This window comes from Histomonas meleagridis (genome assembly GCF_020186115.1).
Source record: "Histomonas meleagridis strain 2922-C6/04-10x chromosome Unknown contig_23, whole genome shotgun sequence".
NCBI lineage: Eukaryota > Parabasalia > Tritrichomonadida > Dientamoebidae > Histomonas > Histomonas meleagridis.
This window is the reverse complement of record NW_027150820.1, coordinates 297024-369112: the sequence shown is the minus strand read 5'-3', so window position 1 is coordinate 369112 and position 72089 is coordinate 297024. Positions and strand designations below refer to the sequence as shown.

The 72089-nt window shown below is 28.7% G+C and overlaps 14 protein-coding genes across 14 annotated transcripts in view; 8 read left to right on the top strand and 6 right to left on the bottom strand.

Annotated features, from left to right (window-relative positions):
- Positions 1-1080, top strand: part of GO595_003738 (acetyltransferase, GNAT family protein) — a gene marked incomplete at both ends in the record, with an annotated part of 1140 nt that extends 60 nt beyond the window's left edge. Inside the window, one exon of the mRNA XM_067916792.1 lies at positions 1-1080. This exon is cut by the window's left edge and continues 60 nt beyond it. Within this exon, the coding sequence (XP_067776025.1) occupies positions 1-1080 (1080 nt within the window).
- Positions 1081-13710: 12630 nt separating this feature from the next.
- GO595_003737 (PSP1 C-terminal conserved region family protein) lies at positions 13711-14439 on the top strand (the record flags this gene model as incomplete). The annotated part of the gene is made up of 1 exon (XM_067916791.1): positions 13711-14439. One exon carries the CDS (start codon positions 13711-13713, stop codon positions 14437-14439), a length of 729 nt encoding a protein of 242 aa, XP_067776024.1.
- A 458-nt stretch (positions 14440-14897) lies between these two features.
- GO595_003736 (uncharacterized protein) lies at positions 14898-16298 on the bottom strand (the record flags this gene model as incomplete). Its single annotated transcript, XM_067916790.1, has 1 exon — positions 14898-16298. One exon carries the CDS (start codon positions 16296-16298, stop codon positions 14898-14900), a length of 1401 nt encoding a protein of 466 aa, XP_067776023.1.
- Positions 16299-17014: 716 nt separating this feature from the next.
- Positions 17015-17695, top strand: GO595_003735 (uncharacterized protein; the record flags this gene model as incomplete). The annotated part of the gene is made up of 1 exon (XM_067916788.1): positions 17015-17695. The coding sequence occupies one exon, from the start codon at positions 17015-17017 to the stop codon at positions 17693-17695; it is 681 nt and encodes a 226-aa protein (XP_067776022.1).
- Positions 17696-19366: 1671 nt separating this feature from the next.
- On the top strand, positions 19367-20698 carry GO595_003734 (Carbohydrate binding domain-containing protein; the record flags this gene model as incomplete). Its single annotated transcript, XM_067916787.1, has 1 exon — positions 19367-20698. The coding sequence occupies one exon, from the start codon at positions 19367-19369 to the stop codon at positions 20696-20698; it is 1332 nt and encodes a 443-aa protein (XP_067776021.1).
- Positions 20699-20889: 191 nt separating this feature from the next.
- Positions 20890-21516, top strand: GO595_003733 (uncharacterized protein; the record flags this gene model as incomplete). Its single annotated transcript, XM_067916786.1, has 1 exon — positions 20890-21516. One exon carries the CDS (start codon positions 20890-20892, stop codon positions 21514-21516), a length of 627 nt encoding a protein of 208 aa, XP_067776020.1.
- A 17659-nt stretch (positions 21517-39175) lies between these two features.
- GO595_003732 (uncharacterized protein) lies at positions 39176-40171 on the top strand (the record flags this gene model as incomplete). Its single annotated transcript, XM_067916785.1, has 1 exon — positions 39176-40171. The coding sequence occupies one exon, from the start codon at positions 39176-39178 to the stop codon at positions 40169-40171; it is 996 nt and encodes a 331-aa protein (XP_067776019.1).
- Positions 40172-40664: 493 nt separating this feature from the next.
- Positions 40665-41174, bottom strand: GO595_003731 (uncharacterized protein; the record flags this gene model as incomplete). Its single annotated transcript, XM_067916784.1, has 1 exon — positions 40665-41174. The coding sequence occupies one exon, from the start codon at positions 41172-41174 to the stop codon at positions 40665-40667; it is 510 nt and encodes a 169-aa protein (XP_067776018.1).
- An 800-nt stretch (positions 41175-41974) lies between these two features.
- On the top strand, positions 41975-44195 carry GO595_003730 (uncharacterized protein; the record flags this gene model as incomplete). The annotated part of the gene is made up of 2 exons (XM_067916783.1): positions 41975-44090; positions 44182-44195. The coding sequence occupies 2 exons, from the start codon at positions 41975-41977 to the stop codon at positions 44193-44195; spliced, it is 2130 nt and encodes a 709-aa protein (XP_067776017.1).
- A 1385-nt stretch (positions 44196-45580) lies between these two features.
- GO595_003729 (uncharacterized protein) lies at positions 45581-46741 on the top strand (the record flags this gene model as incomplete). Its single annotated transcript, XM_067916782.1, has 1 exon — positions 45581-46741. One exon carries the CDS (start codon positions 45581-45583, stop codon positions 46739-46741), a length of 1161 nt encoding a protein of 386 aa, XP_067776016.1.
- Positions 46742-47293: 552 nt separating this feature from the next.
- GO595_003728 (uncharacterized protein) lies at positions 47294-48478 on the bottom strand (the record flags this gene model as incomplete). The annotated part of the gene is made up of 1 exon (XM_067916781.1): positions 47294-48478. One exon carries the CDS (start codon positions 48476-48478, stop codon positions 47294-47296), a length of 1185 nt encoding a protein of 394 aa, XP_067776015.1.
- Positions 48479-48996: 518 nt separating this feature from the next.
- GO595_003727 (E3 ubiquitin-protein ligase UPL4-like) lies at positions 48997-52266 on the bottom strand (the record flags this gene model as incomplete). The annotated part of the gene is made up of 1 exon (XM_067916780.1): positions 48997-52266. One exon carries the CDS (start codon positions 52264-52266, stop codon positions 48997-48999), a length of 3270 nt encoding a protein of 1089 aa, XP_067776014.1.
- Positions 52267-52634: 368 nt separating this feature from the next.
- Positions 52635-54746, bottom strand: GO595_003726 (uncharacterized protein; the record flags this gene model as incomplete). The annotated part of the gene is made up of 1 exon (XM_067916779.1): positions 52635-54746. One exon carries the CDS (start codon positions 54744-54746, stop codon positions 52635-52637), a length of 2112 nt encoding a protein of 703 aa, XP_067776013.1.
- Positions 54747-55084: 338 nt separating this feature from the next.
- GO595_003725 (uncharacterized protein) lies at positions 55085-56500 on the bottom strand (the record flags this gene model as incomplete). The annotated part of the gene is made up of 1 exon (XM_067916777.1): positions 55085-56500. One exon carries the CDS (start codon positions 56498-56500, stop codon positions 55085-55087), a length of 1416 nt encoding a protein of 471 aa, XP_067776012.1.
- Positions 56501-72089: the final 15589 nt, after the last annotated feature.

Genomic DNA, 72089 nt, shown 5'->3' with positions numbered 1-72089 from the left:
CACCGTTCAAGGCTTTGGACAAAACCAGAACCATATAAACGTTTAAAAGATAATTATCCAGATGTTCAACTCAAACTCATTCATAACCATGCCAATATTCATCCACAAGCACTTATATTACTTAATGAGAGTAAAAACATATTTTCTAAGCAATTACCAAACATGGGAAATGATTATATCACACGACTTGTTTTTGATTTTGAAGCTGAAACTGTTATGTTGTTGCACAAAGGTATTCCAATGGGTGGTATTTGTGGTCGTCTTTTCCCCGTTGAAATGTTTTTAGAAATTGCATTTTGTGCTGTTAGCACTGAGCTTCAAAGTAGTGGTTACGGTCGCCTTGCCATGAACTATCTCAAGACAGTTCTTCAAGCTGAGGAATTTTATGACATTCTTACATGTGCAGATAATGAAGCCGTTGTTTTCTTCAAAAAGCAAGGTTTTAACAACAAACTTATAGACATGGATCCAGCTCGTTGGGTTGGGCGTATCAAAGATTACAATTTTGTGACATTAGTTCATTGTCACTTATATCCAGATGTTGATTACATGAAATTTAATGAAACGATTGCTGATCAAATCAAATCCGTTGAAGATCTTACTGGCAAGCGCCTTCATTCACCATTATTTCAAGCCAGTTATTGGATACCATTTGCACAATCACCGACATTTTACAACATGCATCTTTATGACTTAACGAGCGAACTCAACAACAAAAAACAAAAAAAGAATAATGAGAAATATTGGAAGAAAGTCGGAAGTTTACGTAATAAACTTATGCGGATAATAACTGAGCTAAAAAACGACGAAAGATTCGGACAAATATTTGCGTCACCTGTAACAGAAGAAATCGCGCCACACTACTTCGAGACAATTAAGAAACCAATGGACTTAAGGACTATGGAGAGGAGATTGCTGAGGTTTAAGGACTACTATAAAAACCCAAAAGTTTTCGCTGCTGATGTTTCGCTAATGGTCGAAAACTGTAAAAAATATAACGGGGCAAATACGCCGTTTTATAAGGCGGCGTTGCAGGCACATCAAAAGTTCATGCAGTTATACGCAGAAGAGTTCCCATAGATCTATGAATGAGCTTGTACTTTTGTGGAATTTGAAATTTATATTAAAACGAATATCAAAAAAAAATTTTTAAGACACTTTGCATTGTTTTATAATTCTTATGGAAGTAATAAATAAAATTTTATGTAGAAGAGAATAAGATCACAGATTCTAAAACTTTCTATTCTTTTATCAGATGGGAAATCGTTTAATAAAACAATCTTATCATGATAAAGTTGCAAAAAATAAGAAAAAATAGAGAAACCTGCCAGTCTTGGTGCTAAATATAGTTATTCGATTTAAAGGGGTTTTTCCTGCTACTCTAATGAATTTTGGTTTCATAATGAAGAAAATTAACGGTTCTTCGTATGGTGGCCGTTTATAATTAATGGAGCAATTTAAAGCAGTCCTTTTCTCAGTATTATATAGTTTTACATTGGTCTTCATATTTTATTTACAGCCACTATTTTTCAAAGGCTTTTCAAAAAATCAGTTTAGGTTATATTCAATGATATTTTTAGCAATAATTTCACTCTTATTAATTTATCATTTTCAACTAAATTCTCATATTATTTTGTATTCTTTCGATACAAAGTCTATATATTCATTTGTGGGAACAGTACTCCTTTTCCTTGGGCCTATCTCCCAGAATGAATTTTTTCAATTCAACAAAAAACAAAATCATCCTGAGATAAGTACTTTCAATTTTTTGAAATCTCGAATACGAAAAATTTTAAATCATGATAATTTACAAAGTTTTATAATCGTTCCATTATCTGAAGAAATTATCTGCAGGTGCTTAATTTGCAGTCTTTGGGAATGTTGTGAAATACGGAACTCAAAAGTCATTTTCTTATCCCCAGTAGCTTATGGCATTAGTCATTTTTTCAAATTTTTTATTGATAACGGATCTACCAAATCAAAATTACAATTTTACACTATTGAATGTACCCTTTCTATTGCTTATGGATGGTGGCTTTCTCTTGTCTGGTTAAGAACGCATAACTTTTTTGCATGTTTTTTGATACATTCATTTTTAATTTTTATGGGAATTCCTGATTTTGTTGAAGTTTTGTATTGGCGCATAGATTATCAGAGGATTTTAATAATGGTTGGTTATTTACTTGGACTAACAATTTTTATTGGATGTGTGGGCTACTTGGGAACAACAAAATGAAAAATCAATAGAAAAGTGCCATTTACATATGAAAAGTGCTATCGTTATTTTGAAATTTCTATGGAATTCCATTAGAAAATTTTTATGGTGATATAATGATAAATTATGTATTTAAATGTATATATATACGTGTATAACTTATGCTGAATGTTAATTGAATAAAACAGACATGTCGCATTACAAGCTTTTTGTACATAGGCAAGATTTATATTTCGAATGAATAACCAAAAGATTCATCTGAGTCAATCAACATTTTTGACTCTTATCTTCAAAATATACAAGAATCGCTGAAGTACTTACAGTTGTTTGTAAATTGGCTTTTATAATTTAAAATAATAAATAATTATATCACATAATCAAACAAATCATTTTGATATTTAATAAGACATTTCCAAAGTAATTCGCAATTTAATAATATCAGTTTTGCTAAAACTATTTATTGAATTATTTATGGGGGTACATAGGTAAATCATTATGTATTCAATAGATTTGTATAATTTCAAAACCTTTAGCAATTATTTAGATTAACTATCGAGACGCGTTTATTCACTATAATAGTTACAAATGTATAATGAATATTAATTGTTTATGCTGTTGAATACTCATAAAAATAAATTTATCGTTTACCTACATTGTAAGTCTATCGGCCTCTATCGTTCTCTATCATCATCTATCGGTGTACCGATTGACAAAAACAAACGATACAAAAGTGGAATTTTGCCACTTTTGAAAATGAAAAAATAAATTTATTATGACTTATATTGAATATTATTTAGCATTAATTATAAATCATAACATCAATTATGTACAGCACTAATGATTGCATCTGAAAATGGTCATACAGAAATCGTTAAATAACTTCATGAAAAAAAAGGAAATGATATAAACACCAAATAAAAATAGCAGCTCAATGGTTCCTAAAAATTTAGTTCTTTATGTATTGATTTTTAAATATTTATCAATACAAAATCACTTATATTAAAATTATGCAAGCATGCATGTAGTACAAAAATATGAAAACGTATAATGAAATTATTCTAAATTTTTTGTTTTGAGAGAACAATTTTAAAAAAGTTCACAAACATTCACATTACACAAAGAGAAAAACATTTCTTGGAATTTTATTAGAAAAATGTTTTCAAATTAATTTTTGGTTGCTAATGAGATAATCGTGTATGAATACATTTTCATTTTTTCTCTGTTTAATCCTATAAACAGAAAATATTGCAATGCAAATGATAACAACTCCAGCGAATGATAAACAAATCATAAGAATTTCAAATAAATTCACCATACTTTCATATTCCTCAAAAGAATAATTCACAGATTTGATGAATTTTTCAGGAATATCAAATACCTTACTTATATTTTCCAAATCGATATTCTTTTCATCAAAAACTAACTTTCTTGTAAAAACGTTTCCATCTGGTTTAAAGAATGCATCTTCTTTTGTGTATCCTTTTTGTGGTTCTTTTATTCCAAGAATACTAAAAAATTGTCTTGGATTATAAGCATATTGATTATGACTAAATGGAATACTTAATTTACCAAACATTGGTGATATTTCGATTGTTTCGTTTTTGTGTGTGATTATTCTTAAATTAATTGAATCAGGTTGAATATTTTTCTCAATTATTTGAATATAACCGACCCAATTTTTTGAGTATTTCGCTGCACTTTTATTGTAAACTAATTGTCTATTAACACCATTTGATAATTTACTCAATGGGTTTTGCGAATTTAACTCATTTACTCCATCTGCTGAACCATACCCTAATAATGTTAATCCTAAATTGGCAAATGATTGAGTAAATTCGCAAAATGAATCATATGAAGAATTACAAATTGCTGTTAGTAAAATATTTTCTGAATATTTTGGATAATACAGAAAGATATTATTTTTATCTTTATCTTTTGTATTATCGACAATGCTTTTATTTTCATAATTTATATTAATCGATTTACATCTATCACATCTAATTGTAATGTAATATTTTCTGATGAAAAATTCTTGAATAATTTCTCTTGGAATTTGGTAAGTCAATGATTTTACAGGGAAAACGAAAAAGCATGGGAATATTTTGTATATTTGTGATTGATAATTATATATTCTTAATTTCCAATCGCCATTATTTCCTTCAATAATATTTGGTTGAATATTTGGGTTTGATGTTAAACGATAATCATAAACAAAACTTTTCTTTTGCTGAATCATATCAAAACATCCAACATATTCAGCAGGTCCATTAATAGTAATTCCATTACCACAAATCAAATCATTATTAGTCATAAAAACAGAAAGAAGCGTGATTTTATATTTAGAAGCATTATCATTCAATAATCTAAAAGGAACTTCAATTAAATTATTTCGAATCATTATTTTTGCATCAATTATAACTAAAATATGATTTTTATCAAGATATTTATGTAAACATAAAGGAACAAATAATTTATTAACCTTAAGAATACATACTAACTTATTATTTATATTAAAAGTTATTTGATAATTAAATCTTAATATTCCATATCTTTCATATTTTAATGATTTAAAAATTATTGTTTTCGTCCCTTCAAAAACACGTGATATTATTCCTCTTTGATTTGTTTTTAATGGCTTAGGAAGCTCAAATACTACTTCTGGAATATTAAACGTTGCATTAAAAGTAATATTAAATTTTTCATTAATAAAATTAATATTAAAATCTTTTGGATATAATAAATCATCATGATTTAACAATAGTATATTTGAAATTATTTTGTTTTTTAATATAACCGAAAAGTTAATTTTAAGATTTAGTAAAGAATCTTTTATATTAAAAATAATTTTATCATGAATATTTAATTCATCAGCAGAATAAAGAATACTTTTATTTGGTATTAAAAACATTCTACCAATTGGTAAACAAGATTCATTATTACACGATTGAAAATCGATTGTTGCATTACATAAGTTTTCATATTGATGAATAATAGAAAAAAGAGTAATTCGAAGATCGCTTCTACCAACGTAATGAAAATTATCATTTTGATGATTTGATGAATCATCGTATACACTTTTTATTGGTAAAACATGATAAGATTTTCCTGATATACTATGCATTATTAATGACAATTTATAATTAATTAAGTTAATCAAATAAGGTTTGAATGAGATAAAAGAATTTTCTTTTTCTCCTTGAAATTCTTTAAATATTTCCACATGATAAGCTTTGTGAATACTTGTTTCCAAACAAAAACCAAAAATATCATATAAACATTCATATAAATTCATATCATTTAAATAGAATTTGTTTGATTTTATATTACTATTCCAAATTAAGCCAACAACATATACATTATAATGAAACATAATATCAACAGGTGGATCAACAAGAATCATTTTATTTGAGATTGGGACAATTCCTGTATTATCTTTAAATCTTATAGTTGGTAACATTAAAGAATCAATAACTTTTCCATAACGATTAGTTGCAAATAATTTCGGATAATATACATCATAATTAAAAAATGTTCTTGCTTGAGCATTATCAACAGATATTACATAAGAACCTGTTAAATTTTGTTGGATATTTGAGTTTATACCTTCAATTGATTTACTTGGTGAAAATAAACAAAATTTAGGCGATAAATAATCAATAAAGATTGGTATTTCAAACTTATATGGTTTAAATATTTGATAATTCCATACTTTAAAGATTTCTACTAATAAATAGCAAATAAAATTTTGTTTTGTTTGTCCATATAAATATGGACAAGGACATTTTTTATAGTCCGATTTAAAGTTTAAATTTATATCATATTTTCCACCTATTTCTAATTTAGCAATTTCAATATTTCCGAATTCAATATCAATAATAGCAGCGATTTTTATTGTTGGTGTCATATTAAATATGACGTTTGGATTTGAATTAAATGTTTCTTTAGGTTCTAAATGATCAAGATCGGATTGAAAATCAAAATCAAAAGGATCATTTTGTAATCCTTCGCTTGTTGAATATGAACCACTTTGTTTCAGTTTTGCACTTAAATTTCTATAAAAATCAAATCCACGCGGCATTTTAATTGTAATATTATTAATATCTACACTAATCGAAATATCAAATGAGAATACAAACGAAACGCCTAAAATATCAAAATTAAAATGATAAATTGGAATAGTTTCATCAAATAAATTTAATGAATATTTATCAATTTCAATTGATTCATTATTTAACTCAAAACCAATTCCTAAAACACTATCAAAATCAAACTGATAGTCAACTTTCATTTCGGATAAACCAGTAAAATAAGCAGAAGCAGAACCAGCAGCTTTTGCTTTTGCACCATAATTTTTTTTAAATAATTTATCGTTTTCTAAAATATTTTTATATTGAGGTTTATCATTCCAATTAATCATTTTATTTGTCCAACATTTTTCACTTGTAATATTTGTATTAAATGAACTACAATTTGAATTTGTTAATCCGCTTTTTGTCATTTCCATTTTAAGATTTGTAAAAACTGTTAATGGGTTTACATGAGTAATATTATAAAAGTCAATATCATCATACGTACTATGATATTGATAAACTTTAAAAAGTTTTTGAGACATGTAATCAACCAAAATAGTGTTTTCATGAAAAGAATTTTCTTTTTGATATATTGCGAGGAGGTTTTTGTCTTCATTTAGGATATAGTTTATAATACCATCAGAATTTATACCTTTAAGTTCATGTAAAAGAGTAAATGAAATTCCATCAAGTTCATAATCACCTGGAAGAAATTTTTGTGTTGATTTAATAAAATTACTTTTGTTTCCTTGTTTAACATGTTGTGCAAGTTCTTTGAGTTCTTGGGATATGCAATTTATATGAGAAAATAGAATAAAAAAAACATACATTAAAATGATATAAAATTCATAATGTTATTGAATTCTATGAAATAAAATTAAGAATTCAGAGAATAAAACAAAAATATTGATCCATATTATTATTTGATATAAATCAGTAGTTACTCTTCAAAATAATAACACATGTAAGAAAAAATAAACATTTTATAATCTTAAATCATGAAAGAAAAAATGAAACTTAATTATAAATAAAATCAATAAATAGAAGAATAAAATAATTTGTTTTTGATAAATATTTTTTATTATTGGTTTTATCAACATAAAATTTAATTAGATTCAGCATGAAATCTAGAACTTTTGACAATTTTTGACAAAGCTCTTTGCTCATATTATTTTAGTCAATTTCGAACTTAAATTTCTTTAAAAACAACATGATTTTGTCACTTTTTTAATTTTGTTTCCCAAAAAAATTCATGTTTCAAGCTTAAAGTTCTATTATTGTAATAGCTTTTGGCTCTCCAAAGAGCAGAGAATAATAATACGTTTTATAACTAATCTTAAAAAATTTATCGTTGGAAATACACATATATTTGTAAAATCAATAAAAAAATTTCCTAAATCAGTTAATCACTCATTTGCTAAGTTAATAAAAAGAAAGCTTTTGTAAATTGGTCGAAAATAAATTTTAATAAAAAAATCTAATATATAATGAATTCGATTTTGACATTATTTACACTTCTTTAATCGACATGTGACTTTTATTTTTGTACTACACAATGAACGAAACTAATGATTAAAAAATATGATTTGTTAATTATCATAAATTGGAATTTCGCCTCTTCTTGTTCGCCTTGGAGATTTGTCTTTCACGCCAGACTTTCTCATTCTAGCATTTGTCATATATATCCTAATTTGTCGAATTGATAAATTTGTTTTCCTTTGTAACATTTCAAGTTCGTTTTTTTCTGGGTACGGATGATCTAAATGATCATAAAAATACTCCTCGAGAAATTTTCGTTGCTCTTGTGTGAAATTTACTCGAGTTTTCTTTTTGGAATCATAATCAAACGTTTGATTTTCTTCAAAGCTTGGTACTGTAACTTGTGGGTAACCTACTCCAATGTCTTGTTCGTTTCTATTTATTTCAGGATTGTATATCTTCTCTCTCAAATTATGAATTTGTGGAAGTACTAACATATTTTTCGGGTTGACTTTGAGCTCGCAAATGGGTGGCCATGAAGCACATAGATGAAAACGTTCTTTTGGCTCATGATTCGTTTGAGAAAACCATCCCTGGAGAACCCCAAAATTATTAGAATTATACAATTCTTTGCACATTTTTCTATGTTTCTCTTCTATCTGTGTGCCATTTTGAGTTTTTTGTTCAGATGGGAGTTTTGATGTGTTTTTGTTGGGTTGCATTTGTCAGTTTTTACTTAAAAAGTGACTTTTAAGTAAAACTGATATTCAATATTGTGAGTGTAAAGAATTTTGATAACATAAATAAAGCAGTTGATTATGCTTGTGTTTTTGGGATGTACTTCATTTAAGCAACTTCGAAAAGTATTTATTAATGAAATAAAAATAATAAAAAAAATTATGTAACAATTTTTTTTCAAAAGATTGATCATATGTTTATCATCAAAGGATTAAGTAACAACTCAAATTTTTGCTTGCATACAGAGTAAAACATAAACATTTTGGAAATATATATATTCAAAATATCATTTAAATGATGTTTATGAAGCTATTTTTCAATGGTAATTAGATGATTCAACTTTTTGAGATCACATGTTTTTTCTTTTTCTATTTATTATGAAACAAAGAAAAACCTTAAATATATTAAGTGCAATTTAAAATATTGAGAATAATTTCCATGATTTATTTTGAAATGTTAAGTTATTTAAATAAATATTCAATAAAACCAAAAAAAATATCTTCAGCATTTATTCCTTTTTGCTTATGAAGGAACAATTCTGCATGTCCATTTTCAGATGCACTCATAAGTGCTGTATAAAATACCTTAAATAATTTCCAAATATTATTTTGATACACCAAATTATTAAAATAAAATTGAAATAAAACAAATAAATCTCTTTAGCATTAATTTCAATACCTTCTTGTTTAAGAAGTAATTTAACTATTTTTGTATGACCATTTCTAGATGCTTTTATAAGTGCTGTTTTAATTAATTTAAATAATTTCCAAAAAAATCGATTAAATTTTAAATTATAAAAATAAATTTTAAATAAAACAAATAAATATTTTTAGCATTAACATCAATTCCTTTTTGTTCAAGAAGTATTTTAATATTTTTAGTTATGTTGAAATCAGTTGCCCAAATAAGTGCTGTATCATATAATTTAAATAATTTCCAAATATTATTTTGAAATCTCAAATTATTAAAATAAATTTTAAATAAAACAAATAAATATCTTTAGCATTAACATCAATTCCTTCTTGTTCAAGAAGTAATTTGAGTATTTTTGGTTCCTTAAAAGTTGCCATTTTTATTAGAACTGTTTTAAATAATTTAAATAATTTTCAAGTATTGTTTTCAAATTTCAAATTATCAGAATAAATATTAAATAGAACAAATTAATATCTTTGGAATCAACATCAATTCCTTCCTGTTCAAGAAGTAATTTGACAACATTTTGGTTTCCATTCATTGATGCAATCATAAGTGCTGTTTCAAAAAATTTAAATATTTTCCAAAATATATTTTGAAATATCAATTTATTAAAATAAATATCAAACAAAAAAAATTAACATTTTTTATATTAATATCAATTCCTTTCTTTAAAATATATTTGATAAGTTCAATGTTATCTGATTCACAAGCTCTCAACAATATATCAATTGGAGGTTGATTTTCTTTCAAAAAATGCTTAACAAGAAATATGTTTTCATATACAGCAGCCGTATTTATGATATCATTATTAACTTCCATTCCTTCTCCAATTAAAAATGAAAAAACTTCATAATCATGATGCATTATACAAGACTCTCCAATTTTTTCTAGGTGAGTAATTTCTTCAATTTTGTTTTCATAAAGATAATGAAAGATATCATTTCGATGAAATTCAATTGCTGTATCATATACATTTTGAAAAGATGAATGATTTTGTTCACATAAATGAATGATTTCTTCATTTCCACCTGCAACTGCATATTTACCTGTGTTTTCTACATTTGCACCATTCATAAGTAAATATTTAAAACATTTAACTGATCCAAAAAATGCTGCATAATCAATTAATGAAACATTTTCTTTATTAACAAAATCACATCTTTCATAAAGTGATGGTTCAATTATTTGATTAAAATCGAAATTTGTTTGTGATGACATTTCTTGAAATTTTTCGATTTCATCTTTTCGAATTATTTTCGCAATTTCATTTGGATTATGTCCTTCTTTTATATATTTCTTATGTAGTTCCCAATCATTCTTTGAAAGTTCTTCATAATTATTTATAAATTCTTTTGAATATTTGTTGTGGTACGTTTTAAAAAATTCTTTATCTTTTTGTAAGCGATGAGCAAAGTAACTCATTTTTAATTTTTTAAGAATTTCAAGTCCAATTAAATTTTTTTCAATCATATTTTCAATAAAATAACATATAGAATTAAAAGATGGGCCAGAAATCAAACAATGTGTCAATACATCAATTATTTTGACATCAATTTTTTTTTCTTCTTCAAAAGTTTCAATTTTTCCTATCAAGCCCAAAAATTTTTCAATGTCGTTTGTGTGTACAATAAATGATGATATTATAATTTTACTAACAATTAAATTAAAAGAATAAGAATATTTATTGTCAAATATCTCATTTATTATCAATGCCTTTTGTGCAACATTTTCTTTATTTAAACTATTAATGGTCTGTTGAATTAATTGTAATTTTTCCAAAGAATTTTCTTTTTTGATCATTTCAAGATTTTTGGAGAACGTTAATATACTATTTTTGAAATGCTTTGTTCGGACATTTCCAAAATAAACTTTAATTATAAAATAAGCCCAACATCATCAAACAAACTTCACAAACTAGCATCAATGATTTCGAGTGATTTCTCAAAAAATGATAGTGATCTGACTAATGATATTTCTGAGGTGGTTCCTCCTTTCAACGAAATAATAGATCATCTACACACAGCTTTTGTAGAACATGATGAAAAATCAATCCATCACTGCTTAACACTCATTGACAATTCTAGAGTATATGAAGTTGAATTCCAGCTCATTTGTATTGCAATACAAAATTTGCTTTTGTTGGTACCAAACAATCCAATACAGCAATTTCAAGTTGACATTAGAAAAGAAGCTATTCGTTTAATTACTCGTCTAATTTCTCTTGATGTTATTATTATAAATGAATCAATATCAAATGGTTTATTGGATAGAATTTACGAAGCTATGCATGAGCTTGATACAGGGATACTTAAATATTGCATTTTATGCTTTAATAAGATCGTAACATTTTCTGAATCTTGTAAAAATGATTTCTTATCGTTTATTTACCAACAATGTGACTTTGTGCCCTTTAATATAAATATCTATAATAACAATCCCTCTTTATCCCGTGATATTTTGAAATTTTTAATCAATATAATTTCTGATAATAATAATCAACTATACATTATTTTACAATTTCTTTGTGATGTGCTAGGCAATACTGATGATGATGAAATAGTAGTTATTTGTTTGGTTGGCCTTTATAACTTCACTAGATTTTGTTCAAAAGACAATTGGTGTCACTTTTTCTTAACGTCTCCTATTTATGAAAACGTTATTCAATGGATAAATTCACCATATTATAAAATTGCAGAAGCATCTTTACTTTTAATCAATTCAGTTTATTGTAGCGGTGAAACTATACCACAAGTACAATCTAATCCATCACTTTTATTGCAATCATTAAAGTATGAGAATGAAAATCAAGAATACCAAACAAAGGTAAGAATATATGCATCTGCAGCTATTTCTGCAGTCATTGACAATAATAAACAAAACATAGTAGAAATTGTTAATGAAGGAATTTTGCAAATTTCATCAGACATATTTGAAGAAAGCAACTTTGAATTAAAATGCGAAATGACGAATTTTTTAATAATTATAGCAATTGATGGTTTACAAGAACATAAAATGCAAATGATTGAAATGAAATTTATTCAATTTCTTTTTGAGGTTTTGGACTATGGCGATGACAGATTAATAGGTTTGGTAATAAGAGCGATTACTGAACTATTTCGGGCTGCTAATTATTCGGGTGATAAAGAGATATGTTATAATATCGTTGAAGAAATTCCTGATCATGAAAAATTCTTTGCTTTACCTTCAAGCGAAAATGAAGAAATTGCTCAATTGGCACAACAGTTTTTTGAAGAGTTTTATTCCTAAATATAAAATTTGAAATTATTTGACAGCTTCCCCCATGTATAATTTTTTTTAAGTATGAAAATATATTTCAAATAAATTGTTGATGTTAAAAATGAATTTTTAAATATAAAATACAGTTTCATAAGAAGATAATAATATTTTAATGTTGCACATATTTCTTGAATTTTCAGAATATTCTGCATCGGAATTGATAGGTTTATATAGATGAGATAATTTAACGTCTTTAAACGTCCTCTAAACGTATTTGTATATAAAAAATCTAAATGCTATATTACCGAAGATAATAAATAAAATCGACTTTTTATTGAGAGATGAGTTAACCCTCGTAAAGTATTTACTGATTCCTAAATCATATTTATGTATTTTATATTTTAAAATTTGAATAATTTTTTTCATAAAAGATCGAAATGAATATATAAGCTATTGAGCATATGACATTAAAATACCTAACTCTTGAAATATGAGTAAATCAGATAATGAATCTGACTACAATTGAAAGTCCCTCTGATATGTTGTTTCATTCATATGACATTTTTCATTATCAAAATTAAATTATGCCTTAAATCTTATTCGATTTATTAATTTTAAAAGAAGAGTAACTACTTTTAAACAATTTCAAACGGAATATTCTTGAATCTTCATTTAAGTTGATACATATTAGTAAAACGTTCCAAAAATAGTTGTCGTTTATCGGTGCGGATTTTGGGCAGCCAACATAAAATTTTTATTTCTCAAAATATGCATTCAATATTGAACGTGTTGATAGTTTCCGATGATATTAAAAATAAAAATTCATCTTGTGATTCGAGTATGTGGTAAATAAAAATTATGTTGTACATATTATACTATCAAACAAACAATTGATTTATGAAGTATAAATAAATACGTAATATTTAAATTCAGGTCAATGATTATACAAAAAATTATGGCATACTATTCTGCATTATCCCTATTTATTCATCGAAGTATCAAGTTGTGGTCCGATTTTACATTTTTTACAGAGAATTACTAAAAATATAGAATCATATTAATCATAAAATTGATTTGATACAGAATATAATGAATGTGACAAAAGAAACATCAAACACAGAAATTAAAATTTATACTATTTTAGAGCTAGATGCAAGAATGAATCTTTTATTACTTTGAGCTTTTCTTTACTTCAGCACGTATATTCTATTCAAAAAAGAAACGCCATTCAATTATTTGAATGAAGTGCGGCTAATCAAATAAACTCAGGTTCGAATGAGCTCCTGGAACGAGCTAACAAATGATGATGAAGATATTCATGGTAACCCACCAATTTCTTCATTACTCCCTTCTTCATTGAGGGACATATGGGAAGATGAAACAGATCAATTTCAGAACCAAAGATTCCTTTTCCCAGATAATGATGATATATATCGTAAACAAGCATACTCACTTCCAAGGCCAATTCATTCTTTCCCATATGATAGTTTTCAAAATCTTAATCAAGCAGATGTTCAATTCCAAGGAGAGATAGAAACAGACGAAAAGTCTGCTAACTGTCAATACTATTATGTTAAGTTTCATCCTAACAGACGCGCTTGTTTTTATACAAACCAAAAACAACATTTCAAACCTGGTGATTACGTTTTAACAGAGGCAGATCGTGGTTTTGATATTGGGATGGTAGTTGATACTGTAAAGAAGCCATCGCCACGTGAACAACGATCGGCAAAGATGATAGTTCGAATAGCTCATCAACATGAAATTGACCAACTTCCACAGAAAGCTGAAAGGGAAGCAAAGGCTCTTGCTCTATGCCAAGCTAAAGCGGCAGAATTGGCCTTGCCAATGAAAATCACTGGAGCTGAATTCCAATTTGATGGAAAAAAGCTCACGTTTTATTATACAGCCCAAAGCTATATTGATTTTAGAATTCTTGTTCGCACACTTTTCAAAGTATTTGGAACTAGAATTTGGATGTGTTGCACATCAGAAATGCCATAATACTAAATAATATTAGAAATAAAGCAAGTACACTTTACCAACTTTTTTGTGTTTTTTATTTCCTTTGGTGGAAGTTTGAAATATCATTTACTTTGTGATTTGATTAAAAAATGAATATAGCACTTTTAATAAACATATCAAAAGCACCATTTTTTCAGATCAAACAAAGATTTCATCCGAAAAACATAAAAACTTACATCATTCATAGTCAAAAATATTAAAAATCAGATTTTTATTCCATAATGATTGTCAGAAGAAGCTTTTTGCATAAATACATTATCATGGAATCACCTATCATGTAATGGGGCGTCTCATTTTATCTACCGATATTTGAACGCGTTCAATTTTGAATGTGCACATTCAAATATTCAAAGTGTGTCAAATGTTTTTGAAAGAACATCAAACATAGTAAACGGTCGTTATCGAAAATTGATTTCAATTTATTTCATGATCGAATTTTAATCTGATGAAGATGAAGACGAAGACGAAGAAGAAGAAGTTTCTAATTCTTCACCGCCATCTCCTTCTTCCTCAAACCCTTCGTCATCTTCATCACCGTCATCTCCTTCTGACTCAGTTGATTCGCTCTTCTTTGGCTCCTCTCTATACTTTGGCATTGCAGGAGGAGGCGGTGGTGGTGGAGGAGGAGGAGGTGCAGCACCTTTATCATCATCACTGCTACTGCTGCTGCTGCTACTTTCTTCCTTCTTCTTATTCTTTTTCTCTTCTTTCGCCTTCTGCTTTGCCGCCTTTTCTTCTTCCTTCTTCTTCTCCGCTGCTTCCCTCTTCTTCTCCGCAGCCTCTCTCTTTCTTTCGGCCTCTTCTTCCTTCTTTCGTGCAGCTGCCTCTTTCTTTCGCTCTGCTTCTTCACGTTTTGCTCTTTCCTTCTCTTCTTTCTTACGCTTTGCGGCCGCTTTCTTGTCTTCCTTTTCGTTATGATCGGATATGTTAAATATTCCGTCATCGCTGAATTGATTTGAATGATTTGAAGATTCACTTTCTTCTTTATTGCAAAGAGTTGTAGCAATGATTATAAACATTATCAAAACGACAATTGTCGCTGGCGCAATGACAATTATGAGAATTATGTTGATATAATAGAAGCCTGAAAATGAAAACGTTGCAATTTTATCTCGTGAAATTCTTCCGTTATGTTTCTGTGCATCAATTGTTGTCATTCCATCTGTTTCATGTGAATCAGTTTCAACTTTGCAGATGTAATCTCTGAGTGCATCGCCAGACCATTTGCCAATGCATGAAACAGTGGAAATGGTATATGAACATGGGTCACCTGAAGTGAAATCGCTGTTACTTTCATCAATTACACACGAGCCAACAACTGGTGTCATGTTGTATTCAAAATAATAAACAAAGAAATCAGAATATCCGTAGAATTCGTATATTGATAAGTTAAGAGATTGAGCTAATGCTATGAGTCCTGTTTCATCATAGTTGTCAGCATAATTTCGGAATTCGTCTGAATCGGTATAATATGAATAAGATTGTGGAACAGGATAATCACCATATTTGGTATAATTAATACCAATTCCTTGTGCAATGATGACTCCTATTGTGACTAATAATGTAATTAAGAAAAAGACAAAATGAATAATTGAGCTTTGTGCGCAATGAAGTAAAACGATTGTGACTATTCCGATAACAACAACAGCGGCAGTTAAAACAATGCATGATAATATGACAGCGCTAACATTTGTATGAACGCCAAAACGCATCAATGAATATGTTTGATCTTCATAAAATAAAGCATGATATACCAATGTGCTTAACCCACCGATTATGACACCAAGAATACCTGCTCCAAAAAAGAAGCTGACTACGTTTGATTGCTTTAAATCCATTTGGAAAAAGCATTAACTTTTTCTCAGAAATTCAGAGCATTTCGGATTCGGTATATTCAAAAAGCTCTTTATATATTTGTTGTAAAGCAGTTTTGATAAATACAACAGACTGTGGAATTGACAACGCGTTTAGCATCGATTTTTCATAATTAAAAATATCACAAGAAGCTTTTATCAATGTTTTTAATGCAAAAAATGAAATTTGTAAAGAAACAAGATAAGGTTGTTTCATGAAATTACAACAACCAGAAAGTTCGAATTTATGTTTTGAACAGTAATTTTACCGTTGCGTCAAAAAGTGAAAGCCTTTTGAATATTGAGTAATACCATTGGTCAGTTTTTGATTATGTAAAAAGTGTCTTTTCCTTCAACCCATAATTTTTGTTACATAATTATTTTGTTATAAAAAAATATCCATCAATAAATCTATTTATTATATCCTCTATTAACTCTGCGTATTTATAAATAAATTCAATAACAAAAACATTAGAAAAACAAATCAAAAAATAAATCAAATTTTGAATGAAATTATTGTATCTTCGATGAATTTCTTCGAGAGCAGTTTTTTAGAGAATCTGAAAAGTATGATTTTATAGAGATTTAGGAAGTTTGAAGCAACATAGTTTCTTGTGTTTTGGGGTGCCCTAAGCACATTTGACAGTGATTTGAATACTTTGAATTCGATGTCACTTTCTCTGTAAAAAAGTGTCAAACTGATGAGTAACAACAACAGTCTCTCACAGCTTTTATCCAATGCTGGGGAAGTATTTAAAACAATAAATAAGCATGGTGATGCAGTTAAATCCCAGCTTGATGCTAAACAACCTTTTAATACGCAAGGTGTCAAAACAGAATTAGAAGCAGACCTTCATCAAATCCAAGACTATGTGATGAACTTTTCCAAGAGGTGTTTAACTCAGCTTATAGATTGGAATAATATGCTTGTTGGAATGGACGCAGAAATCAATGAAGTTGAAGGTCTTATTCAAAGCGTAAAATCCGATGCAGGTTCTCGTATTGTTTCACCAATCCTTTGTGAGGGAGGTCAAGCGACTCCAGATGATGATTATGAGTTCACTCAAACTGCTCCTTTCTTCAATTTCCCAGAATATAAATTTGATATCAACATGCTTGCTTTAGATAATGTTGGTCATCAAGTTGAAGAAGTTGAGAATCCAGAATTAAGTGAGTATAAAGCACCACTATTAACCAAGATTCCACCAGGTGAAGCACCACCTTTATTCTGGTCCACAACACAGGACTTCTTCACACCAGCAATGGATCTCCAAATGACAGTTGGTGACGAAGCATTCCAAACTTCGTTCTCCGACTTCTACAAATTTGATGCGGTTCCACAAATTGTTAGAGATCAAAGAGAGGCAATGGGTCGTCGCTAAAGAATAATTAAACACTACAACATGAATTTTTTTTTGTTTTTAACGACCGTTATGAACTTTTCTTACATTTCACATAACATTTCTTTCAAATACCAAAAAGATATTTTTATCAAAAAACAACGAATGCTTTCTTCAAAAAAATTATTTATTTATTTTTTAACACATCTAAATTTACTTTAGTTGTTTAAATGATTTAAAACAGTTAAAGTATTGACGAGGAAAAAAATTGATAGTAATTAATTATAAAAATGATAAAAACAAATAATATTAAATATCTAAAGAAGCTTTGGTATTTCTTCGTCGCTGATATTTCGTTGATTTTCTTCACTGTAACTACTTGTAGTATCTGTTTCATCATCATTTGCTTCGTTCACAAATTGAAAAGCAGGAATTGAAGGAAGGAGAGAAGTTGCAATTTTTTCTGATTCCCTTGGATTGAGGCGAAATACAGGATCATTTTTATCTTTGCAGCAAGAGAAGATAATTCCCATCTGTTTGGGCTTGTCAGATTTACACTTTTTGATTGCAAAACGATAAGAACAGAAACCGTCATTACAATTCAAATATTTGGTGTTTTGTCTTGCAATTCCTTCTTTTGCTTTCTTTAGCAATATATAACTAAACAATAAAAAAATAGATAAGAATCTCCAGAGAGAGTTGAATTACTTCTTAATTATAAGTCTTAAACTTTATAATTGTTTATTGAAATTTATGAGTTTCCAAAAAAAATAATAGAGATGTTTCTAAAACAAAAAACTGTTGTTATGACATTTTATTAGTCATCAAAGAATCAATTGAATGATGAAACAGAAGTTTTCCTTTGGTGTTCAATAAAAAGATAGAAGAAACTGTAAAATTTTGTGATTTCAATTGAAATCTTTCAAAATTTCAAAATGGAATTCAATGATTTTTTATCGTTTAAAACTCAAATTTTTTTACAAATGCTTTTTTTCTTACAAGATCAGAAAGAGTTCCCATAAGGAAAAGCTTTTCTACATGGCCACATGATGGTTCTGATCAAATTGAATATGAGATGCGAGAAGATGGTTCATATTATTTTAAATATGATGATACTCCAAGAGAATTTGGTTTGGAACAGTTCACTAAGTAATAAAGTTAATGTATCGATTGATCTTAGTAATCAACGGATGAGAATATTTGATAAATTATCAAATAGTTATTTGCCATGGAATAATACTGACCTGGGATCCTCAACAATTAGATCTGTTGAAATACATTCACAAACATCAGCAACAATAAATTTAGAAAATCAAAAAAACGAATTTCAAATTAAATTAAGATCTTAATGAAGATGAATTAAATATTTCATATGATGCAGATCCTAATTCAACTATTAAGCCGCCTACTTTTCCAATGAATTTTGCAACTACTAAAGGTGTTGATCGAATGATTATACCATTTGGTGAAGGGAAAAATTATTTAAGTGGCGATAAAATATGTTCAACATCAGGTTGTTAAGATAGTACTCAAAGTTATATGTTTTTCTTATCAATGCCGTGGTTTGGCATAACAAATGGAAAGAATTCATTAATGTATGTAATTGATACGCCTGACGATGGTAATGTAGCAATTGATAAAAGTTTAAATGGAGATCATCATTTCTTTATAACACATATGTTATCAAAAGGGAAATTTTTATATACACGGAAAATGAGATTAATATTTTTGCAAGGTAATCATGTAGCAATGGCGAAACGTTATCGAAAAATTGCACAAGATAAAGGATTAGTTGTTCCATTTACTGAGAAAGTTAAACAGAATCCAAACATAGATAAACTTATTGGTTCAGCACTTATGAATTTCAGAGATAGATGGAATATTAGTCGAATATCTTTATATGATCAATTATATGATTTAGGATTTGATCATATTTTAGATTTTGGTTCAGTAAGAGAAAATCTTGGTACAGTACTTGAAAATTATTCATATGTATTAATAAATGTTTACGATTCATATCAAAATACTGGAAATCGAGAGTTTTGTGATAAGGGATGGATCGATTGGAATGCAAATTGGCCTTATGCATATCCAAATGATATAATTATTGATTCTTCAGGTAAAATGGAAACATTAGACAATGTTGCAAATTTATCAAATTCACCACAAAGAATTGATGTATATGCAATTTGTGATAAAACATATCTTAAATATGCGAAAAGTGATTACGAAAAACAATTTTCGAATAATGAATATCATTTTGAATCGAGATATATCGATGGTTCAACAGCAACATTATTTTTCGAATGTTATCATCATGATCATCCAATGGTTAGAAGCGAAGTGAAACAAAATCGAAATGAACTTTTAAGATACTTCCGTGAAAATGAACATGGAAAACTTGTCATTGGAAGTGAAGAAGGAAGAGATTTTGCTGTTCCTTATTGTGATTATTTCTTGGGCTTAATGGGTAATGCAATGTTTGCAACAACAGAAGAGCAATATCAAAGAAGTGTAAATGAAATTTATAATGTTCCACTTTTCGAACTTGTTTATCATGATTGTGTTATATCTTATTATAGTACTGGTGATTCAAATCCAAAAATACTAACTACATGGGATAAAAAAGATTTATTTAATCGACTTTATGGAACACCTCCAACTTATACTATCACCCAGAATGCTTTTGAGACTTATAAAGATAAACTTAAAAATTCTTATCAAATTGCTGAAGTTGTCTCAAAAATGACTGCATACCAAGAAATGACTGATCACATATATTTAACTGATGATTTAAAGGTACAACAAACTGTTTTTAGTAATGGTGTTCGTGTTACTGTTAATTTCGGTTCGTCAACTTATACAACAGAAAATGGTCAATTAATAGAACCAATGAGTTCCTTAATCGAAGAAAGTAATTCAAATGGCGGCTTACAAGGTTGGGCAATAGCATTAATTGTAATATTTGCTATAGTTTTTGCTTTAGTATGTACAATCTTATGTGTAAAGTTCAATAAAAAGATAGAAGAAACAAAAGATATATAAACCAACTTAAATGAGAAATAAAAAAATTTTTAATTCATTTTTTAATATTTTCTTTTTCTAAATCTTATAACTTCTGATTGGAAATTTTATTGTTTTACATAAATTCTTTGGCATTATTTGACTCACAAATTTGTGAGTTTTCAATTGAAAAAGTGTATCGTTTTTGCAGGGGAAAATTCTCCTATTCCCAAATGCAAACACCCAAACACAGAGATTATAGCTATCTTAAAAATTTATGCACCGAGATAAGGCATGCTGTTAGAAATAATTTAGGAGTTCCACCTCAAAAAACTCTTATAAATCTTGTTGAAAAATTAAAAAATCGTTACACAGATATTGATGAACTTTCTCAAATGGAGTTATGGTGTACTGAAATTCTATCTTCTGGAACACCTTATGGAGTGGCATTAGATAAAACGTTTCGTTTAATTCGTCAACAAATAGAAAAGGAAGAAGAAGAGGAAGAAGAAGAGGAAGAAAAAGATGATGACGCAAAATACTTACCAATGTACTCCAGAGACGATTATTACTTTTGTAAAGGAATAGTTTTTGATATAATTAATGATATCATCAAAAACAACAAGAAAGTTCTACCTCTAGAATCCATAAATCACTATTCAAAGATATTAAATAGTCGTAACATTAGTTCATGTGATTTATCACTTTTTTTCATGTGGGGTACAGAAGACATGGATTATGATCCATCTTTTCAAAATGCTGCAGATTCAACATTTGATTTGATTTATCAAAATTTAAATGACTATGGTGATGAAGAACCTTTGGAAGAAGAAGAGAATCGAATACAGGAGGAAAAATAACTCGAAATAAATTTAACAAAAAAATTATTAATAACTTAATATACCCTCAAACTGTTAATTTTTTTTGATGAGGCATTATTATTTTTCTATCTTTTATATTTACGTACATTAATGTGAACAATATGAATACTGTTATTTTCAAAAATCCGTGGACAGCCGATAGGAAATTCTATTAACGATAAATGATTTTCAGAGCACTGCTTTGAAATAAGTGGAAGCATGATGACGAAAATACTTCCTGTCGGCCAGTGGGGATTTTTACTTGTCCGGGGCTGTATAAAAATTATTGAATAATACATCATCATGTACACTAATTAGTTTAAAAATTTGGAAATATGCAAAATATTTTTCTGAGAACAACTATGGAGTTTTGAAATGTATTCCCTAATCAAAATTAAAAAGTCGCAATCAGATAAACAGACTATGGGGAAATGAAGATATGCGGAAAAAGATAAAATGTTGTAAATAAATTATCAATTTTATTTTCTGTGTTTATTAACGGTCGAAATAACGGTTTAATTTTGGCCGGACAACTTATCATATAAAAAGTGGTGTCGAAGATTTCGATTCAATGCCATTGAAAATTTCAGTGCTTTTAAAATCGCGATTCTATATATTATTAAAATTTAAAAAAAAGTTTGCACTAATAATATTAGAATTATCAAAATTTCTTGAAATTAAAAACATTCGGTTCGCACTGGGTTGTTATGATTTACTTTATAATTTCCGGCCGCTTGTGGTCGGAAATTTTAAAGTAAATCATAACAACCAGCTCACCTCATGTTTTATTTATATGTTATATTAATTACAAAATTTTTTTTTATCATGTTTTTTTACCCCTAAATTATTATTATCAATTCTTCCTAGATTTAACTTTGACATCTCAATGATCGGGTGATCATATTTGAGTTAAAAATTCTATGCTCACAGAAAAACCTCATAATCTCTTCACTTCTCTAAATGGAATTCTACAATGAATTCTTCGCCATAAACAGATTCATTTTCGATCATTTAACCAACAAGACAATAAAGCCTACTCTTTCTTCTCTTTTTTCTTCTTTGTGTTATTCTGTTTCTTCATTCCGTACTCAACTTTTAAAGTTTAATCTTCCAACAAGAATTAATAGACTTATTTCATTAGCAAAATCTGCCACCGTTAATTCAGACCCCCCTCAAATTTACGTTTTACTAAAAGATTGTAATGACAATGATACACGTTTGAATTCTCTGTACATTGAACACTTTAAACAGTTAAAACCTTATCATTTCGACTTTTTAAATCTACTAAAAAAATATTCAAGTCATTCTTTACCACCAATATTAGATTATGACAAAAATTATGAATCGGATTATAAAAATTATTTTATGTGGAATAGTTCTATACATATTATGCAAGATATTAAAATATTCAATCGTAAAATGGAAGAAATGTATGATAATATTCCGGAAATATTCAAATCACTTGATGGTGATCAACGATTTCTTATTAATAGCAATTTATCAATCGGTTTTTTATATGGTAATGTTCAAATTGAAAATGGTGGTATTGGTTCACCTCACTCTCATGGAACATTTTTTTTCAAGTTCAAGAAAAAGTGGTACAGGGTATCTAAACTTAGATTCCCTATTAAACAGCCATAAAAAGCCTGACATGGAGAAACTGAATTCTATTTTAAATTAACTGATAAATAATAACCCGTTATATTCAGAAATTGCTCCACTGGATGTAAATTTCTACAGAACAAAAATCGATCCAGCTTTTGCATCAAACAATGATGTTATTGGTATTGCTGAGATACCCATTAGCGAAAATCAAAATAGCAATAAAATTGATTATACAAAAATACCAATTACATTGCCAAATTCCGAGAAATATGGTGAAATAATTTATGTTGATATATAACAGGCTCTATTAATGTGTTTTCCTATAATATTCCCTTTTGGCAATATGCCAATCATTCCCGGTAAAACAATTCGCCAAAAAGCTGCTGTTCTTTTCGGTTCTCATTATTTGTTTAGGTGTGGTAGATTACAGTGTACAATTTTTCTTTTTTTATATAATGCTATAATGGCTAAAAAAGCTTCTTTTATAAATAATAGAATTAATCTTCACGTGTTAAATTAGATATTAGATTTTGCCCGTTTGAGGAAATGTTAATTCGGAAAAAAAGATTTACAAAAATTAAAAAAGATGGATTTAATCATTTAATTAAAAATATGAACTTTGGTGAAGTTACTAATTATTGCTGGCGTTTAGAATTTCAAGCCAGAGGTGCACCACATGTTCATGCATTAATATGGCTTAAAGACAGATTAGAAAACATTTCTCGAAATTTTTTTGCATCTTTACCTTCTTCTATTACACCAAAATTATCTGAATTAGTGAGGACCAACATGATTCATGAGTGTAAATTAATTAGGTGCAAAAAAGGTGATGAAACCGCCGCATGCAAATATGGCTTTCCCAAACAATCTTGCAATAGTATACATATTGACGAAAATGGTAATTTAGTTTTACCTAGAAATGACAATGAAAAAAGAATTGTGGAATACTCACCTTATTTTTTATTAACTTGGGGTGGTCATTGTCACATACATATTTTAAAAAATTCAGTTCATACAGAATGTTCAGCAAATGCTATACATTATATCGTTAAATATAATTTCAAAGCTGAACCAAATCTTAGAGTTCAAGTGGAACGTCAAAATGATACAAATGCAAATCCTTATCAAACCTTATTTCATGCTAGAATAGTATCTGTTGAAGAAGCTGTAACTAAAATTGTTTCTTATGAATATTTCGGATCAAGCATGTCTTCCACATATTTAACATTAAAACCTCCAGAAAGTAGGAAAACTTTATATAGAGATGGTGTTCAAATGCAACACCTATCGAAAAATATTTCAATCGACCAAAATGTTTAGAAAGTATTAATATTCTTGATTATTTATCATTTTATGATATCGTTCCATCCAATTATTCAAACAAACAATATATTGATAAAATTAATAGAGGAAATAGTCCTGAACAAGCAGCAATTATTTTAAATAAGCCAAATCGAACAGAACGACCAAGTAATACTCTTGCTGTCGGATCAAAATGGGAAGAATATAATTTAAATCCATTGGTTTTAATTGATTCAGAAGATTTTTTATATCCTGCTGAAAATTTAGAAAATGCTGAAGCTCTTAAAATTATGAGAAGGGGTAAGCCCCAAATAATATTAACTGAACGTTTTACAGTTACATTAAATATTGATGATTTCTGCTATCTTAAAACTGTCCTTGCAAATTGCTGGAGATCAGACGAAGAAATTAAATCACATCAAGAAAGTTGGCAACAATCAATGGAATATCATGGCGTTTCAATTCCAGAAGAAGATCATATATTTCAATATTATATAAAATTTGATTATTTATATGCTAAATTCTCCAAGATATAATACTCAAGATTTTATTACAAATATATCTTCAATGAATTATGATATGTTTCCTTTTCTCAATGCTTTGAAAAATAAAATAAATAATGAAAATCAAATCAAAATTGATCAAGTATTAAATTATATTAGATCAATAAATATTATAAATACAGATGTAATAACTGATATATCTAATCGTCCTCAAATTTTCAGATAAATAAATATATATGTTATTCATTTAATAATCAAGAAATCAATAAATCTAACATTAATTTAGCAAATTTCGAGCGAAAATTTAACGATGGAGAGCGTTATATATTCAATCAAGTTAAGAATAGATTATTAGCCGGACAACAATTAACTGCATTTATAAAAGGAAAAGCAGGGACAGGAAAAAGTTTTCTTATCAATTCCATAATAAATTTGTTGAAAATCAATGAAATTCCATATGTTGTATGTGCTTCTACAAGTATGGCAGCAAGTTTAATAGATGGTAAAACAGTTCATCCAACATTTGGATTATTTACTATAAAAAAAAATAATATTGAAGAAATTATCTGTTCATTGGATGTTTCAAAGCCAAATGGACTAGCTATGACTTATGCTAAAGTGATTATAATTGATGAAGTAACAATGATGTATGCTAAAGTTCTTTTTGCGCTTGAAAATGGTCTGCGAAAAATTATGGCACAGAAAAAAGTGTATTTGGAATTTCTCCTTTTGAAGGCAAAAGTATTTTATTATTTGAAAATTTAGCACAAGTACCTGCAGTAACAAGAGCATCTGACGATTTCCTATAGTCACTTCAGCAATTTTATGAAAGTGCTACATTTACTGAGTTTATCCAATGGGAATTGAAAACACTAATGCGGCAATTAGAGGATGAGATAATATTTATAAAACTTTTAGAAAATATCCGACAGCATAAAGATGGTGAACCTCTAGATCCTGAAGTAGAATAAGAACTCAAAAAAAGATTTTGTCCTGGAAAAGTCGATGATTTACTCGAAGCAATAGATTTTTTCGTTGGTGGTGATAATCCTAATGGTATGGTTATTACATTATCAAATCAACATGCACAAATGTATAACATGTTAATATTAGAAAAAAAAAAAACGAAATCTATAATTGCAAAAAAATAAAGATTGAAGCACAATTTTTCGTTCGTCAACAAAACTTTTATGTTGGTAATTCAAATGATAGAATAGAAGATGCTATAAGAAGACAATTATCAATTTCAGATATACGTGCTGCTACTAAATCTGAAATTGGAATCTTATGTGGAACAATGAAAAAAAATATAATTCGATCATTTCATTACAATTAATAATTTCTAATGGTGCAAGAGTCATGCTATATCAAAAATGTTAATGTTGAACGTCATTTAATAAATGGTTCGAGAGGTTATGTAAATAGATATGATGAACAACTTGATGTTCTATTTATTCGATTTGATACTCAGGATAGCAGTGAAAATCCAGTAATGGTAACAAGAACAAAATCGACTGAGTATCAAATTAATAATGGAAAGATAATTTTTATGTATCAATTCCCTGTAAAGTTATCATGGGCAGTTACTGCACATAAAAGCCAAGGTCAAACACTAGAAAAATGTGCAATTGATATCGGTGAAAAGGCTTTCGCCCATGGATCACTTTATGTGGCTTTATCTAGAGTGAAGTCTTTAAATAATGTAATGCTATTTGGTTTGAATAAATGGCCAGATGGTGAACCTACATTTCATATAAATCCTTATATTCAAACAAAACAAAATGAACAGGCCGAAAATGAGTTTGAATAAAAGACCATAAACAAATTTTTTATTTAATTTTGATATGAGTGAGTTATATATTAGTTTGTTGATATTTAAAACAACTAAACGCTTTAACATAGTTTTCTTTCTGTTCTATTGTCACTTTTCTTGTTTTATTGTTATTCTTGATATGCCACAATTCTAATCTTTTTGATGCTCCAATATATAAATCAAATGACTCCCTATTTGCAATGGATCCAGCAATTATAGGACGTTCACTTAGACGTCATTCTCGACCAATCAATCTAAATTATTGTGAAAATAATTTAGGGCAAGACCCACAATATGATGATCTACAAAGTACACTTTTTACAGACACACTTATTATATGAAAAATATAAATGTATTTTTTTTGTAAACAATTTTCAAATAAATCAATTTTTTTTATTCTTTATTTTGATTAATATCCATAACTAAGCATTTCCATTATATTTTACGCTTCTCATTTACTTAATTTTTTTACCAAAATTAATTCCACTTCCACAAGTTTTCGGTATATTTACTCATAAAAATGGGTTTCTTCCTATATGTTCTTTTCTTTTTTTGTGTACACATTTGAAGAATTCTTAAATGAAACATGTACGTTTCAATTAATAGTCAATTTGAGGAAAGAAAAACATATAACTCACAAGTGAAGTTGTTGTTTTAAACTCTGCTTTTAGTGGAAAGATTACTTTAGTTACTGTGTCAATAGGAAATGGAGTTACTAAACTTAGATTTGAAAAATTTTGAGACTGCATTTACCTCAAAAATGTTAAAATTGGCTGCAGTTAACGATTAGTGAAGCGCTATTATAAATTGGGAAAACATGAAATATTTAAATTTTGATTCAGAAAAGTATTGAAATTATAATATGAGAGAAATTCCTATCCTGCAGTAAAAGGAAATAAGTATGAGATACCAACAGGAGTGTTAGAATTGGAGCTTGCGCATTTCATTCAATCAGGAAAATATTAAAAGCATTGAGAAATTTGCATTTTGCTTTTATGCAAAATTTATATCATTTAATATATCAAATTTTGTTATTACGATTTTAGAGAGGTCATTTCATTATATTGCTCAAGGACATTGTGTTGGTATTATTGCAAGCTATGCATTATGTTCATGTGCTAACCTCAAATCTGTGTGTTTTTATGACGAAATAAGAAACAAACAACGAAAACAAAATCGTTGTCAAATGTAAATAATAATATTTCATCAAATAGGGGAGGAAAGCGCGAAGATGTGAACAATGAATTTAATAAATTGATAACGGAAGACAGGACCAATGAATTTGTGTATAATAATATATGTTGAAATGTGGTAATAAAAAGTTTTTCTGTTTTTGTTTATTGTGAATCATTTTATATAAAAAGATGTGGAAGTGATGCTCATCAAACAAACGTAAACTGAGGAATCAAACTACAATAGCACTCAGTTCTATAATAATAATATCTTATCGCATGCTTAATTTTAATACTACTGCAAGCGATTTCAAAAAATAAGGACATTCATTTACACCATTGTTATTACATATATATGTTGGCATAACACCATACGCATGTAATTTTGTAAGTATTGATTTGTTTGGATGTTTCCTTCAATTCCAAATTGCATTGATTTATAAGATACCGAACATGGAAAATTCGCAAAAAACAATTTTTTACATAACAACAATGGCTTTTCCCGATGAGGAACAAGTCATTTATTGGTGTATCTCGTGCGCGTTGTGTTCATTTTTTTCTCTATTTGGACAAGTTCATTCTTTAGATTTGTATTCTCTTTTTTCAATTTTGCAATTTGGACTTCAATTTCCTTTTTTTCTTGACTCCTTTTTGCCCTAAGTTCAGTCAATTTTCGCTCTAATTGAACAACTTCGTCAGAGAGATCTTTTAGATTATCTTCTAGCAAAAGTCGTTGTTTGGTAATTTCTGCTTGGGCATGCTTGCTCCTGGCGCTCTCGATCATCTCTTTTCTTTTGGCATTATGTATTTCTTCAAGTTGCTTCAGATGATCGATTTGTGAATTTTTTGCATCAATACGCATTTGTTCTAAAAGCTGGCGATCTTCTAATAACATTTTATATGATTTTGCATTGGAAATTTTTAGTTTTTCATTAGAATGAATGATTTTTTTATTTTGTGATTTGATTAAATCAATTTCTTGAAGCATTTTCTCCATCTCTTGTATTTCAGAATCTAGTATTGAAGGAACAACTTTTGCTTTAATCTTTTTCCGGTATTTTTTGGTCTTTCCTTCAATTCGAAATTTTGGAAGTAAAACATGAGAATTTTCTTGCTTTTCTTCAATAGCTTCATCTACGCCAAGTGCATTGACTAATGCTATGTTCTCTGTAATATCTTTATGGATCCATTCTTTTAGTTTTCTTTCTGGATCCATTTAGGAGGACGTTAACCGACCGTTTATTTTATTTCAAGAAAATTTGCAAAAGATTTTGCTAAACGCGCAACACCTTCTTCGTTATCATCCATTCTTTCCAAAAGAAAATCTAAGAATGTCTCATTTTCTGTTATTTCCGCCTTAATTTTTTGAAGAATTTGTAAATTGCTAATTTGAGAAATCCTATTTAAAGACTCTAATAAAGAATAAGAATCATCTTCACAAACATTTGTGTTTTTAATTAATATCATAAAACAATCACTAAAATCGAATTTATTTAAAGTTGAGACCGAAACATTTGTAATGATTTCAGTTATAAAATCGTATTCTATTCTAATTTCTTTAAATTTTTTATTCATTTCGAATGTTGAAACTGCATATAAAAAGAACTCTGATGTTACCAATTGTTCAACAATTGATTCATCATGATAAATAAACTCAATTAATAATTTATATATTAAATATTTATTTGATTTATCAAGAAAAAGTAAATCCTTTAAAATGACAAAAATATTATTCGCAAATAAATAAGAATCTCCTTCAGGAACATATTTACTTAACGTTAAAAAAAGCTCAATCACATTTTCTTGTATCTTAATGCTTTGGAAAATATGATCAAGAAAATGATTTAATAAATTATTTTCAACAAAAAATTTCCCAAAAAAAATATTTTTCTCAATAAAAACACAAAAAGCTTGAATTGTGGTAGAAACAATTAAAGAATTATTCGAAGAAAGTAAAAAAATTGAAAATGAAAATAAAGAAATAACAAGTAAAATAAGTTGCTGTGGATCATTCGGACAAATGCTTTCTGCAAGTGATTCTAAAAGATTAGAAAATTTAAGTTTCAACTCATCATCAACTTCTGGTGTTATCTCTCTTTGAATAGTTTCGAAAAGGCCTACATTAAATACAGCATTTCGACATTCAATATCTACTTGTATTAAATTTGAAATAATATCAATGGTTTCTTCAAAAGGATAACGTATCAAAATGGTGTCAATTAAACCATTTTCCAAAATAAAGTGAGTCGTTTGTGGAGAAAAACTTGTTAAGTAATGAAGAAGTTGAAAAGATAAATTGTGAATATGGAAGTTTTGCGAATTTGCTAAAACAATTGTCCTTAAAATAACTTCTTGAGGTATTATAACATTAAAGTTACTTGTGATACGAATGAAAAATTGAAGAGAAGAAATTTGAAGTTCCTCATTTTCTGAAAAAAGCATGTCCATGTTTTCATAAATGTTTTTTTGATCAAAGGAGCCAAAATTCTTTAAATCTTTATTTGAAAATTTTGGGAGATGTGATTTCTTTTTTATTGTTATCATGGAAGCGAACAGACATTGTCAATTCTTGTTATTCAAAAAGTGGATTTTGGTCTTGGAAATGTCTGAACCAACTCAAGTTTCAGTTACACCAGAAGTAGAATTTTTAACACTAGATGAACTTTGCGATGAAGATAATGAAATCGTGTTTGTTCAGCATAGCCCAGAAATTTCAGCTGATCAAATTGCAAAAGAATTATTTCAACCTCAATCCCAAAAATCTCTCTTAATCTCATCAATTACATCACAGGTTCCTGTGTACCCTGTTGCATTCGATGATGGGAAAATTCACATTATAAAACCTGTTGATCGATATTACATTGCAACAAAAAAATAAAGTATACAGTTTGATTATAAATACATAAATAAAGTTTATTGAAAACGAAATGGTTTTTGGTAAAAAAAATTTAAAATTAATAAAATTTAAATATTTCTAATAATTATTAAACAAATTACATTTGCGATTTTGTATTGATTAAAATGATTGTAAAATCAGTATTAAATATTTAATTTGATACATAACATTGGTGTAATGATTGAATGAGTTTGCAAAAGATGATCAAAAGATCAAATTTTATATACAGTGTTTCCAAAAACGATAGGTCAGTCGATACGACGGTTATGGGGTGACCACAATGAATCATATGCCGATGTCCATGGTCAATGCCAGAATGGAAATCATTCATCATTTATATGATGAAAAAAACATTTCTCAAATACGCCAATTGACTGGCTATGGATGTGATATAATTCGTAAAGTAAAAATGCAAATCGAACAAGGTGATAATATGTTTTTATTAAAAAACAAAATTGGTGCACCAGCGAAACGAACTAAAGAGCTTGAAGAAGAAGTAATCAGATTAGTCACAGAAGATAGAAGGGCTGGACTTTGTAGAATTGCGAAAAATGTGACTGAAAATGGTTAACCAATAAGTAAAAGTTTAGTAGCCAATATACTACACGACAACCATTTTAATTATCTTCCGCCGAGAAAAACATTCCTATTGTCTGAAAAGGAAAAACAATCTCGGGTATCATTTTGTAATCATCATCTTTTAAACAATACAGATTGGAAATCTGTATTGTTTACTGACGAATCACTCTTTATTCTCGGGCCGAATAGAAGGTGGCTTTGGAGAAGAAAAGGAGAGATTGACCAATGCATATATTCTCCACAAGAGAAATACCCTCAATGAATCATGGTATTTGGAGGTATTTCTTATAACTATCATACACCTTTAATCGCGTTAACAGGAACAATTAATGCTCAGCGATATGTTTCGGATTGTATTCAAAGATCTCAGCTAATAACGGGAATGAATGAAATATATGGTGAGAAAAATTGGGTTTTGATGCAGGATGGCGCATCAATACATAAAAGCAGTTTAACGAATAATTACATAGAAGAGGAATGCAATATATTGAAGAATTGGCCTGTCAATTCCCCTGACCTCAACTTTATCGAAAATTTGTGGGCCATAATGAAAGACAGGGTTGAACAGGTCTGTCTTTCATGTGTTTTTGTTCACATGAAGCGTCAATGAATGCCTGATTTCATAAAACGAGGAAATTATTAACACCATTATTACTACATATGTCTGTTGGAGTAGCATTAAATACAATAATTTTGTGTATGCAACTTTTGATGCTAATGAATGTATCATTAACAAATTTGCGAAAAATATTGACTTCGAAGACCTCGGACAATTTTGTTATAATATGTATATCAATATCATTTCTATGTTGATAAAAAAATTAAACATTATTTTTTACATTGAATTTTCTATATCATCATTGATACTTTATTACCTGATACTCTCTATATCTTTCTATACTCATATTTAGAATTTTTTTTACCAATCATTAATTCAAATTGTATTGAAAAAGTTTTTTATAACTGTAATAAATTCATCGAAAATTATTTTGAAATATTCGAACCTTTTCCATCTATCGTTCACCGATAGCATATGGGGAATGACATAATTATTTTTAAAAATTTATATTTTTAATCCGATGTTTGATGTCTATTTTATTCGTAACACAAATCATTTATAATATCATATAACATCAATTTTTTCGTTAATGAGTTCAAATTAAAAATATATCCCTTTGCCATCTTTTTAATTTTTATTTTTCCAAATACTTCATACATAAAATCAATTCTTATCTTTTAAAAAGAAATTGAACTTTAAAATAATGTGTTGAGAAATTGATCTGAATTTTAATACATTGATTTTTTGAAAAAATGAGTTAATTTGTAAAAAAACATATTTGCCAAAAAAAAATAAACTATTTTTACTTGTCACAAGAAACAAAGTCATAATATTATGAAATATTTTATTCATATAAATAATAAAATCTTTATAGTTTATTTTCCTTTTATTTGATTTTAAAATACGGTTTAACAGTATTAACAGTATTATTTCTTAATTGATAATACATAATCATAATGTACATCATTAAAATCAAAGAAAACTTCCAAATTTATCTTAATATTTATTTTCATTTTGAAGATATTTACCAGTAATTTCTTTTTTGAAGTGAAATTTTTGAAAGGAAGTATTCGTCTTATGTCTTTTGTGTCTTATTTTTTGGACTCACAAATCATTTTCACTATTATTTTATTTTCGTAGTATTAAGAATGATTGCTCTGATATTTTACTATCTAATAGTACCAACATTTGGAAAATTTGATAATCAAACAAAAACACTTACAATAGAAACCATGGAGGATTTTAAAAATGCATCTACCTACAAAAAAGAAACATTAACTTTGATTATCGGTGATAATATTACTTCAACTCCATCCGATGCATTTAGAGGGTGGGGTAATCTAGCAACTGTTCAAATTGGAAATTCATTATCTCATATTGGTAATGATACATTTTTTAGTTGCACAAATTTGTCATATGTTACCTTTGGCCCAAATGTTACTATAGTTGGTGAAAGCGCATTTTTTAACTGCACTAAATTATCAAAAGTTATTTTCAATGAAAAATTGATTAAAATTTATAATTTTTCATTTATGCAATGTTCATCACTTAGAAGAATTAAATTCCCTCAATCACTGACAATTATTGGAAATAGTTCGTTTTTTGAATGCCACAACTTATCGGAAGTAATTTTTAACGAAAAACTGACCAGTATTGGCATGGGAGCATTTTTATCTTGTTCACTTGTGCAAATTAAATTACCAAATTCACTCACTGCAATTGGAAGTTATGCATTTTGTCGTTGTTCTGATTTATCAGATGTCACCTTTGGAAATAACATAACTACAATTGAGACTGATGCATTCAGCTTTTGCAAATCTCTTAAAAAGATCGAAATTCCAAATTCAATAACTATTCTCAATGAAGAAGTTTTTGCATTTTGTTATAATCTATCAGTTGTTATTATAGGTGAAAATCTGGTTTCAATTGATCATCATGCATTCTATGAATGTAAATCTCTAACTTGTGTTTATTATAAAGGTCACTCAGAACCTAAAATTGATGAAGAAGCATTTGATGAAACTCCTCTCAAATATGTAATGACATTAGATTCTTATAATTCAACAAAATTCGGTAAATTCAATGTATCAATTGGATCCACAATCGAAAAATGTGGTCCATGGCCAACACGCACAATCCCTGAATCGATCACATTTACACATTCGAATACAATTACACATTCGATCACATTTACACATTCGAATACAATTACACATTCGATCACATTTACACATTCGAATACAATTACACATTCGATCACATTTACACATTCGAATACAATTACAAATGCAAATACATCTTCACCATCAACATATACAAATTCTATAATATATTCTATTTCATTCACGAATTCAAATATTACATCAAATTCTTTTCCATCAGAAGCTACTTCAAAAACTGTCCAGCTTGCTTTTGGCGTAAGTATTTTTTCATTATTATTTTTAATTTTATTCTAATAAACATTTCTGTGTAACCTTTTCAAAATCATATCATTACTTCAATAAATAATTTTAATGATTTCAACTTTTCGATGAGTAAATAACATCAATTCTCTTTGTGATTTTTTTTGCTTAAAATTTATTGTTAATGGATAAAAAAAATCATCTTTTTTACTTCTATTAATATAATAATAATATTTTGCCCATTTTAAGATGTTCATGGTTTAATATGGTGGTATACATAATAAGATATCTTATTCAACTTTAAAAAAATTCATTATTATCCATTTTAACTAAATTTTTTGGTTAAAGAGTTTTTTAATTAAAATGAGAGAATCAAAACAGGAAAGGCAAGCATGCAATGGTTACGATCATCTTGATTGAATCATTAGCTCCTTTGATGGGAGAAATTTTGTGAATGATTATTGTCTATTCATAACAAATACGACAACATATTTTATTTTGGCTTTGGTTCAGTTTCAGCACCAGTGTTAAATCTCTGATGAAAAAAGCCGATAACCACAAAAAGTTTTATTCAAACAGTTTTCGAATACACGTTAATGAATAAACCTTTCTGAAAAAGATATCTTTTAGTCACCGTTTCTCAAAAAGTTATTCTTTTTTGATATAAATAATAGTTTTACATTCACTTCACTGACCTATCGTTTTTGGAAACACTGTATTTTACACATTCGAATTAAGAGTGAATTCCCCAAAATGTCAAACATAGCCTCCCACACTAACAGTTAATAAACTTCGTTTATGTTTAGGAGAGGAATTTGAACAGGTAGACCTATGTTTCATATTCAAGTTAAATATATTATGTATGAAAATGAGAAATATGAACTAGATTCCAAAAGAAGGTTAATAAACTTTAATCAAAATCAATCTTTAAATATTTCCAATTTACAAAACATTGGTGTGTTCCAACAAATCAAAGATTTATCCAAAGAAGAAGAAATAAACAAAAAAACAAATGATGCGATAGGAATTGAAAGGATGTTTATCATATCAAATTATTCGCAGAAATTATTATATGAGATGATTTAAAAAGTTTATGTGTTCAATAGTTTACACTGGGTACCCTCAAGAAAAACCGATAAAACTTTTTGAGGATACACTGGAGCAAAAAGTGACTTCTTCATGGCCTGGCAATTGAGGAACAAAAAGTTTTGTGATTGTTCATAAGAACGAATTTGTTCTTCTACATCCTCCGTGACACATCACCGCTTAATTACATAATTGATCGGTTAACAAAACGGGTATATATTTTAGTTTTTTAAATTCATTTTTTTTATTTACAAAATTGCAAAGACCATCCAAATGAAACAGGCCATGAGCTTACGTTCAAGGGTGCCTCTGATCTTAGTGTGACTGTTAACCAATCTCTTGGTTTAAATTTAGAGAATAGTTCGATATCTCCATTTTGATTAATTTTGGCTCTTAAATCTGTTTCTGTTGAAATTTTAACTCCTGCTTCCAAATCTATTTTTTTCTTTTTTATGTTTGCATTTCCGACAAATGCAAAACTTAATTTTTGTGAATAAAGAGATAATCCGCCGAATGCAATTGTTCCTTTAAAAGGACTTATTAGAACATATGTTGCGGATCTCGAGTTGTTCCATTCTTTTAAGTAACCTATTTCCGCATTTAGAACACGTGGAATTGAGGAATTGCATTTGATGTAAAGCATTAAACTGTTTTCATCATAAAATGAAATAGAAATAAAATTATGGTCACTGCTAACAACTTTTAAGCATAGGTTATATCTGAGTGCAGATATTGAAAGTAATGTTGCTAGTGATGAATCTTTTTGGAGAGAAAAACCTAAAAAATAATCTTTAATTGTTTGATTATTATAGGAAATTGAAGCACCATATTTTCCTTTAGAAAAATATCGCTTTTGTTGGGAATTAACAATGTATTGTGGTGATAATCCAAAACATTTGATATGGAATTTATTTCCAAAAAATGATTGATCAAAGAAACCAAAAAATGTTCGTTGTGTGCTTGCTTCTATAATTGTTTTTGTGTTGAAGAAACTTAAAGAGTTCTTTAAAGATAAAGAAATTTTTGAATTTGATAATCGATTTAAAGAAGCCTTAAAAAAACCATTTTTGTGTGGGTGAAAGAAAGAAATTTCGTCCTTATATTCACGGATCATAAGATCATTGATTGTAGATGAAATTTGAAAGATATTTGTAAATGTTTGGAAGTGCTTCATTTGGCTGTATCGTTTAACGGTCGAAAAGCAAAGAACGATAAACAAAAACGTTTATTTAGAGTTTGCTTCTTGGCTTAATCTTGTCGATATTTTAAACAATGCTTCTTCTATGATTGTTAGATATGTTGACTGTTCCCTCCACTTTTCAAGAACAAGTGCTTCATCAATAAGTATGTTATATGTTTCAACAAACTTATCTGAATGTGTGAGCTTATAATATAAACCTTTTTCTAAAAGAATTCCTTCCGCAATTTGTTTCTTTTTTTCTTCGGTAAGGTTTTGATCAAATAACAATGGAAGTGAATCTGAAAGATTTTCCTCAACATAATTCTTTAATAATCTAATGTCCTCGGTACTAATATGAGATGATTCAAAAGGCATGAAATTTTTTGGCAATTCTTCGCTTTTTGGTTGATATTGTTGGAAAGTGGATTGCAATTGTTTCAAATCACAATTAAAATAATCTGCTGCTAAATGCCAATTCCAGTCCATATATGATAGTACATTTATAACCTCATCTTTTGTGTGTCCAAGGAATGTTTCTGTCATTTGGGCAATTGACAATGTTTGTTCGATTTTTTTTTTCTTTAACAAAACATTAATTAAATTCTATCACAGAAAACTATTGTTGTAAATTTATAAAAACCTTTATTTTTTACATTCTACAATGAATTTAGAGTTAATCACATTATGTTTTATTTAAAACTCTTTATTATATCTTGAATTGCTTGATAAGTACAAGCAATTGTTATAACAATTGAAAAGCATGATGTAAAATAAGCAATAATTATTTTATATTTTTTTGTTTTTATTCCAGACTTGATATAAAACAGAGCTGGAAAAAGATATATTATCAAAGGTGTAAATAAACCTCCTACAACATTAAAGAACATAATTATATTATCAGATGCAGATGAAAGCGCAGCAGCCAACAAACATATCCCGAAGCCAATACTTATCCATCTAATTGTTGACATCGGTTTCCCATTCCAGAACAAAGAATCAAAAGAATTACGTGCTCCCCATACTATTAAAGGAGTTGATATTTCCAAAACAATGATAACTCCACCCATTGTTAAATAAGTAAACCATTTGGAGCTTTTATTATAAAACTCTAGAGATGATCCTTCACCTATTGAATCGAATAAATTTAAATAACTAAATAAACCAAATAAACTATAAAGTAAAAATGCTAAAATGATTGTTATACCACATAAAAGATAAGAGCGTTTAAATGTACAATCTGTAAGATGATTTAAACAAGAGAAAAGATTTATATGGCAATTATAAGCAAACGAATTAACACTAAAAGCAGTAAAAATAATATCATATCTTTCATAATTAAAGAATTTTAATTCATTGTTTGGATCAAATCCATAATCAACAGCATCTTTTATAAACCAAAACAGAGCATGAATTATTAATATTAAGATAAAGAAGGTTGAAACCCATGTGAATTTTTCAAGTGCAGATATTTCTTTAAAAATTGTTAATGGAAATGCAATCAATAATGTTGAAATAAAGATCCAGAAAATGTTTGAATTTAAAACAATGATTTTAAATCTAAATATTTGATTTAAGAATCTACCATTCCAATGTGAATAAATCATTGTTGTACCAAATTGTACTAAAAAAATCATTGTATTAAGTATCCATTTATTCTTCCTCCCAAAATGATATATAAATAAATCAGAATATTCATATTTTTTAGCTAAAAATGATGAATCAATTAAAAGAATAATTGTTGAAAATGATAATAAACCAAAAATAATAGAAATTAAAGTCGCAATGAAAATACCGGATTTATAACAATATGGAATTAATAGTGTCCCTGAACCAATGGCTGTATTTAAAAGAATTAACGTTGAACCAAATAATGATGTATCCCCAGGAGTTTCATGATCGTAAATAAATTCATTTTGATCAATGTTTATTGTAGGGCAAACTGAATCTGCCATAAAACAATATAAAAATGATCAATGGATAAAATTGTGGATGTGTTATTCAAATTTTTTTGTATGTTAAGAAAATTAAACACTTTAAAACTATAAAAATCAAAAATTTCAATTGTTTTTTTGAGTAATCCCATTCAATTTAAGAAGAGGTGATTAAACAATATGTCCAAAAGAAGGCTCTTTTAATCCGATTGCATTTTGAATGTTCAATATTTTATTTCTTTAAATAAATTATGAATTGCTTTTGCAAGGAAAACATTTTTCTGAGAGATAAAAGTATGGGTGACCGTTATCGAAATGACCGTTTAATTCATACAAAATTTGTTAACGGTCATAAATCTTGTTCCTCCAAAAAAGGATGGAATATACTGACAGAAGAACACCACCCTCAAGAAATTCGTTGAAGTCTTTTTTGTTTGGGTGCCTAAATATTTTGGGTAACTCTCAAGATTATGCCCAAAATGTTGAAGCTTTACATAATTTATTTACTTTTCTTCAAAAAAATGGTCCATCTATTCTAGATAAAAATTATTTGAAATTTTACACACGCGCTTTTGAAAAGATCATTTCTTTTTTTAACAATACAGCCGACCCAGAAAATCAAATAATTGCAATGAAAATCATTGCTTCTGTTTCAAAGATTGAAGATCTTCCCGAGTACTGGGAAAATCCTTTACAACAAAAGTCATTTGTTAAAAGATCCTTATTTGATAATTTGATGCAAGAATCATCACTCAACATTTTGTTTCAATCACTTTCATTTAGCGATGAAACTATTGTAAACGATTCATATTCGATTCTTGAGCTCTTATGTAGAGGCTCTAGGCAACGCACGGCGCTAATCTATCAATTGAATATTATTAATTATTTTCCTCAAACGCCAAACTGTAATTTTGGTAACATCCTCTTTGACATCATTTCTCTTCTTCAAATCGAAATTACAATGCCTATTCGTCAGCTTATTCACTCGATGCTTTTATCCACAAATTGTAATCATATACAAAGTGCACTTAAAATATACAACTTAGCATTTTCACGAAAGATAGTTCCACTCATCGAAGATGTTTCATCTCAATATGAGCCGATTTCCCGAATTTTGCTTTCGAAAATTCCATCAATTGTCGTCGCGGCACTTTTCCTCGTAAACAAATTTTCAATACTTTCAGATGATGTTCTCTTTGCAGTTGCCATTTCCATCAATACACCAGGAATTAAAGCTCCGACCAAAGCAATATCAATTCTAAGGAAGTTCTTTGGTCGACTAGTTGAGCTTAGAAACCCAATAATTTTGTCTTCTCTAATTAATTCTTTGCAATTTTCACAGTTCAAACTGAAATTGAAAGTTTTGAAGTTCTTAGACATGTACGCACAGTTTGCTGACTTCAATGATAATAGTTACATTGATACATTAATGGGATTTCTTGATGATAGTCAATTGTCATTTTATGCGCTCAAAATTTTATGTGTTGCATTTGGTCAATATGAGTCCAGAGGAAGAGTGTGCGATTTTTATTCGGTCGCAAAACAGTTTGAGGAATCTATCATCCAAATACTTATTGGAGATAACGAAGTGAACTCACAACTTGCGCAAATAATTGAGCCTCCTTAGGCACTTTTTGTTGGAATATCGCTTTAGTTTCATATGTAATTTTTCGCCTAGAAATAAAAATAAACGAAATTAAATTTTGTTGCATTTTTTAAAGGAAACGCTGTATCCATGTAATTTTTTCGAAAAAAGAAACTTTAGACCTAAACTATTATGAAGTTGCATCTCAAAAGTAATTTAGGTTGTTCAATTTGTCCTTTGATTAAAATGTGTTTTCACACACACGGTCTTGAACTGCTTTTGCTTTAAGCAGTATTAAAAGTCCTGCAGCACCAAAAACAGAAGTAACACCAAAAAATTCGAAAAAGGTTAATTCTGGAGATCACTTTTCGACGATATTTAAATACTTTACATCAAAAAGATTTTTCAATCCTAATTTTCGTGTATAACCAAAAGCCTAAAGCCAATGTGATTGCAGTGAAATATTGATTTTTTTTAACAGTTTAAAAAAATAACACTAAGAGAGTCTTTAATATGATAATAAATCTTTATGTAATTACAATGGGAAAAATCCGTGTGCTGAAAGTTCTGAATGCATTTTGTCTGACTGAGGCATGTTTATAATGAGAGGTTGTAAATCTTCAGGGGCTTTTTTTTCTCGGAGAAGTATGAATGTCAAAAATACAACTACTATCACAAATAGAACAGCGACGAATTGGTAGACAACAAAACTATAATTGTTGATGTCTGTATATTCAAAATCAATTCCTGGTAAATTCCAATTGTTAGGATCTCCTGAGACACGAAGTTCAATTTTTCCGCAATTCCCAGCTGGTGCAATACACATTATAGTTTTCAAATTGAGAATTTTTCCAGCAACTATTGAATCTCCAAATCTACAAAAAACAACAGTTGTATTAATATTATCGTGAAGTGAGATATTAACAGGAAAGCAGCCTTTTACATTTCCTGCTGAAGGATTTGAAGAAAAAGGTAAAGGAAATGAAGGGTTGCATAATGTAACACCATCACCTATAAAGCCTGGCTTACAAGAACACTTATCCATAGATGTACAAATTCCGTTTGGGTGACACTTTGTTTTGCATGAAAAGCAGCCAATTTCTGTGTCAGGATCACCATACGGAAAAGCTTCTAAACAAACACACTCTCCACTGGTGCTTCTGATTGTATTGTTCCCCAAACAATCTTGTTGCAGAGAGAGGCAAAAGATAAAAAGGAACAAGTTTCAATTCTGGAATTGGGGTGCTTCGAAAAATGACCGTTAACGTCAAATGCCTAAAGGCTTAGTTTATTTTGGAATGAAATTTATTTTGGAATTTTAAAATCTGTCTGAAGTTAATTTTTATCAACATAAGTTGGATGTGTTTTTTGAGTTAAGTATTTGATATAATTTACGTGTATTAATTTTTTGTTTAAAAGATCATCTAAAATATAATTTTTATAATAGAAGAATGCATCACATGTTGATTGAATCCATTGACAACTAGAGGATATATGGATGGGTAATGATACATAAATCCTAATTGATTGAATCAGAATTATGCACATTTGACTAAATTTGAACCCCGGTTTTTTTATGTTGATCATTTTGCTGTTAAAAAGTTATATATCATTCATAAATTTAAAGGAAAGTGACTAAATTCAAAGAAAGTGTAAATTTGAAAAAATTATCATACCAAGATCCATTTAATTTAGTTTAAATATATTTATATGTCTTAGTTGAAGTATATTTGATACAGTATAAATAATTCCAAATTTAAAATGAATCCTATGAGAAGGAAAGTTGAAATTTAGATGATTAACGGTCAACAAAAGAGCGCCCTACAGATCCAATTGGATTACAAGATGAATGGGGATGATGCAGCTTTTCAGCAGCTTAATTATTTGTTTGCAAATATGCAAAACCCAGATCAAAATGTCCAGCTCCAAGTAAGTGAACAATTAACTCAATTTAAATCACATCTCGAGTATCTTCCAATTTTTCTTAATTATCTCAATCAAATTGCAAATAGTGACATGCAGCTGTTTGGAATTTTCTTGGTGATCAAAGAATTACTTACTAACCGAGGTTGTTTATTAAATGTACAACAACTCCAACAACAAGTCGAAATCCTTATGAATGCTGTTACACGCTTTGCCTCAACCATTGCTAAAACCACCCCTACCACTAATATTTGTTCTGATGCTGTTGGATTATCATATCGTCTACTCGCTGAACTTATGATGCCCGAAATTCAACCTTTTCAACCATTGTTCAGATTATTTGAATCGTCTGATCCTCTTATCTGCCATCTAAGTCTTAATATCATGATATCAGTTGTTCGTAATATTAAAAAACCACTACGACATTACACAGATATTCAACAACGCTCTCTTCAGACCAACTTTCAACAAACCCAATTAGCTTTATATTTCCAAGCTGCCACTAATGCTATTTCTGGTCCACTTAGTCAAACTCTTTCTGCAGCAGCCTTATCTTTAATGCTTGAATGTCTTAACTTCACTCCAAATAAAGACATTGACAAATTTTATTTTGTAATACCTGCCAATATGATTTGTTTCTATCAGAACACGAGTATTCCTGAAGCGATGTTTCGAATTTACCATCAAAATTTGAATACGAATGAATACCTTTTAAAAAGTGCCATTGAAATTTTATTATATTTTTCATCAGCAAATGAAACTTCATGGAATCAAATCGCTAATTCAAGGATCACATTTTATCAATACATCGCACGTAATCTTACAGATATCTTAAATCAAACTATTCAACTAGAAGTTCTTTTACCAATATCACGACTAGTTTTTAAGTTTTCTACAATTGTACCTCTTAATATGTTTTTACAAGACCAAAATATTTCAGTACCTTTTTTCATGAGTGTTAAAAACATCTCTAACCAAGCATTTCAATCAATCGCAGACCCAAGAGTTAAAGAGGCAAGTATGTACTTCCTAAGGTTTTGGTCACGCTTAGCAACTTATTGTCGATCTAATACATTACCACCAGAGTTTATACAACTATTTCCGGATGTATTTGATTCATATGTAACATCTATACTTAATTCAATTACCAATGACATTACATATGATACATTTATTAGTCGTTTTAATAACTTTTCAACATTTATTGATGAGAACAAAGCTTTATGGAGTATAGCTATAGTTTGCCCACAACATTCTGCTGAATATATCTCAGGGATAATTGCGACATTTACACAACAAATTACAACTGATCCACAAAATCCCGAAAGTCAAATTACGATATTACGTCTAATTATCTTATTATTGATTATAACATCGCGATTTGTTACGTATACATTATCAGGAGAACTTATTCCACAATTAGTAATTTTATTAAATTGTATCTTTGGATTTATTAATAATACTAATCAAGTCTTTGAACAACTTGTTCAAACATATCCAATGTTTTCATTTGTTGAACAATCATTATGTTATTTTGCAAGTAACTTTAAACGCGATTATTTGTTACCTAAGTCAAATCATATCTATGAAAACGAAGTATATAAACAACTCGATGGTGTTAATAATCCACATATAGCATTTGATATTTTAGTTAATCGATTTCTTCATGATTTAAAGATCTTTACGAATTCTCCTGCGTTACTTGAAAACATATTACGTTTTATTCAAGATTTAGCTTATAAACAAGATAATAGTAACATTAAAACATATATTGCAAATAATGAATTACTTCAAGCGTTAATTAATAGGCAAATAATTTTGGACTTTAAAAGCTCTACAACTAATATCAAGAACATGCATACATTAATACCTTTCCTAAATACAATCTATGCACGATCCATACGTAACAATGAACAATGGTTACAATTCTTACGACATTTTGATCAACAATTTGTCAATTTAGCGGCAAGTAATTACGAAAGTGACATCGACGTTTATTATTTATATCGAGAAATCGATGGCGTATTAAAAGGAACAAGTGACTTCAATCAATTTCTATTTGTCTTTCGATGGTTCTTAGAGAATCATGTCCAAGATACTATCGAATGTATTAAGACTAATGCGCAAAGTTATTCATCCATAAATTCGATATGTCAAACGTGGTATTTATTATGCGCGAATAAAGGACGTAAGTTAATGATACCTTCGACGAGCTCTGAAGGAATACAATTGTTTAAAGCTTCATTAAGTATAATCGACGCCATATTAAATTGCGTGGAAAATAATAACGATAAAATGAGATATATCATCAAAATAATTCATCCTTCAATCACTGAGAAATATGCAAACTTCGGTATTATGCATTATTATAATGATAATTCTCTCGAATTAATGTTACAAATATTCTTCAACATATTACACATTTGGCATTTCGATGAAATCGCACAAAATTGTAAAAAGTCATTATTAAAAATAGTACAAATTTTAATCGCAATCTTAGATATATTCCCACAAATCATCTTCTTGGAACAAAACTTTAGAGACGTTTGCGGGTTCTTGTTCAGAGCTTTAGTGTACATTCACGATATAGATATCGAACTGTCGATGAATTATTGGGGGGACCTGTGTAAATGTTTGACAAAATTGATGGAAATGTTCATTGAAAACCAGAATTTGAATGGATTTCAATCGTTGCGACCTCACTTCGTGGCAATAATGGATGCAATTATGAATTCAAATAAATCAGTGTCAGATTCGGCGGCTTTCCCTTTGTTTTATATGTCAAGATATGACCCGGAGTATGTGAAAAATGTGTTGCAACAAATTTGTGGAGTGTTCGATGCTGAATTTCAACAGAATGTGGCCGAATTATTGTTCTCAACTTTCCAGAAAACAGACGAAAGAATAGAAAACTTTAGAAACGCTTTAAGAGATTTCAAAAAGAAATTCTTAAGATACGCTGTTAGAATGTCGGATATACCTGAGTTTAGGCCACTTTTCACATTTATTTCTGAATAAACAAAGTTAAAATTGAATTGTTTACGTAAAAGTTCTTTTAATGCGTTTCATTACATAAACCTTTCCATTGAAATGTACCTTTTCATGTGATTTCCCAAATTTCATTAGGATTAATTCATTTCCTAAACATTCGTTGTTTGCTTAAATAGAATCTTTTCTTAATTTTCATGGTATTAATTTATAAATCTTTTAGATAGTTTCATTTTTTATATCTAAAATGTAATGTTAAAAAACATGAATTCTTTTAACTTTTAAGTCTTTTTAAAGATAAGATATATGGATCCTATGAAAGCTTGATCAAAAAAATATGAAAACATTTTAAAATATTTTGTTTTAAGTCTTTAAGAAAATTCAAAAATATTTTAAATTGGTTTGCATAACAACTAAACTTAATAAAAATGATAAAAGGCTGGTGTACTATTAAATTAAACAATTGATAACATCAGTGAAAATTTTTACAGACACTGTCAAAAATGCTTTTATTTCTGCCATTAAAGTGGGCACTTTTTAATGCTCAACGCATCCGATTTAAGGAACTACTTCAAAAATCTCCCAAGAGATTTCAAATTAATTATCAACGGAAAAGAGTACAGATGTAACAAGCAATGCCTGACAACACACTCAGAATTTTTTAAAGGATGTACAAGTAATGAAGTTTCTATTGAGTTTCCAATAACAGATGAAGGTGCTTCAAAACTTGTGGGCTACCTTCATGGAGAAGAGTTAGGCACTGTTAAAGACATTGATTTTATTTCATTTTCTTCAATTTTTGGAATAGAAACATTTAAAAATCGTGCAGCTGAATTGCTAGACACAATTAAGCCCGAAGATTTTCAAAAAGAACTTGGCCCTGTGTTACAACGTACTCTTGACATTGAATCCTTTGTAACATATTTCTCCAAGAATGCCGAACTTGTCAAAACCCTTGTTCAAGCTGACCTTATTCCATCCACTATTATCCATCGAATTCTGACATCCAACATCATGCAAAATGAAGATGATAATCTTTTTTTAATACAAAAGTACAATTCATGTCATTCCCCACCAGACTACACACTTTATAGTGATCTTAATACCGAAAATCTTTCCGACGAATCATTATCTTCTTTCCTTAGCTCACCAAACGAAGCGCTTCAAAACGCGAAAGTTTTTCCACTTATTCGTAAACTTCTGAAACAAAATTCCAAACTCAAAAGTGACATCTCAACAGAAAACGCCAAACTTAATGGTATTCGTGAACAAATTCGTACCTGCCAAGAAGAGTTGAGAGTGTTAATGGAAAGAATTGGTGAAAGTTCATTTGATCGATTAGATAGTATCAGATGTAAATGTCTTGAATATGTCGATGCTCTTGAAATGCTTGCGTCAGACATCTCACTGATTGCATTGGTTACCAGCGATGCACAAAAATTCCTAACGACAATGGAATCAATGAATAAAATATGCAAAGCGATGGATGAACAAATCGAAGCAAGTAAAAAGGGATTCTTGAGCTGGTTTAAGACTAGCGTCGACAGCGAAATAAATGAACTAATCAGAACAATTAAAGATTTCGAAAATGAAACAGTGGAAAAGTTGCAACCGGACCAAGAAAAGATATTTAAGGTGTCGAATGACATCATGGAGAAATCGAAGAAGTTAAAGAACATAATTACGGGACAAAACAATTAAAAAAGTAAATAAATATTTATTTATTACTACACATTTTTTGGTGAAATTTGGTAATTGTTAAAAAGAATTTTTGCTAAAAGGTGCTAAGTATTTATCATCAGTTTCTTCTTCATCCTGTTTTTATAAGATTTATCTAGAATTTGTGGTTCATTAGATTGAAGTTTGATGAAAAATATTTCTGCTTGATCAAATCAAACATTGCAAAGGCTATATTAATGGCTTGAATCCTATTCAACTGAATAATGATTAGATGTCTTAGCCATGAATGAAATGCATTTTAGCATGAAACAATATAATTATTTTATTCCATATATGTTAGATGAGTAAAAAAAACATGTTTTTCCCCTATTGGAAAAGGATTATTTTGTATATCATTGAATATTTCAAAAAATTATCTTTTAATACAAGAAACCATTTATTCGATAAAAATCGATTTTTTTTCTTCTTTATCTTTAAATATCAGTTTCTAGAAAATCAAAAATTCATTTTCTATTAAAGCGTTATTCATTATAAAAACAATTAAAACGAATTATTTTATTTCATACAAACAAATTAATACACGATTGGTCCGTATAAGAACTCATCATATTGCTGCTCCTCTATTTTCTTCTTTTTCAAGTCTATTTTCTTCCCCATTTTTATTGGTAATTTTCTTTCGTTTAATTTTCTTCCATTGTTTTTCTTTATTGGCATTTGAGCTCTTTGTATTGCCTGATCCAATTTTCGTTGTTGTTCTTTCGATAATCTTTCCGCGTTTTCTTTTCGCTGTATATCTCTTCTGTTCCTATTCTTTTCCGATTGTTTCTTATGCATAAAATTGGGATCGATTCGATCCGCTTCTTGATACATTTTACTCAGTTCTCGTTCTATACGTTCGAGGCGTATCAATGCATTCATATCAGTCCGCTCATTAAAACAATGTTGATATGTCTTATTAACAAGATCACTTAAATGCTTTAATTCGCGGTCAAGTAAATCACATTCTTTAACAGTATCATTCGAATTTGTTAAAAATTCTTCTTGCGAAATCGTGTCTTCAATGTTAGTAACAAGTAAACTAAGTTCATTAGATTCGTTACTAACTGTTTCGATGGCATTTTGGACATTTTGGAGTTGCGTATCTTGCGATTCATTTAATGATTGACAATGTTGAATTAAAAATAAGTTTTCGTTTTCTAATTTCTCGAGCTCATCAAGCATTACTTGAGGACTACAAAAATAACTAAAGACTTCGGTCCCTGAAGGCGTAAGTTTCTTAAGAAAGGAGTCATATTTACGATATGAATCAAGTGATTCTTCATTATCAGATATCTCATGACGCATGGCATCAACTAACGATTTCTTCTTTTTAAGCTCTTTGAGAAGATCGTTCTTCTTGTGAATGGCACTGTCCATAGCTTTCTTGCTACGTTGAAGTTCTGCTTCAATTTGATTGGTGGACATCTTATATTGGTTGGATGTTTCGGCAATTTTGGATTCTTCTTGAATAAGATTCTTCTTTTCTGTTTTACGAAGGTTTTGGATACGACAGATTTCTTTTTCTTTTCGATCAATAAGAAGATTAGCTAAGAGAACTTCCCTTTTCTGTTGGATAAAATCAGCCATTTCTTGATGCTGTTGGCGCTCAGCTGGTGGTGGAGCGATTTGAAGATTATCTGAATTGGATTTATTATTTGTTGGTGAAGATTTTAAAGGCGGTAATGTGGAATCAAAACGCTCAATCAGTGTTTGTCCCATTAATTTGGATTTTTTTTCTTTCATTTCTTGTTGTGCTTTATCTCTCATTTTGAATATTTCTGAATCTGAGGGGATATCAAATGGATTTGGTGCTTCTAGAGATTTTTCTATTTCATCTAAATTTGTTTGTGTATGATTTATTTTAGATTTCTTCATTTGCTACGAATTAATTCGTTATTTAAATAAACGTTCATTAGTGACCGTTAATTAATTATTCATTCTACAAATCCTCATTAATATATTCATTCTACAAACACTGGTTCTCCCATTCGTTTTAAACCATAAAATGCATAAGAATAAATTTGTTCAACAAATGTACATTTACTTAGTAAAAATGATATCTTTTTTAAATGAATTATTTTTCAATTAAGTAATTCCTTCTAAATTTATATCATTCATAACAAAAGAAAAATAATTAAAAGTTCATTGACATTTATTAATATTAAAATCGAACATGTTAATTTATACAATTTGAACAACAAATCAAATTGATGCAGTAACGAAAACGAAATGCTCACTTACGTCAGCAAGAATGATCCCTGGCATTCCTTGATTGCTATTAACAATTTTTCTTTCATTATTTCTTTAGATGAGTATTCCGGGATTTTGAAATAATTTGTACAAGTCATTACAGAAGGCAAAGTATCATCAGGTGATTGCCCTTCAGCAGGAAGTCTTTTTGCAATTACCAACTTTGGATTCAAGTTCTTTAGACCACCGACAGGTAATCTATTTGAACCAGTTACGAACTTTATGAACAATTCTTGTTCTTCATTTGACATTTCCAATATTATATCGAACAACATTTTCACTTGTTTCGAATCCTTAGTATAACCGTATGACACTTCAACATTTTCCAAATCCTTTTCATTAATTCTTGGGACTTCTCCTTGGATTAAATTACAAATTTCTTCACCATTAAATATCCTTAAAGCATCGAATTGTATAATTTTATTAAATCCATTTATGAACTTATCACAAACATCTTTTAATGAATCGAAAGTTTTAGTTTCGACCAATTTCACGAATTCATCGAAATTCTCTTTTGTAATTTCTATGTTATCACCATTATCCTTTAATTTAACATCAGGATAACCAGGATAAGTAAAGTCTAATCCAATAATACCATCAGCATTCGATAACGATTTTTTAAGTTCTGGATCAACTTCTTCTAAAGTAACTTTTTCACCTTTTAATAACTTAAAGAAAGCCGGATTAAATTGTATTGACAATATCATATCTAAAGTTATAGCCTTAGCGCATAATAAACCAATGAAATAAAATAAATTGGAATCAGCGTTCGGACTTGGGAACAAACCTTTTTCATTCCAATAATAATCATTTGAATCATTTCTTAATGAATTATTTCTCCATAATTTATAAGATTTCTTAGTTAACTCATATGAAAACAACGAGAAAAATTCTTGTGTCGGTCCAGAGCCAATACCTTCTTCATTATCGAAATATACGTCGAATAATAAAGAGCCACAACTTACTGTATCAAGTAATAATTTACCATCTTCGAAAATATTATTTCTTCTAATATGGAACTTAAGTTTCGATAAGTTATTATGTTGATTAAATGGAGTTTTATAGAAATAATTATCAATAAATGGAATAGAAAACGCTAAATTAAATCCGATTATCTTGAAAAATGTTTTCCGTAATTCGAATGGAAACAAAAATGGATAATGATATACAATTTGTGATGACGTAGTAAAGAATCCATTCGTTAAAAACACTGATGAAATATCATTAATGATTCGGAAGTTAAATCGATCGCGATGTAATAATATGTTTGGAAACAATCGATGTATTTCCTTAAATAAGTTTAACACTAACAAAGTGTCTTCTTGAATCGTATTCGGCACATCAATTTTCGACCGTGGAATATCTCCTTCGATAATTTCGATGTTAACTTTATTACTTAATTCATTCGGCGTCTTTAATGATCGTGAAAATGATGAAAAGAAAAAGTCATCTGTCGAATACATATTGTTATTAATTTTGTAATGGTATCGTTTCATTTGACGTAAATTTAATGCACGTTCTAATGCGCCTATTTGTGTGTTAGTCAAATCTTCATGTTGATTTAATATAACTATGTCTTTAAGGTTACTGTTCTTTAACGTGTTCGATATGATATCAGTAGTAACTCCATTACGTCGGACATTGTACCACCCCTCAAGTGCGATTAAATCTAATGATAACTCAACGGTTATGTCGTCTATTGTTTCTGTAGGAGCTTTGATTGTCGATTTAACAGTTGACGATGCTAATGAACTTAACGGTATGTTGCCGATAGGATCAGGGACACGAGGAATTGGCAAATAATATAGAATCCCATGGGATAACTTAATGATCTTGTCGATGACCGTTATGTACTTTGAATCGATTTTGTCCGTTCCCTTCAAAAAGTTGTATGTCTGTTTCATTAAGCCGCTCATCCAAAATTGATATGGTGCTATTTCGGTTTTGCCGATAAATTCAAAAAGTTCGTGTAAAGTATTGAACTGCTTGTCACGAAATGGAATTACAACTTTTGATGTTTGATACTTTTCGAGGAATGAAGTAAGTGTACTAACAAACCATTCGGAGATATCATTGCTTGGAATGATTGATGTTAATAATGTTGAGATTCCACTTTTCACAATAATTGAAGGATCCTTCAGATGCATTATTAATTCTAATACAAATGTAACAAAGAGATCATTCCGCATAAGACCTGCGAGTGCATTTAATACTTGTTGTGTTGGCTCAAGTGGCTTAATGATTGATGTAGCTGCAAGCGCAGCAAGTACAAGTGTTTCCCAACCGGAATTATTCAGAAGCAGTTCGATCAAAATCGGCTGAATCTCAACCGCAAACTTTGGGGTGCCCCTGAGTTTATTATTATTACGTTTCCAATAACTGTCTGGAATATTAATGTCTGGTAATAAGTTAACAACAACATTAAGGGCTAAGCGTTTGACTTCCCCAGTGTTCCCTTTGAAAATGGAAGTGAAAAGAAGTCGGTGATAATCAATGTTTTGCTTAAGAAATTCTTCGGCATAATCTTTTTGACGGGTTAACGTAACAAGCGCATCTAGAATGCTAAGGACAGAAGAGCCATTTGTGGATGTGTCAAGACATTTCGCTAGATCACCAATTATTGATATTGGGATTTTGGAATTATCTGCATTCTGAATGATGTTGTTGAACGAGCGGATGATTGGACTGATAATGCTCTCGTCTTGGATCTTAAATAAGTCGACGATTTGAATCAGCGCTTTTGATGAATCAAATTGATTTGAATGTCGGGATACTCTTTCGATGCCTAACGCAATTTTCTTTTGGTCTACAGGCTTAAGCTCTTTAAACCTGTATAGTAATGGCTCAATCCCAATTGTTGTCGCAATATCAATCGGACGGTATTCAGATATTGTCGTCAATGCAAGAATGCAATTCTGAATGAATTCGATGTTGTTCACCTTTCTGATTTTGGCGGAAATGGTTTGGAGCGCCTGGTTCTCGATTAAGCAACGCGTTGACGCTTGATGTGCCTCGAGAAAATTATTGATACAAGTGCTCGCTAAAACCAAAACTTGATCATTTGTACTTTTCGAAATGATCTCCACCAACTGTTTTGCGACTGAAAATGTTGGGAATCCGCCGAGTAAATCTTGATTTCCATATATCAATAAGTCTGAAAGAAGAAGAAGCCCATCAACTTGGCATTCTTCGTCTGCCCCAAGCAAGGCTAAAATTGTGTCGTACGTATCATTTGAGTAACTTAAGCCAATATCCATAAATTGCCAAAATTAAAGTTATGCCACCGGAAATGTGACATGAAATGATTTTTTTACAGTTCAAAATTAATTGAATTGACGTTTGTGAATAAACTTTTCATTAAAAAAGTGGCATTGCATCGTGTTCAAAAAGTGGAACCGATACTGCCGATTTCTTCCATTTGATCTGAAACATTTATCGTCGTTCTGAATTTAATAATAATAATTTAATTTGTTAAAAAAGGACATTGTAAAGTGAATGAAACTTGAATTGTTTTTCTCATTTCGATCAATATTAATTTTGATCAAAGTGGATAAGCAAAGAAAATTAAAAACGTGCTTTTATAAAATATTCTATTAAATTCCGAAAACATTTCAAACATTACACTTTAAATCTCTATGTAATTGATCTCTCCGTCGCTTCCAACTTCAAAGAATGACTTCTCAATGAGTGAATTCAGACACATTTCGAAATCTTCTTTTGTCACATCAAATTGAGATGAATTTTTCAGCTCAACTAATAGCTTTTCTTTGTTGGATGACCTTAGTCTCTTCATTATCATGACTAGTGCGGCCTCGATCTTCATTTTTCGAATTGCAAATATTTCATCAATTGTTTGCTTTTTCATTTTTTTAGGTGATAAAAATGAAGGAACTGGCAATACAATATTTCCTTCATTTTCATTTTCTGTTATTTCGTATTGATTATTTTCTTTTTTGATGATTCCTTTCTGAAGGAGGACGTTTATGGCGGCCGTTACGCTATCGGCGTTTATACCGGTTTCTTCTATTAACGTTCCCTTTACAATTGATTCAATTATCAAATAATAAACGGTCGACCCGGTGATAACGGTTTTGTTCAAAACGAATGTACAAGAAGACAAAACGTCCATCCATTCCAATGTTCTCCTTTTGTAATGCTCCTTATAGAAAGTTACAAACTGAGACTGCGAGTCTAGAATTTCTAATGGGATTCTAAGTCTCTCTTTTTGATATCTGGGCCAATTCTCCTCAGAAATAAGAACAAATCTAATTTGAAAGCTAGCAGAAGCGGTGAACTCTGAATTAACAACTTTTGTATGGTCGAAATCATTGATCATCCCGACCATCGATTTTACATCTTCTTCACCACAAATCATTTGGAGCTTCTCTATGAAGTCTGTCTCGACAGAAGGAACATCTTCGTAGTTAAGAAGCCTCATACCTAAGAATTGCTTATAATGTTCAACAAATACATCCATCGATTCAAATTGTCGAAACAGAAGAATGATCGAATCAATCATTTTATCGAATTCTTCGGAGTTTTCGATAATGTTAACGTGGCAGAACTTTGCAAGGAGAAATGCGATTCGAAGTGATGCCTTATTAATGGAATGTTTGAACTCTTTTTCAACATCTTTCGAATCAACATTTGGTTTGCAGACTACAATAGAGTGATGAATTTGAAGGAGTTCTTTTATCACATTGATACTTTTAAGTGAAAGTGCATTTGCGCATTGATTAGAAACTTCTTTTGTCCAAACATCATCAAAACATTGATATAATTCTGTGTCTTCTGCTATCGAAATTAAATTCGAAAGAAGTTCAAGACATTTGAAATCTTTTAATTCATAAATTTTTGTTATTGTATTTACCATTATATTTTGGATCTTTTTAACATATAAACACTCATATACATGGTGCATATAGGACTTACGTATATCTATAGGGAACTTTTCGATTATTTTTTCTTCTTGAGTCACTACACGTTTAATTGCTTTCAAAAATTCAATTTGATCTGCATCGTCGATGTTGAAATTTGAATAAAATTCTTCGGTTTGACGATTTAATTCTGATGTGAAATTTCCTTCGATTTCAAATGAAGAAATTATTTCGATTGTTTGGTTGATGTACATTTCTTGTGGTGGAATTGTGTCATTGCCTTCGACTTCGATTTTCCTTTGGTTTGTAATGCATCCAGCAAGCGTTTTACAAATTTCATCAATTAATTGTTGTTTTTGATGAAGTTTTTGTTTGAGGAAATAGATAACTACACCTTTAATTGTCTTTGGTGACATAAAGCTCCTTTCAAATACTGTAAATATAGATGATATTAAGGTAATTACTCTTTGGATTTCACACCATGAAGAAATTATTGAATCGATGTCGCTTTTGGATTCAATATTTTCAATCATTTGCTTAGAAAAAAGATCTAGCTTTTCCGTAAGTTTTGCATTGATCTTTTCTGTGTTTTCTGCTTTTTTGTTTAATCTTTCAACACTTCTGAATGCAGGTTCAAAATTAGCTTGACTCGAATTAGAAATAACAGACGTAATACATGAATTGATTATTGACCATTGAGAATCAAAATCCTCTTCTGACGATGGTGTAGGAACGCTAACCTTATTTACAATTACTTTTGTTGGTCTCAAAGGTCTCCTTGATTTGACGCCTGATACTTTTGATGTTTTTATCTCGACTTTAGAAGATTCGAGTGTTATTCTGTTCAGAATTTGGCTCATGGCGCCATCTTGAGACATTTTAGAAAAATTTTATTATGGGGTGACCCACATAACGTTTATTAATTCAATTGAATTGATTTCAGATAGTGATTTAAAATCTGACAATTTTTTTTGACCGTTAACATATGATCATCCTTCAAAATAAAGAACCCAATTAATAATTCAAGAAGTTATTAATAGAAAGAGTAGATTCAAACTTACAAAGAAAAAAATTTCCTGACTTTTTTCTATTTACACATTATAAATTTGTTAATTAAAGTTAATCAATCTATCATTTCTAAAGCTGCTTTAAATGATAATTTATTCAGTATAAAGTTTAAACTTAATTATAGGCGAAATTAAAAATATTTACTTAAAAAAAATCCGATTGTTCCAACAATTGCAATACATGTCCCGATTAGTAAAGAAAACCTCATTTTTCTTTCCTCATCAAAAAGTTGTGTTCTGAAAACATTAAACTTGTTGTGTACTTTCAAATGATAATCGCATGCATTTTTCAATATTTTTGAGGCAGCGCTTACTTTAGACGTCGCAAACTGTGATTCAATCATCACTTCCTTGAGCATTCCTGTCATTTGAGCAACTTTTTTATCGATTTCAACCAAATCTTTTGCAAGTTTATCACACGTTTTATCACATTCATTCGTGTTTTCTACAATACGATTTGTCATCCATTCAACTTTTGTTTTTGGATCAGGAATAACCTCAAGGCTACGATTAATAACATCTGTAACTTCTTTTGATAGTGGGTCATCCGAGTCGAACGTTAACTTCCCCAAAGCCGGGAAATAAACGTGCGCTAAATCAAAGTGAATATCTGCCGATTCAAAAATTGGCAATTTTTCAGGTATTGGGATGTCACATTTGCTATAAAGTTCTCTAATTGTGCGCCTATCGCAAAACCCTGTTTGTGGAATACAATTGTCTTTCTGAAATGACAATAAAGAGCTTGAAATATGATCAAAATCATCTGTGTTAGTTATGTTATATCCAAGCTTTGTTAATGTATGACAAACATGTGAGAGTGAACTAAGAATTACATAAAAATGCGTGTGATTTTTCATTGGAAATGGGATGGAATAGAATAAAAAATCAACTTCTGGTGAGTTTTCTAGATATGGAATTAATGAACCAAAGCAAAAAGGTCGATTACTTTTAACAGATTCGAATGCATCAGAAAGTGTATTGATGTTGAAAAACTTAGAAGCAAATTGAAGGCGTTTGTAAAGAATAGTTAATGAATTTATTAAATCACCATTCATTTGGTAAATTTGACGGAATTGAAAATTGATTATATTACTCATTGAGTTGATATAAAATGCAGCGGGTGGTAATTCAGAAACAATGCCTAAGTGATGAAGTGCTGATAGCGAATTATAATCATCTTGAGATATTCCCCAATCACCTGTTTTAACTTTAACAGCGCTACAATCTTTGTCTAAATTTTCAAAATACGTGGGTGATATATGAATTATAATTTGTGAGTCATCATACTGAGTTTCTGTGAATCCAAGAGATTGAAAATCTGGTTTTGTAGTAAAAGTGCATTGATACATGTGAGATTTTTTTCCATCTTTTTTTAGAGCAACAGCATAAAATGGAAATCCAATTTTATCAAGACGATCAAGAAATGTATAAATTGAATAGCCTTCAACTTCAACTGGATCTAAGTTATACTGTGTTGCACATTCACATAAAAATTCATTACATTCAACTTGTTCTGGAATTAGATAAATTTGCTTGGATGCATCCATAAAAATCCTTTCGAGAACGTTTTTTTAACGGCTTCAATACCGTTTATTTCTGGGCGTTATATCTAAACGTACAGATTTTATGATTGAAACACCAACATCAAGAATCCCTCATTTTTCAAGACAACAAAGATTAAATGACCAGGAAACTTACCGCTTCAGCTCACCTCAGGTTCGTCAACATGTTTCAAAAGATACCTCTCAGATATTATTAAATAAGTTAATAAATGATAATAATCAACTAGAAAATAAATTAAAAAATCTCAGAATCCAATATAAAAAATTCCAACTAACTACACAACCTCAATCTCACTATTCATCACCACAACTTGTACAAAAGAAAATTGATTTGAAAAATCAATTAACTGTTTTAAATGCCAAATCCCAATCATTAGACAAAGACATCATTATACAAAAAGCAAAATTAGAAGATATAACAAAAACAAATAAGAAAATCATTGAAAAAGAAGAACAATTTGCCTCTTTAACAGCAAATTATCAAGATTTGCAAAAACAAGAGCAAAGTCTTATGAAGAAGAAACAAGAAAAGTTACAAGAAAGGATTGAACAAATAAAGAATAAAACTAAAGCTCATGTGGATCATATTATACAAGAAAAGATCATTTTGGAAAAAGATATTAAAATATTTCAAAGTTTGAACCTTTCTATACAAACAGAGAACATTAATGAGTTGGTCAATTCCACAGACAAAACTTTCTCACCTGAGATTTCTATGAAACTCATCAAAGATTTAAATGAAGCGAAGAAAAAGCTTTATCTTCTTGAGAACAAATGCATTAATTTTCAGAATTTCGTTGGGCTTCGTGATCCATTAAAATACCAAAAAATTATGTCGCAAAATGCATAACCCATAATATGTTATCTTTAGAAATATCTATTTAAATAAAATTTTGTCTTTTTTTAGTTTAATTAAGTGTTGATACTAATAAGTTTAAATTTGTTTTAATATTATTTTCCAGCAATTCAAATCGCGCAACTAAAAGGTTATACCATAAGAGAAAATTTCCTTCGCTTTGAATGCCACTTCTTGTCTTTCTGTCAGTAATGAAGATAGTTTTAAAGATGAACAAAACCAACACAAATTTGAAGAAAACAATATAAAAGAAAATATCAAAACAAAAGCACTCAAACTTATGATAATCATCAAACTCACAAAATTCAATGTAATTTTACTTTTGATGAAATATACTCATGGAAGTAAATGTAAAAATAATGTTATAAAGTGATTTGTAAAAAATGACAAACAAAATAGTTCATGACAACATGACTCTGGATAATTTGCTTTTTTATAATTTTAGTGAAAAATGCTGTGATTATATTCAGCATTTGTATGTGTTCTATAGGTGTTTCTTACTTAATAATAACTTAATATTTTAAAATATTAAATTTAATAACATATGTCATATGACTCTTTTAAAGTTTTGGAAAATGAAGTACAATTTCTGGTGTAAATTTTTCTTTAAAAAAAATGAATTTCATTTTTGTATATTATATTTCTATTATTATTATTATTATTTTTTTTTTTTTTATTTTTTCGTATTTACATTATAATTTATGAATTGATTTTGTCTTTCTATACACCATGATCATTTAAAAAAATTCACAACAAATCACGACTATTTGCATCAGGTTTATTTTTTACTCATCCTTATTTTTAATAAAAAAATTCCAAAAATCTATTCTTGTTGCTCGTAATGTTTATTTTTGGTATCATGACTCAGATATCTTATTAATATTGTATTTAATTTTTTTTACCTACACTATCTTTATCTTTGATCCTGTTTTTACAAATTTAACTTTTCTAATGATAAAAAATATTGTTTATTATCAGCTGATAAACTTTTTCATAAACCGATTACAACCACGAAGTTTTGAAAGGATAAATGATATTGATTGAAAAGTTTACTTTAAATTTCATTATTTTTTATTTCGGTGATAAAATAAACTACAGAATTTTACTTTCTTTATCAAAAATTTCTTTTCGAAGAGCCACGGTTATTCAGAATGACAAATGCATCCGATGATGCCTATTCCCGGTTATAATCATTTCATTTCAATGCAAGGTCTGTACTGTCAAGCTATACCTTGATGCTTTAAGAAATAATTTTTTATTCTCAACATTATTTATTGAATTTTGAATTTGTAATTGAACTTACTTGCACATAGCAGTTTTGCTTAGCAAAGAGAAATAGAATTCCTTGTCGCAACCCTTATTTTTCGAAAACCAACTGATACCTAAATATTCATTATTATCATGATCAAAAAAGAAAAAAAATTATAGAAGAAAAAAAATTTCATGAAATTTACAAGAACTGATCAATCAATGTTATTACCGTTTTATTTATTGAGCAGAGACAAGTTGATAAAAATTGATAAATTACTAAATTTCGAAATATAAATGTTGTGTCCTTCTTTGCACCTATGAAGGATAAAATTTGTTACTGAACATACCCATGTAATGTATATTTTTTGCAAATAATATAATTTGCAATTAAATATTGGGAAAATTTTTACTGAAAACAATATAATTTCCATGCTGACCCTTTTTGTTATGTTTTTTGTGCCTATGAACAATATTTCTTACTCTTGACTAATTTCATAATAATTATTTTAAAAAAAATTTATTGTAATTATTTCACAATGAAAAATATGTATGTGTGTATGGAGCAAATCTTTTTGTACAAAAAACATCGAATTTCATGGGAAACCTATTTCTGATGAAAACATAATAAGGTTTCAACCTCGTGTTGGGTTGCCCTAAAAATCAGTCAGCGATTCCCGGTAATCACCGTAAAATATTTTCATTTTTTACACCCGATGTTGTCAAAGAGGTTTTTCTACAGCCCAGAAAAGTCAAGATCACCGTTAAAAATAAACACAATGTTCAGTAAAATTCAATTGAATAGGGGTTTTCTCTCAAAAATTTTTAAGTTTACGACTCAATATTGAGTCAAACGGCTATCGTTCTTTCAATTATTTGTGAACGTTTCCGGTGCAAATTCTGATTCCCGGTCAAGAATCATATTTAAGGTTGCATACAATGGAAACATACATAAAAGAAAAGAAATTTAATGTTCGTCGTATACCATACTTCTTATCTCATTATTTAAATCTTATCTTTTTATTAATTTGTTTATTAGTTGCCTTTATATTAACTAAATTCTCAACAGTTCATGAAATCCAATCTAATAATCGTACAGAGCCTTTTACTGAAGAACCATTTTATTTTGTTCAAATGTCTGATACACATTTCACCCAAAAGAATCCAATAAATGTTGAAAATCTTCAAAAGATCTTTAAAAATATATCTAAAAAAATAGATCCACCACTTGTAATTATTTCAGGAGATATAACTGATGGTACTGAAAATAGTTCTGAAATACAAAAATATGAAGCAAATCATCAAAATTGGGTTTTATATAATATATCAAGGTATCAATCCGGTCTTATTAAAAAAGGAAGAGTATTACTTGAATATCCAGGTAACCATGATTATTTTGGTATTTCAGATGATGATTCGCCAATAAATTATTATAAGCAATTCGCTCTTAATAATGAATTACGAAATTCTGGAACAAATTATACAATTGAAACAAATGTTGGAAAAATTAATTTCATTTCATTTACAGGATTACATTTCCCTAGTCCAACAGGGCCATTTGGATCTATTCCAGTATTACTTCAATCAGATGTAGATAAACTTCAAAATAGTTATATGGATGATGCAACAAATATTATAATTTCTCATTTCCCTGTAAAATCTTTATGGGATCGACCTGCATCAAATGGAGAAAGTTTTGAATCAATCATTCGAAAATCAGATCTTTATTTAGCAGGACATACACACCCAAAAACATTTAGTACTTATCATGTAGATGATACATTAACAATTGCTTGTACTTCAACTTGTTATGAACAAACTGCTGGAATTATTACAATTGAAAAAGGTGCAATTGTATATAATGAATTTAATCCATTTGATAATAATACTATTGCTATCTCTTATCCTGTACCATTAAAGCAAGTAAGTAAGTATCAAGTGTTTAATGAAAATAATTTTCCTGTTAGAATAATTGGATTTTCTAAGAAAGAATTAAATTTAACATTAGTAATTGATGGGAAAAAAATTGGTAAAATACCAATGGTTAAATTAATTAAAGAAAACGTAAAACTTTATTCATTAAATATAACAGTAAAAGATGGAAAACATAAACTTAAAATAGAAGGAGATTCAACCAAAGAAATCGAGTTTTATGTTGGTCAAAAATCGCCAATTTTTGTAGAAATAATACCAAATGCAAATTCAAAAGATTTTCTTGTTGCTTTTGCATTTGTCTTTTTGATTATTACTATTCTTAAATTAATTCCAATGTGGATTCCATTTAAGAAAGAACTTGATGAATTCGAAAATTATATGTTTTATTGTGGAAGTGATTCAATTCCAATTTGCAAGCAAATTTTTGTTGGTCCACTTTATATATGGAATAGATTAAGGAAAGTTCCAATATATGTTTACATATTTATAATAATATTAGCGTTAGCAATATTAGGTGTACCTTATGCTGAAACTAAAATTGAAAGTTATTTAGCAATTGTTTGGTTATGGGGTTATAGTGCTAATGGTGATATATATTTCGATGCACATTCATATGGTATTATGATATGTTATTACTTGTTATGGGTTTTACCCGTAATTAATATATGCGGAATTTACTTCGAATCAGTTAAACATTGTTTACTACAGAAAGTGGAATTCGGCATAAATTGTTTGGCTATGTTAATAGCTACTGTTGCTTGGGTAATAGTTTGTTTGTTTTATGGTGGCGTCTTTTCAGTGTTCACATCTTTCTTTACATATTTACAATTTTTTACATACATATTTTTGATCGCATCTTTTATAATAAATTGGAATAGGACACAAGAACAGATCAAAGAAGAACTGACAGCTTAAATATAAAGTTCTATCTTTCTATATAAATCTATTTTTGATCAAATAAATGAAATATCAAAACAAGAAAAGTTACAATTGTACCAAGTCTAATAATTGTTGAAGAATAAAAACAAAATTAATATATCAATTTTTGTTTTAAATAGAGCCATTGAATAAAATCACATTTCAAAACGAATTATATATTTATAAATTTATTTTGTTATCAGATATTCATATAAAATATAGAGTATATATTCGTATTATAAAATTTATTTTTTTTTATAAATACGGATATTTATAGTAAAGTAATACCCTAATATAAAAACTATTAAAAATTTTAATGAGTGTACGAATAAAAATCACTCAATCAACTCGTATCGGAGAAATAAAAAAATCAACATCACTACATATAATGTCAAATGTAATATATTTAAAATTTAAAAGCACATGATTAATATGAGATAAAAGGAATTGATAAATGTAACTTAAGCCCGTTATTTAAAAATCATTTGCTAATTAAATTTGTTCATATAGTTAAAGTGGAATTTTTATTATATAAAATTTTACGCCATGTATAATTTTTTTCATATGATATTATTTTGATGCATTACAAAAAATTCCACAATGTTATTTTAAAATTTGAAGTACCATTAAATAGAATACAATCAATATTTTGCATTTATATATATTTTATCAAAATTCTTTCATACATTTTAGAGAAATTTTTCATTTAATCGACAACAAATTTTCAATATAATGATGTGACATGTGAATTGAAAAATATTATCAAATATCAAAAACATAAAAAAATGATTTAAATAAAATTAATGATACTCTTTGTTTAAAAAATCGAAAGAATTTTCATCATTGAATAAAGTTATTCATTAAAATAATGCATTTTAACAAAGAAATGAAATTTTTGTAAATTTTGATAAAAATAGAAAATAAATTGAATTTACCCAATTTAGAAACAAATATTGAATAATTTTTACTAAAAACAATTATGTTATATATGGGTTGATATATCAACAAAAATGAACAAAAGGTTGTGGCAACATGTTTTTATGTGATAATGCAGTTTTTGTGTGCAATATTAACTTTTTGTAAGCAATTGCTTTCAAATATTTGAAATAAAAAAATCAAAATATCCAAAAAATAGACGAATGAATCCAATTAAAGTCATGTGATATAGGGTTTAATCACTATGTTTATTAATCTTTTCGAGTTATATAAAAATTCCATTGTGGAATTTTTCGCTCACATCACCCGACTATTGATTATTAATCTAATTAATTAGATTGAATAAGTATATCATAAAATTTTTTCAGAAAAAAATGTATAGTTTGTACCAAGATATTTCAAGAATGGACTTATACAGAAACTATTTTATTGATTACAAATTATTAATCAGGTTAAATAAGTACATCATTAAGGCATTACGAAAATTATCATATCATTCATTTTTTCAATAAATTCATAAATTCAAGAAAATCAATATTTCATATAATTATTTGGAATAAATAACAAATCACGATTCTATGATAAAATATCAATATTTTTATTTTTTAACAAACGAAGAATCATTTAATTTGGCTGTTGACAAATTACAATGATGTAAATAAATAACGTATCTTTTCGAGGAAAGGGTAAAATTTTGATAATATTTACTGTCATTCAAATTCACTTCTATCGTCACTTATCGTTGCTTCTATCGTTCTATGTAAATCATGCAAAAGTCGATTTTTGTCACTTTTTGGAATGAAAGAATAGATTTATCTCGTGCTAATTATGATATTATTCTTAGATTTATATTAATAATAGATGTAATAATGTATAAATATTATATATTTATGATATCAAGATCGTAGGATGATCGCTATATACGATGGGTGGAAATCGCAAGTCAAGTTTAATATATAGTATTAATAGATACTACTCTTCAATATGGCCATAATGAAAATTCAAATTGCTGTCTGATAATATAATAATAATATATGATAATAAAAGTCTAATCAAAACTGAGCTCGTTTATCCTCCAGAGACCGTTAAAACAAGACGTTTAAAAGTGGGTTTTCTCGATTCAAGCCAAATTGGAGGAAAATCCAGATTTGAAGAATTTACTAAATGAAATCTTAGACTCAAACAAAGGGGAAGACGACACACTAAACCAGGCTAGAAAGTTATTAAATTTATGGGTTGATCAAACAGATGCATTTGCCGAACCAAAACCTCGTAACCAAAAAAATAAAGAACCTCGGAAAGCCGTCTACCGTAAGCTAGATGCGCCTTTAGTTGTTGCCAAAAAGAAAACATATCGTCCATCAACAGATCCCACTTTAATAATGGAAGCTCGTCATGCACGCATTAAAGAAATGAAAGCTCAAAGGCTAGAAAGAGCAGCTGCAAAACAGAGAGAAATTCCTCGTCAAGCTCCTCAAACACTTGTTGAAATTCCTGATATCGATGCAGAGATTAAATCTCATCGAACCAAAATTGCTCAAACTCTCAAAGCTAAAAATGAGGAAATTGAAGAGCGTGAACGACACTCGATTAAAGTTCGTAAAATAGAGCAAAGTTTATTGGAACGTTCAATGCCAAAAGAAAAGCAATCACAAACTCGATTTAAAGCAAATTCGCATGACGAATCACTCAAAATTCGTCTTCAACTTCTTTTTAAGAATCAAATTCTTCGTATTGAACGTCACACATTCAACATTTGGTCATCGAAATGCAGATTTCAATCAAAAGCATTTGAAAGAGCCAAATGTTTCAGTGACTTTAGAACAAAATCGTTATATTTTTCATTGTGGAAGAAGCGATTACGTCAAATACAAAATCAAAAGGAACTTGATTTGCTTGAATTCAATCTTCGAAGAAAGAAAGCTCTTGAAGAAACTTCGTATTCAATGTACATTGAAAAGGCGCTCAGAAAAGCTTTCACAAAGTGGCGTTCAAGATATAGAGCTTCCATTGCCCAGAAAATCGTTGAAGAGCAGCATTCAAAAAGACGTTTATTTTTTGAAGGAAAAATAACCGAAAATAAACGGTCAACTTCATCGGCAACTCCCAAACCGCCAAAAGCTTCACCCAAAACTGCAGCAAAAAGGAAAATTAAACAAATAACAGTCGATCCAAAGATCGAAGAAATGACGAAAAGAATGGAAGAAACTAAATTGAGGCGAATTGAAAAAGCGCAAAAAGATGCAGAAATTGCACAGAAACAAGAAGAAGAAAAGTTAAAGAAAAAATTAGAAAATCAAAGAATACTCAAAAATAAGCATAGAGAATATCTTGAAAGAGAGAAAATGAAAAGAGATGAAATTCGACAACGACAAATTCAATATGAAAAAGAAATCCAAAGGCGAAAATATTGTAATTCTGCTGCAGAAGAATTTCGATCCAAAATGTTAAAGTATAATCATTTTGTTCAATGGGAAAAAATCAAAAAAATACGAAAAACTTTTGAAATTACTTCTGTTAATCACTATAATCAAAATCTTCTTAAGAAATCACTTAAAGGATTCCAAGAAAACATAAAAATGCGGAATCAAGAGAAAGAAGATAAAGCAAATAAATTTTATGATGATACATTAAAACTAAAATGCATTATTGCTTGGACTAAATGCGTAAATGAAACTAAAAACTTGCAAAAACAAATTATTGAAAAAAGTGAATTTTACTTGAAGCTATCGGCATTCAAAAAGCTTGTTGTAAAGTATAGAAAAAGCGTGAACGATAAAAATACGATAGCAATCCAACATGCAAATTATACTTTGATGAAACGTTTCTTTAAGAAATGGCCTTTGGGATGTGCCGCCCTGATAGAAGAAGAACAGAGAGAAAACACAAGAAAAGAGTTAATGAAAAAAGCATTGAAGTATTTGGAAGAGCTCGATTTATAAACATATCTGTTTCTATAAATTAAAATTATATTTTTTGTTTCTAATTAAAAAAAAAAACTTTTGGATTTTTTTTCTTGAACTTCTGTTTTTAATTGTTTTTTGCAGAAATAAATTTCCAAAGATCCTTCATTATCCAATCCTAAAACTACTGATCCCGAACATGCCTTTACATGTGAGATATGTTATTGCGATTATCCAGCCAAAGATATGTATCAACTTCGTTGTTGTCATTTTTTTGTGTTGGTTGTTGGCGAGCCCATAATAAAACCAAAATCAGTTCCCAATCACAAATTCCGTGTCAAATGAAAGGGTGTAAATGTCTTCTTCCACCAAATTCAGTTGAATTTTTATGTGGAAAAGAAGCTCAGCAAAGATTATTATGAACAAGTATATCTTGCTGACACCTTACGAACTGCCCAAATCCGCGCTGCTCACGCCCTATCAACATACTTCACTGCAAAAACATCTTCAACGTCTTAACGTGCGCCTGCGGTTATGACTTTTGCGCCATTTGTGGAATTAATTAATTTCATTTTCGTTAATTCTGTCTTAAGTTGCGTTGAAGTTTCGATATTTCGTCGTCGTATTGAGTATCATATTTTGAATTCTTCCCTTTGTATGTGTGGTAATAAAATCAATTTCAAACTATTCATTTTTCTCTTCAATAATAATGCTTGATCCGCTTGTTCACGTTTCTTATTTAATGTTGGAATACTTATAATTGACGTTCGCTTTCTTACCTTGGGCAGACGTGCTAACGTTTCTGATAACATTTCTTTTTCATCTTGATCTAATTCAATCGGAACTGGATATGATTTAAGTGTTTCATATTTGGGAAGCATTACGTGTGAAACTACTGGTCATTATCTTCATAATGTGTATAGAATTGGCTTTATCAACTAATTAATGATACCCCTGGTCTTCAACATTGGTTTAAACCTCCTCAATTAAATATTTTCATCTTATTGTTTTACCAAATTTTTAATTTGATTTTTTTTGATAATGTTTCATGTCACATGTCTATAAATATAACACGTGAAGTGATTTAACGTCTTTATAAAAAAATTTAAATTTACAATTTATGGTTTTATGCTTCTTAACACTCATTTCTAAAATAATTTTACAATAAATAAACATTTTTAAATTTATATTCATTTTTATTTTATAGTATTAATTTTTTGTTATATTGAACTCATTAATTTTCTTCATCATTTATGAATTGATTTATTACTTTCGCTTTACTTTTTAAATTTGAATATGTTATTTTACCATTGGCACTTATTTTTTTTATTGATTGATAATGAGTTACATGTTAATTAAGTGTAAGTGTGAAAGTTATAGTAAATAAGCATATGTTCTTTGATATTTATACCTCATTCTAAATCGCATTGAATGTATTAAAGATATTTGATCATATCCATTTAATATCATTACAAAAGTTTTAAAGTTAATATTAACATGATGTAATGCATTAATGTTATGTATCATCAAAATATTTTATATCAAAAGACTCATATAATATTTATAATTATCATTACAAAATGTACAAATATCTAATATTGAAAATTATATTTGTTCAATGAATTTTTCTTCTTGAAAATCTTCAGCAAATGGATCTTCTTCAATATTTATGTTACTTATTCCTGTAGTAAATGTATTCGTCGTTTCGTTTTCATTTTGTTCTGATTTATCATTTTCATAAATTTCTTCTTTTATATTTCGAATATGTTTCAATAATATAATTAATAATATGATAATAACCATTACAATAACGATTACACAAACAGAAATGATAATAATTATTGTTTTATTGTCGTTATTTTGATTATCATTATTATCAGTGTAAAACATTGTAAAGAAATTGGAATAATAATTATAATAAGTCAAATAAATAACAATCGTATAATTGTAATAAATAAATTCTGTTTCAATATATGAAAATGTCGAATTATTTATATATAATGAAAATGATTTCGTTTTTGTTTCATAAATAGTTAATGAATGTGTAATTGATAATGTAACTGTTAATGTATATGAAAATGAAAATGATAATGAAATATCACTTTGAAGTGATCCAGTAAATGTATTCGAAATAGAAAATGTATTCGATTGACTAAATGAATATAATTCTGAGAATGAAATTGAATCTGAGTGTGTATATGTATTTGATTTTGTAAATGTATTCGATTGACTAAATGAATGTGTTGGAAGTGGTTCGCATGTTCCTTCTTTGTTTTCTTTGTCAACATCTAAATTTTCAAATTTACTTCCTACATATGTTGGATATGTGATAACACTTCTTGATACATTATAAAATGCACCTTCACCAATTTCTGGTTCTGAATCTCCATAATAATAAATGCATTGAAGATTATAACAATTACCAAATGCTGAACCTCCAATTTCTCTTATTCCATATCCAAGTGTTAATATCGTTAAATTAGAACATGATGAAAATGCTGAACTTCCAATTGTTGTAACTGAATTTGGAATTGTAATGTTTTTGATTGATGAACACAATGAAAATGATGAACCACCAATTGTTGTAACATTTTCTCCAAATATAATCGTTTCTAAATTAAAACATGACGAAAACACTGAACCTCCAATATTTGATACTGAGTTACCAAAATCAACTGAAACAACTGAAGCCCATGCTGAAAATGAATTACTTGGAATTTCATATATATATTCACTGATAATTATAAATTTCGCTATATTTTGATAATGAGAAATTTCATTAAATTCATTTGAATTTATGATTGTAAGTGTTAAATTATCTTCATTATATATTTGATAAGAGTTCATGAAAAACACAACAAAAATTAAAATATTTTTCTGATTTTTCTTTTCGCTTGCTTTCAATTCATTGTTGAACAAAAACAACTTCTTCAAAACTAACTTTTTCTGAAATAAATTGATATAAACTTCCAATATCATTGAAAAAAATGCGGTTAAACGAATAAAAGCATTGAATTTATTTGGTCGGTCTTTGTCGTTTTGCATCAACGAAAAACAAAGAAATTTACGATGGATTAAAGGTATATTCTCATAACATCTAAACATTATTCGTCTTGACATATTGTTTTCAACAAAGATTCTGGTTAAAAAGGATTTATTTTGTGTAAATGAATAATATGATTCTGGGAATTTTATTTTGTCATTAAAATCATGAAGTACCATTGATGGAAACTTACTGTCTGTCATGAAATTTAAGAATAAACCAGTTTTAACGATAGAAGAATTATTGTTAAATATATCAGAATTTTCGATATTAACTTCAAAGATTGAATCTTTTGCTTTGTGTGTATGAGTGAGACCTTCTTTGCTTAGGTTCTTTTTCATATTTGATATTTTTGTGGTCGCAAAAAATGGAAATCCTGGTATTGTATCGGCTCTATATTGCTTTGCTACGTTCGAAATGAACAGTAAATGAAGGATTTTCATGGTTCAGCTTATAAGATACTTACAGACCTTTACTAAATACACATCGGCCAATACAAAAGTTAAAAATCACACGGTTAATTATTAAAAAATTTTGTTGTTTTCTTGAAGTTTTTCAATTTAACACTGAATTTTGTTTCAATATTTAAAGGCACACATAAAAGATGCTGCTTTAAATGGTTATAAAGCCACTTTTATATAATATAATAAATGCAACGTGATAGAGCTGAATTTGGTGATTAAAATGGTGTGTTTTTGATGTTATTAAACATTTTTTATCGTTATTAAATTAATGATTTGCAATAGACATGATTTAAACATCTCATTATATACATATGATTATATTGTATGATATAATTATTAGTTTAAATCATTTGGTTCTGTTTCACTATAATAATAAATGATTTTGAGATTATTTACACCCTGAAATTGCAAATTCAAATTTATTTAACTCCTTCTTCAATATTAAATAGAGCATGTGTAAAATGCATATGATCCAATTGTTTTAATTGTTCCTGGAATTGTAATATTTGGCAACGAAGTGTATGATGCAGATGCTGTTTCTCCAATTGTTTCAACGCCTTCTTCGATATTATCTGTAATCAAATCGGAACATAAATATTATGCTCTTGATTCAATTGTTTTAATTTTATTTGGAATTGTAATATTTCGTATTGAAGATCTTCAAATGATAATGATCAAATGGTTGTGACAGTGTTTGGAAATGATATTGTTTCTTCACCATTTGAATACTAATGAAGTTCTGTGATGTTTTTGTTATAAAGATTTCCATCATTCTCATAATTAGAATATTTTGAATTATTTAATGATACATTATCATCCTGAAAATGCAGTGTTTGAAATTGATGTAATTGAAATATTTGGGAATGATTTACATTGTTGCTAAACATATTCACAAATTCCTTCAACTCCTTCTTCAATAGTGATTGATGTCAAAATATAACACTCTCTAAATGATTTACTGCTGATTGTTTTTCTGTAAAAGGAATTAAGAAAAGAAACACATCGAAATTATAACTTTCAAGAAATCCATTAAAGTGGAAGTACTTCTCTGAACATTATTTAAATTATGAGTTTATAGGGAAGATCTGTTAATGAAATTAAATTTCTTTTATTTATTCCTTTTCCTTTTCCTTCAAGAATCAACCGATATTCAGGTGCAGCGCGGCTGCTTCGTCTTCACATTTTTGAATTTCATGTTGAATTGTTTCAAATCGAATTTTTAATATCTTTTCTTCTAATTCTGAATCTGTTGATAAATTTATTCTTTAACATGTAATTCCACTTGATGATTTAATTCATTAATATTAATGCGACTTATGCTGATAATTGTTACTTCATTCGAAAATTTTCGTATATTTCATTTGAGCGAATTCTTCAGTCTTCGATTTAATTAATGATTCAGCTTCAACAAGTAATTCTTTGGTAACGCCAATTCAGAATAAAATTTAAATTTGTTTTGATCAACGTTTTCTTTCTTCAGATGTTTAATTGCATCTTTCGAGTGATTTAATAATGAAATATTTCGGAAGTTTTCCTTTTGCTTATCAATATTAATATCGTCGAAATATTCTTTTTCATGAAGTTACTTTCGTTATCATTTAAATGTTGATGATTTCGATATCACATTTTGGATATGTCGAAGTGATCCAATGTTTTTAAGTTCTTCTTCATTAATTCGAGGTAATGGTAATATAAGTTCAGCATTGATTAACAAATAATTTCATTTTGTTAATTCTCTCTTAAGTTGCGGAATTGTAACTTCTTTCCGTTGTTTCTTCTCTTGAATATTGTTCTTAATGCGTCGAATTAGTTGAAGTTTCGCTATTTCGTCGTCGTATTGAGTATCATATTTTGAATTCTTCGCTTTGTGCGATGATAACATCAATTTCAAACTATTCATTTTTCTCTTCAATAATAATGCTTGATCCGCTTGTTCACGTTTCTTATTTAATGTTGGAACACTTATAATTGACGTTCGCTTTCTTACCTTGGGCAGACGTGCTAACGTTTCTGATAACATTTCTTTTTCATCTTGATCTAATTCAATCGGAACTGGATATGATTTAAGTGTTTCATATTTGGGAAGCATTACGTGTGAAACTACTGGTCATTATCTTCATAATGTGTATAGAATTGGCTTTATCAACTAATTAATGATACCCCTGGTCTTCAACATTGGTTTAAACCTCCTCAATTAAATATTTTCATCTTATTGTTTTACCAAATTTTTATTTTGATTTTTTTTTGATAATGTTTCATGTCACATGTCTATAAATATAACACATGAATTCTGTTGGATGTGCTTAAAGCCATTGAGTACCCATCCAAAAACGATATATATTTGTGATGCAAATAAAGAAGAAGATGACCCATACAAAAAGATCAGCGATTAACCCAAGTTTTTTCGAACACTACCACGACCCATTTACACGGTACCAACTAACAGTTCGAAGGCACATTGAACAAAAAGATGATTTGATCAAATCATAATATGGTCTTAGACTTAAGTATCCCAGAAGACGAATATGAACAAGAAGTAACAAATTTGATTAACCAAATCATTAAAGGATTCGAAAACTCATTTTGCTAAGCACTTGTTTTTCTATTTATAAAAATTATGTGAATGTGAATTTTTGCTTACAGTTTAAATTTTAATGAATGTTGAAAACGAGGTGAAGTGAAATTTGTAATCTCGTTTATAAGAAAAAAATTTATGCTTTGCATAAAAATATATCATATGATATATTAAGGAAAGGAAGACACTAACAACTTGGTTCATATATATTGGATATCATGTATACAATTTTTGTTTGCATCATATCTCAATATAGAAAAATAATTGTATAATTTTCCAAAACATTTAATTCATAAAACAAGAATGTGATTCTTGTTTCATCAGCTTTGCTCCTCAAACAAAAAGAAGTTTTATAATTAACACATTTGAAATTCAAAGACGTTTATGAAAATTTTTAAACGTACGGTTATTTTTCCCAAGATCTTTCTGTAAGATGTCTGAAAATGATTCATCTTTCATAAACGCAATTAGAAGACCATCGAAACCACCATCTCCTCAAAAGATGAACCAAATTTTTTCTGATATGAATAATGGTCTTATTCAAGCATTGCAAACACAAAAAATGAGCTACGAATGTTTACAACACAAAACAACAGAACTAAACAAAATGAAAGTAATGCTACATAGAAAGATTGAAGAAACAGAATCTTTAGTTAAACAAGAAAAGAAAAAACAGATGAAACGACTTCAAGAAGC